Here is a 72,089-nt window from a genome sequence, read left to right as displayed (position 1 = left end):
GCAGGTCAGGTGTGCTAACCATTATTAGGGGACCAAGCATCATCAAAATGTCCCTCAACTACACAGCAGACAAACTGCACAAAGTTCAGATCTGCTGTTTGAGACACTCTGACTAATTTAAAATGCTGGATTTATTTTTCTGTCTTATTATAATATTTCAACTACTTAGACTGGTTTTAGGATAGCTAAATAGGTGGCTTATGAGTGCATTAATGGAATATTTGGCTCACATACTGTATCAGACTACTATTAAATTTTATCCTAGTAAAATTCAGACCCTTTTGCTGCATTGATAAACATTTCTACCTACATCATGTAACTTTTGTCACTAGGCCCACCCACCAAATCTCATTGTAGTTTGCCACTCAAAGTGCACATACTATTGAATTTCACCTCAAAACACAGCAGGGTAAAGTCCTTAGAAATTCATCTTTTTTATTAACTAACAACAAATCCAAAACAAAGAATGTTCCTGTACAACACCAGTACACCTGTTCATGCAAACCTATTCTCAATGGTTATTCAAGAAATGTTGAAAACGCTTCTCAAACTTTTCAAATTACTGTTCACTGAGTTGCTCCTGAACACACCATAAGAATGTAACAAACCTTATGCTGATTGTATGTCTTCAAACTTTGCAGCCTCCCAGTACAGGAAGGCCAGGAAGGGAGTCTTTGCAATGGCAAGAAGTGATGGGGCAAGGGAGAGTGGCTTCAAAATGGAAGAGAGTATATTTAGACTGGATATTTAGAATAAATTCTTGCCTGTGAGAGTGGTGAGGCCCTGGCACAGGCTGCCCAGAGAAGCTGTGGATGCCCCATGCCTGGAAGCGTTCAAGGCCAGATTGGATGGGGCTTTGAGCAACCTGGTCTAGTGGAAGGTGTCCCTGCCCATGGCACGGGGCTGGAACGAGATCTGTAAAGTCCCTTCCAACTCAAACCATTCAATGACTCTATGAATCCCCAGGGCAGAACATTTCATACTTACCTCTTTCATTGATGCAGTACAAAAACTGATAAAAAGTAGACTTTTCTAAGAGAAGCAACATAACCTTAAGCACAGCACTACTCCTGCAATTGTCCTCACATCCTCATCTTGAAATGGAAAAGTTCTGAAAGTGGTTCACAGTGAAGGCTTGCCATGACAAGCAACTATCCAAGCAGCAATTAAAGGTATAAGGGCTTGTGCTGTATTGCAGATTAGAAACTTGGTATCAAAGCTTGATCACTTGAGATACTTCTCCCTTTACTAAAATCTTCACTTTTTTCCTCCAAAATTAGTCACATTAAATGTTCTGATTTTTTTAATCAAAAATTTAATAGAAACTGAAGGACCTGGTTGTTTTAACAAAATTAACATCTTATAAAAATGATTAAATCTTTTCAGTGAATTTTGAAATAAGAAATCCAATTGTAATAAAATAAATTGTGTTAACTAAGTTAATCAATTGGGGGAAAAAAGTATGGCTATGTTATGGTCATGTTTATAAGTTCTCTACCAAATTTGCTTGTTTTGATGCCTTGCCATAAAACATGGAGGATCTATTTAGGAAAATGGACTCAGGCCAACAAACCCACTTTGCTCTTATTTATAATCTACAGATTAAACTAATTCTCTGTTAAAATACAAATTATAGGAAAGTAAAAATATTACTCTAAAAATATCACGTAGCATCAAAGGATAAAAATACGATACACAAAGTTCTACTGCAAACCCAATGTTTTAATACAAAGTAACATCAAGCAGAACAATACCTTTTCTGCCAGGCTTCATTTCACCTTCTTGATCCATCCAGTATTCTCTAATATCAATTAAGACTTTTCCTTTAAAGTCCCGGACACTGACATACCTCATTTTGCCAATCTGTCAAAACACACATAAAGGTCTTTTAGGTATTTTACATATTACAGCATTCACTTTCCCCAGCAGCATTAGACTCTGACATGTGACACTGCACACTGCGGCTTATTTTAGACACCAGAGAAACAACTAGATTAAAAGCTTAACTCAGAGTAGTCAGTAGGCTAATAAGCAACGACTTAAAACTAGTTGATCAGGCAATGCTCAATGCAGAAGTAGCCCTCCCAGAATAAAAAAAGTCTGTATTCTTTACATGCTTGCTCTTATAAAAGTCATGGATTTACTATTTTCTGAAATAAAATTTTGCCTTTGTTTCCAGCAGCTGTAAAAGAAGACAGGAAAAAGGGACCTCTACTCCCAAGTGTAAATTTTAGTCCATTTCACACGTACAGAAAGCAAATTAGATATTCACGTGCAACGCCTCCCAAAAACAACTCTCTCGTAATTGTGGGGCTTTATTTTCTTTTTTAACACAGTAAATACAGATGGAAATGAAAGTTAGCCACCTACTGTCCCATGCCCACTCCCAAACCCTCACAGGTACCTCACTGTACCAGGTGTTCCAAAAAACCATCCAAATCTTTTAAGTTTACCGGCACGTAGCATACGAAGAAATGACTCCTGAGTTACATAATTTCTGCACCAATGTCTTAACTGAATTACATGGGCACCTTTTTTTTTTTCAAGTGAGGGGAAGAGTGAGTGGGAGGAAGAATCAAACCAACAACTACACAATACACCACACATTTAGGCTTATTAAAGATCTTCCCAAATATGATAAGTACATGGTGAATTGGAGAACCAGAAATTAGATAACAAAATCACAATCAAATAAAATTTCTCACAATTCCTGTAAGAAATCCTTAGAATTTTGCATGCAGCTTCTGGATACATTTTATGAAGAAAGAACACATTCTAAAGTAAACAATTTTAAAATAAAATACTCCTTCCTGATAAAATATTTTAACTTCCTTTATCTATGCATCTTGCATTTTGATACAACCTAAGGGGGATCCAAACACTCTAGCATTAAGTCTAACCAGACAGATTGAAAAGCTCTCCCATCGAGTACACTGATTCACAGATGTTTAAGTCATATGCTCTTATTTCACAAAATTAATACAAACATGAACACTTTTATGCTTGCCTAAAGAAATTTTTCTTCTTACGCAGATCATGCCACATGACTTCTAAAATTGATAATAAAACAATTATGACATACCTAGATAACGTAAGTCTGAAGCACTTTTCCTACTTCAAAGCATCTAGTTCGTTAAAATGAACAAGACATTGTAGTTTATAAGACAGTATTTTTTGACCAGTTAAACACTTTCACAGCACTACAAAGTTAACATTCAAAAATAAAGTATAATGTCATGGCATGCTAGCTCTTTCAGACCAAACTTGGCACCGTGCCCAAGCCCCTCAGCACTGCTGGCAAAGAACATCCTAAACAGCCTACACAAACATTTCTTGGTTTCACCCTTTAACGCTTCGCTAACTTTTAAGGTCACCTCTAAGAACAGCTTCAAGTAGTAACACTCAGCAGCACCTCTTTTTCCATGGCTGTGGAAGAATCTTAGTGTATTGCCAAGTACTTCCAGGTTTGTCCTAAATAATAAAATCTAATGTAATATAGCAGCTTAAAGTTGCAAATACAGTTAAAGTGTTTAGAATGTGATTTGCAAAGACTGTATGTCTCAATTCAACTACAGTAAGGTGAGTGGCAATAATGCAAAGTTCGCATTTACTCAATCAGTCAGTCTACCTTAGATGGAAGCAGTTCTATATGAAAATGCTGAAATTAAGTTAGATTTCACATCACTGTCTAGATTTCAGATGAATGATCACAATAAATTTTGAAAAATTTATGCAAAACTGTTCTATGCAAAAGCTGCCATCACCAAAACTTTTAAATACGCTTCTGAAGTACAGCTCCAACAAACATCTAAGGTTTAAAACCACAACCAAAATCTAGATATAAGTAAACTGATGTTTCTCGATACTTAGCTACCTGCAGTTCTGGTAAAGGTTCATTTCTGAACAATTCTTTTGTTATGCAGCAGCCGATCGTCCTGGAGTAATTTCACTGACAAACGTATATTTAGATCTCCATAACCACAGCCATGTTTCAAGGGTGGCTGTGCCAGTTTTGGCTGGGGTAGAGGTAATTTTGTCACAGCGGCTGGTATTGGGCTGTGGATTGGATTTGTGCTGAACACAGTGATGACAATATAGAGATGTTCTTGTTCTGAGCAGGGCTTACACAGGGTCAAGGCCTTTTCTGCTTTTCCTACTGCCATGCCTGCAAGGTGGCTGCGAGTGCATGGGAGGAGACACAGCCAGGACAGGTGACCCCAACTGACACAGGGATATTCCATACCATATGGCATCATGCTCAGTATATAAAGCAGGGGGAAGAAGGAAGGTACATGTTTGGGGTCTTCCCAAGTAACTGTTATACGTGATGGAGCCCTGTTCTCCTGGAGATGGCTGAAAACCTGCCTGCCCATGGGAAGTAGTGAATTAATTCCTTGTTTTGCTCTGTTTGAGTGCAGCACTTTTGCTTTCCCTATTAAATGCTTTATCTCAACCCACAAGTTTTCTCACTTCCAGTTCTCTCCCCAGTCCTGCTGGTGGTGGAGTGAGTGAGCAGCTGCTGGCTGGGGTTAAACCACAACAGTCATATTGACTTACAGCAGTCCAGTTACTGCAGTTCAACCTTCACAGACAAGTTCATATACTTTTCATTAAATACTACAGATCCTAAGATTATACTGCTCTACTGAATTACACGAATTAAAACCACCGTTTCCAAGTTTGTTTCTCAGAATAAAAAGTACTGAAATTGTGTCTCAGTTCCCTTCACAGCTATGCAACTGACTTCCTCTATGAGCTTCAGCAAGCACCTTCTTCATTACTTTTCCTATTTCCAGATTTTCTGGATTAAATGGTACACACACTGTGGAAGTAGAAACGGCAAAAAAACCTCCTTTCGTATATGGACAGCACTACAAGGAGCACAATGAAGACTCCTGTAAACAGTGAGATCTGTCACACAGCAAGTTGTTCGTGAAATGCATCGGTGACCATCCAAGTTTCATAATTAATGTGCTAAACCAATCAGTTTCAGAGCATCATACACATATATTTACGTTCTTTCAGGAGCCTACGATAAAGTCATTACACTGGGAAATCAAAGAACTTTACACTGGGAAATCAAAGAACTTATCTATTTCAAGTCAAAAAGCAAATACGACCAAAACTCAAAAAAAAAAAAAAAAAAAAAGGTGGAGAGTGGACAGGACAACACACAGACAACTTTTAAGTAACCATGTCAGTTAAATGCATGATCATGCAATGTGGTTCCACTCTGGGTAGTCATTAATGCATCCTGACAAACCTTATCCAAATCAGGCATAGGTAGATGATAGGATTAGTCAAACTAACCAAAGCACATGGTGCAAAGCTCAGGTTGGCTTGAAGCCACAGACAGGAATCTAATGTATCAACACTAAACCCTTCCACACTGACATGAATAACTCTAGTCCTTAGGGCCTCTAGCAATACATCACACAGGGGAGGGAGCAAGATAAATTTCTGCATGCTAACTGCACACAAATCCTTCAACAAACTGCAAAGTATACCAGGCTATCTATAAAACCTAAAAAGGCAAAGACCTGTAAATACATAAAATACACTTGGTCTCTTATATTGAATTAATTCTCTTCTACTTACATTCATACTATTCTTCATAAGTAGTTGCAAAAAAAAAAAAATCATTACAGCAACAATCTCAAACAAAAATATAAAATGTAAAAATGTATGAAAATGCTGAATCTTCAGAATACAGCAGTCACAACAAGCTCTATATTAAGGAAAGCTGTATACCTTAAGAGCCCAGCGTGAGGGTGCAGAATAACAATCCTCTAAGTATCACATCATTTGAAGCCATTCCCTCACACAATATGGACACAATAGAACTTGTGACTATCCCAGGAATGCTTTACAGCCTCATTTCCACCAACTGAAGCTACACTTATAAGTTTTACTGCAAAGTCACTTCCACATCAGAGATCATTTTACTGCCGTGGGAGATAAATCCTTCAGAAATAAGAGTTTCTAATAATACTGAAAGTCCTAGAACTAACAAAACTGTATCTAAAAAATTACCATGTAACAGTATCTTATAGCATGGTCTTCTAAGTAGGAGAGAGGGAGGGGCAGTATTCTTAGACCTACTATAGCTCTATTTATCCACTGCAACATTTACCTCTTAGGAACTGGGCAGAAGTTGATGTAGCTTGAAAAAACTGACAAAGCTTCACATAATACAAGGAGCAATCCAAAATTTTTTTTGTTGCTGATTACCTGAAAGGCAGGCAGACTGAGCAACACTGATGTTTTAGGTCAAGGTGATATTCAAATATCTGTATTATACTCAACACCGGAAGAACCTTGTTCTTTTCAGACTAATAAGAGTCCTCTGCTGTCTGTTTTTAGTAACTTTTTAATATCTTAGGTCAAAAAGGTTTCAAGAAACCAGAGCACACAAATACTTTCATTTTATTTGAAAGTGCTTGGATGTTTTTGCATCAGGGGAACACTAAAAGTTTTAACAGTTTTCTTCAAGGCTGGAATTTCTGAACTTGTTACAAACATAACACAAAGTTTATACATAGTTCTTTAGAGTTCTAACTATATAGGTCTTGATCCATGCCTGTAAAACACGTAATTCTGAGCTATGTATATTCTTGCACAGGTCTCAGCACACGCTGTTACTTCCTCAGCCAACCCTGGAAACTGCAATACCCTAAATTCACAAATGCAGCTTTCTACTGAAAAATGTACATTCATTCTATCTTAAAAACAGGGACGATGTCAAAAATTACTATTATTATGGATGTTCAGCGATAAAATTCTCCATCATAAAATATAGTAAGAAGCAAAACTTATTCCAAGATGCTGTCTTATCATACAGGAGCCAAGTTGTCCTTGACCTAGTTAAACAGGAATGAAGAGTCCACGCTTTGGTTTCCAAGAAGCCTTTTTTCCAAGAGCCCTGATTAAAAAACATTTCCATGTAGAGACAAACCTAATTTAATATTTACAGTATACTCTTGGTAAGTGCTGTATTTACCGACAAAATGAGTACCCAGAGCTAGCAAAGTCAAGAGCATTAGATCAATTGCTGCAACTCAGATTCTTTTACTCAGCTGAAACTTGACCACGCTCTTCTGAGCATCTCATCTGCATGCGAGCACCGTAATCCCTTCCAGCCAAGGATTCAGGAGACTAAGACTGTGCTGCCAAGAAACTCAGATCACCTCATAAAATTTATACTGAATATGATGTAACATGTTACCTTTACCAGGCTTATGAGTCATCAATTTTACCTGAAACATATTCTCATCTCTGTTACTGCTTTGCTTAGAAGAAGCTGGACCTTTTGAACTTTCACCAGTCTTTTGTTTCTTTACAGGTTTTTCTGGAGTTGCTTGCTTTTTCCGCTTTGCCTTGGAGCAAGGAAGAAAAAAAAAGCATGAGCCACAACTCACTCTATATGCTACAGAAAAGTTTACATTTTATGTCACAAACTATTACTAAGTAATGCACATTACCACCTTCCTGCTGTGAAGGCAGGACTCCAATACTGTACATTTAGACTGGAATCAAAGAAATAAAACCCTTCAAATGAGCCTAATTCTGTTCCCAGTGAAGTTTACCATAATACTTTGGCTTTAAAGAGAATTTAATCAGATCAAAATACATTTCAAAAACTCTTCTCTTTTTGCACAGTAACACTGTCAGCTCAATAGTTTTAATTAAAAAATTAAGTCTGAGAGCAATGACACTTTCCCTTCTACAGAGTGCAACAAAAAATGCAGAACAGTTTATGACTCCTCTTCAAAAAAAGAAATAAAACCTACAGAAGATAATGATTAAAGGATCTGGAAACCACCTCCATCACACAACTTTTTTTTTTTTAATCAGCATCCAATCTCTGCCCTCAGCATGATGAATTAAACATCTTTTTAGAACATTCAGACAATATGACCTGTAAATCAGGTTGTTCAGATAACTCACAAAGTTACTGTTTCTACTCACAGTTATATAGTAACCATGCTCCCCACATCAAAAAAAAAAGGAATACCAAAATACCAAAAATTAGTCTCACCTGCTCAGATCATGTTGTGGATAATCTCTCTGAAAAAAACCCCAACCCTACTGCCCACTAAAGCAGGCTGTCAGACTGTCTTTTCAGGAATAGAGTTCCCTAACAAAAAAATCACCCCATCAACTTTTTTTCTTAAGGTCTGACAGAACACCTGATTTGCAAGGTGCAATCAAGTCACGATTGAAGCAATTCAGTAAATCAGACCAAGCCTTTTAAAGTACTACACTAAAATACCTGATGTCTGCATTACCAAATAGCATTTCTCAAAACCACGAATTCACTAGTTTTTTCTGATTTTGCTCGGAATCATTGATACATCTATACAAGATTCTAAATTAAATAACTATTAAAAATAAACAGGAACACTCAATTTATACATTCAGAACAGTCATGTTACAATTTATCAATTCAAATACACTCAGGTTGGCTCTGCTTTTAAGTGAGAAACTAACAGATGGTATTACAGCAAATAAAAGAAAATTAAGCAGAGAAAAAAACCACACAAACAAGATAAGCAAATGACACGATGAAACACAGGGTAAGATAAGATTTTTATTACAGAGAAGTAATCCAGATATCAAATTGGCAGTGGTGGGTGTGGGCATGTTCTCAAAATAAGTCTAAATTCTTGCCATCAGGGCAGCTTATACAAAAGCCTTCTATCGCTTGCCACAAAGCAGTAAATAATTACAGGAATCTTGTTATTATATGTATCATATGGAATGGCATGAACAAAGCAAAATGCAACTTAAAAAAACCTTTTCCGCAAGTCAAAAAACATGTAATCCACCTAAACTTGGGAAAGAGGTTGGTTTTTTTGGGGGCGGGGAGAAAGAGAGCTTTTTTAAGTGTCTCATAAATCACAGGGAATAACAGGCATGTTGTGACATAATGCTCACCTAATTCCTTAACCTCGTCCTGAAATAAAAGAGTTAATACAGTAATAAACTGTATATAATGTTCACCTTTTTGTCAACTTCACTATCTGAATCACTGGCAGATGAGCTTGAAGATACCAGTTCCTTTGATTTAGGCATTCTGGGAAGAGAAAAATAACATGAGAACACTACATAAAGAATACATCCCATTATAGCTGGAAAGCCATCTTCAGATCTGTACTGGCTCATCTTATTCAAAACTCTCCTAAAGACTTTCCTGCTGTTTCATGTAAGCTTTAATACACATTGCAGATGCAATCTCAAACACTCTTCCCTCTGGTATCTCTTCTCCTTTTTACTGCAACTGTACTAAATGCAGTAAATGGTTTGGCCTCTGAACTGTTTACAGCAGAACAATTTTTCACAAGTGTCATACATCCCCAGACACGGCAAAAACCACGGTGTAAAAAATAAAATATAATGCCGTCCTCCAGTTAAATCCTTTATATGACATTCACATATATAGTTCATTCAGGTCCTTTCATTGCCTGCACTCTGACGTGGGCATTTCACCCAGCTGGACTCACAAGCAATGTGCTGCATAATCGTCACACATAAAGATGAAGATCCCACCAACACAACAGTCTGAAAAACGCCTCAGTTACAGTGAACCACAGCACTGCAATTAATATTTCCACTGCAGCTTCAACACATCAGTCACTAGAGTCTATTCATTTGCCAGACAAGCAGACATTCAGCTTTCCTTGAATGCATGCTGCCAGGTGTGCTCATACATCACTCTGGTATGCAAACATGTGGTTAGATGTAGCGGTTGCACATCTTCCCTGCTACTGCTTTGTAACACATCCACAGCTCTTTTGTTCTTTCAGAATAAAAACAGGCATCCTAGAGAGAAACTGTGATATGAACCACAGCTAGGAAAGGCTAACATAATACTAAGGGATATTTTGAAGCGTTGTTAAACTGGCAGTGAAATAAAACCCACATATGCAAATTAAAAAAAAAAAAAAAAAAAAAAAAAAACACAACAAAAAAAACCACCACGGAGTCCAAATAATGGTAACGAATCAACGTGGTTCTAAAGTAGAGCAAGACCTGTGGTAACAGCTTGGAGCACTGCGATGGAGGCTGGAGCACTGCACAGGATACAGGGAATGGGGAAGCACACACAAGCCACGCTGTAAGATGGAGGCAGAGGAGCGCTGGAATGGGACAATGTGAAAATAAGCACAGGGATGACACTGAGTCTGAAAAGCCAAACGATGGTGCGCGGGGATGACCCCAGGGGTCCGCGCGCGGACGAGGAAGGGACAACATGGAGGAAGGTGTGGGCGGAAACCGGAGGAAAAAGGGATGCGGGGCGGTGGGAGCCCCCCGGAGGGGCCGAGCGTGAGGCGACACGGTGAGGCAGGCGAGGAGGGGGGTGAGGGCGATGAGACGGGCCAGGCGAGAGCGAGGAAAGGTAAGGAAAGGAAGGCGAGCCGGGAAGACCAGGTAGGCGGATCCCAGCCGCCATTTTCCTCCCCTATTCCTCTTTTTCCACGGCTCGTGCCGCCCCCCTGAGGAAAGGACACCCAAGACCCGAACAAGGATGGGGGTGGAATGGGGCGAGGACACTCAAGTGCTCCCGGGGCAGGGCGGTAGCGAGGGGGCCGCGGGTCACCCGCGGCGGGGCGACAGAAAGGCAGCACGGGCAGACGCGGGCCGGGGGTCGCCGGCGGGCCGGGTCCGCTCCCGCTCCCGGCGTGGGGGCAGGGGAGGAGCGCGGAGGTAGGGGGGGAGCGCGGAGAGGCGCCATCTTCTCCCTCCCTCAGACCCTCCGCGCCCCCCAACGTGGCAGCTCCCCCTCGGCAGAGGCGGCCGCTCCCCAGCGGGGCGGCCCTCCCGCAGGGTACCGCGGGCACTCGAGGAACACGGGGCGGCCTCCCGGCAGGGCTGCCCCGAGCGGTGCCGCGGGGGGTGCGCGTGGGGACTCGGCACTCACGTCCTGCTCCGCGCGTGGCTGGTCTGCACCGCGACACGGGCGGAACTGACGTGCCGCGGAACGCCCGCCCCGGGCCGCTCACGTGGGGAGGCGGGGCGGGGAGGGGGCTGGCTTTAAAGGGGACGCGCGGCCCTTTGTCCCTTTTGTCGCCCGTTCGCGCCCCCGCCGAGGGGGCGGTGGGAGGGAGCGGGATCACAGTGATGGGAAGGGAACCTTTGCGGAGTCACAGAACGTCCTCCGTTGGGAGAGAATCACAGAGATCACAGGGTATGCTGAGTTGGAAGGGATCCACCAGGATCATCGAGCCCTGCACAGGACACCACAAAAGTCACTCCGTGTGCCTGAGAGTATCGTCCAAATGCTTCTTGAACTCTGTCAGGCTTGGTACTGTGACCACTTCCCTGGGGAGCCTGCTCCAGTGCCCAACCACCCTCTCTAGGTGAAGAACCTTTTCCTAATGGCAAACCTAACCCTCCCCTGACAGGGCTTCAGGCCTTGGTCACTGGTCTGTCACTGGTCACCAGACAGACGAGATCCGTGTCTGCCCCTCTGCTTCCCTTCATGAGGAAGTGTAGACTGCAATGGACTTTAGGAATAATTTCTCCCCAGAAAGAGTGACTAGACAATGGAACAGGCTGCTCAGGGAGGCAGTGGATTCACCATCCTGGAGGAGCGTAAGGAAAGACTGGATGTGGCACTCAGTGCTATGGTCTAGTTGACAAGGTCGTGTTCGGTCATAGGTTGGACTCGATGATCTCAGAGGTCTTTTCCAACCTAGTTGATTGCAGGATTCTGTGAAGTCTCCCCTCAGTCTCCTCCAGGCTGAAAAAAATCCACAATAATTAATAAATGGCTGTTTTTTTCACACACCGCAGCAGTTCCTCGATGCCGCCTGGGCAGCGGCGTGAGGCGCTGTGGCTGCGGTGGCTTTGCATAGCGAAACCGCGGCCCTGCCACACCTGGGCTGCCCTCAGGAACCACTTCTGCTGCTTCCCCTCCTGCCACCACATCCCCCTCCTGCCACCTGCAACTCGGCCTTCCTTCTCTCCCTGCAAGGCTATGTCGGTGGGGACCAGGGAGCATCAGAGAGCCCCCCACTCACATCGGGTCTGGAGCACTGGGGGCTAAGGTCGAAACAGTCTCAGCACCTCTTTTAAACACCTACTTTTTAAAAGACCTCCAAGCAAAAAAAGAACGTGAAAACATATTGACAATCTTGCTTGTATCTCTACTGTGTCTGCACTGTGATGCATCCCACATGCCCTGCCAAGGACTTGAAGAGGGGCTGTAGGCTGAGTTCATCTAAACAGCTTCTGCTTCTGAGACACACCAACATGGAAGGGAGGAGAGGAGGGGGCCCTCTGCCCTCAAGCTTTATGAGAGGAGACTTAGCAGCCTTTGCAGACTGTAATAGGCCAGTCAGAGCATGAAGTGGCTTCATGTTGTGTCTTCTGTGTTATCTACTCGGATCTTTCAGTTTATGAAGAGATTTAGTAACCTTAAAATACGGCCTTGGGTAACACAACTTCACACTAAACTAACACAGTCTGTTACTATTTGCTTATCACTGTTTGCAGGGGCACGCCAGGCAGGGGACAGGCCCCGGGCCCTGGCAGCCGGGCACACCGGGCAGGCCCTGGGCTGTTGGGAACTAGGCAAACTACCATCAGACCTTTGTGATGCAGTCATCATCACCTTGTATAAGAAGACAGGAGTTAAATCAGACTGCTCAAATTACTGTGGTATTACTCTGCTCTCCATTGCTGGCAAAATCCTGGCAAGAATACTTTTGAACAGACTAATACCCACTATAGCAGAAGGAATTCTACCTGAAAGCCAATGAGATTTCAGAGCCAACAGGAGTTCCACAGACATGCTATTTGTTCTCAGACAACTGCAAGAGAAGTGCAGGGAACAGAACAAAGGTCTCTATGTAACCTTTGTTGACCTCACCAAGGCTTTCAATACTGTGAGCAGAAAAGGTCTATGGCAGATTTTGGAACATTTAGGTTGTCCCCCCAAGTTCCTTAAAATGATCATCTCACTCCATGAGAATCAGCACGGCCAAGTCAGATATGGCAATGCACTTTCTGAGCCCTTTCTAATAACCAATGGTGTGAAACAAGGCTGTGTTCTTGCACCAACCCTATTCACAATCTTTTTCAGCATGATGCTCCAAAGGGCCACTGCAGACCTCGATGATCAGGACGGTATCTACATTTGATATCATACTGATGGAAGCCTTTTCAACCTAAGGTGACTGAAGGCCCACACTAAGACCTTAAACCATCTTGTCCAGGAGCTGCTTTATGCTGATGATGATGCCCTTGTGACCCACATGGAAGCAGCTCTGCAGCGTTTAACATCCTGCTTTGCAGATGCTGCTGAGCTCTTTGGGCTGGAAGTCAGCTTAAAGAAGACAGAAGTTCTCCATCAACCTGCACCTCAGGAAGTCTTCCATCATCCCCATATCACCATTGGCCAATCAGAGCTCAAATCAGTCCAGCAGTTTAATTACCTAGGTAGCCTCATCTCCTCGGATGGTAAGATTGATGGGGAGATGGACAACAGGTTAGCAAAGGCATACAGTGATTTCGGAAAGCTTCATAAAAGAGTTTGGCGTAATAAACACTTGAAGAAAAGTACTAAGACCAGTGTTTACAGAGCCACAGTGCTGTCTACTCTCTTATACAGATCTGAATCATAGGTCATCTACTGCCACCACCTGCGTCTCCTAGAACGCTTCCATCAACGCTGCCTTTGTACAATCCTAAATATCCACTGGTCAGATTATGTGACCAATACATCTGTTCTAGAACAAGCAGCAGTCACAAGTATTGAGGCCATGTTGATGAGAACGCAGCTGCGTTGGGCAGGACACGTCTCAAGGATGAAGGACCACCGCCTCCTTAAGATCTTGCTTTATGGTGAACTTGCCACCAGCTGCCGCATGAGAGGAGCCCCGAAGAAAAGATACAAGGACTCCCTGAAACAACATCTCAGCCTTGGCCATATTGATGAACATAACTGGTCTACTCTGGCCTCCAATCAGGAGGTCTGGAGAAACACTATCTTTAATTCTGCAGATGCTTTTGAGAAAGCACACAGGATCACTCTTAAGAAGAAAAGACAACGCAGAAAGAACCATGCCTTGCAGAATATACCACCTAAGGAGTCCTTCTGCTGTGCCTTTTGCAACCAGACATGTCTATCTCATACTGGCCTTTTTAGCCACCAACACACTTGTAAGAAACATGGGTAGAGCCCTTCCCAAATCTTCATTCGCGAAGCTTAGGCATGATGATGATGATGATGATGATGATGATCACTGTTTGCAACAATGGGTCATGTAGTTGTGTTGTGAGCATGGCAGGGTGACAGTGCTTCAGACACCAATTACCAGTGTAGTTTGGTCCATTTCTCGTTGTTACTAGCTCTAGACCTGTGGTTTTGCTACCACATACTGCCAAGCTTTTTGTAAAAAGTCCAAGCAAAATATAAGAAATAGGAACTGACCTGTGGTTTCAATCTTAGCTTCCAGATAAAGATGGTATAGGCAGAGTGAGGTGGTGGCTGATAGGCCTCTATAGTTTTAATAACAAACACCTATTAATAAAGTGTTTAAAATAAAAAGTCTTTGGCTTTTTTTAAATTACATCATGGGCAAACATCATGTTTCAAGAAGGGATAATCCCCCAAATTCAGCATGAGCAGCTGCATGTTTCTGAAAAAGTACTTACAGGATGTGGGCAAAGAGGTTTTTAGAACAGATGCACGAGGTCCTTATAGCCCTCACCATGAAGTGATTCAAAGGAATCAACTGACAAACAGATTGTCCGCCAAAGTACTTTAAACACCTTGGTAGAGAAGACACGGGGTTAACCACACAGATGTGCCTTCTGCCTTTCCACATTTTCCGTGGGTTTATATAGCAGTTTTATCATAAATGCCATACACTCTTACATTTCTATGGTTAGTAGCTGATAAACTAAACAGTTAAGCACACGTTACAATAGCATTCTGTTTTACTTAGGCCTAAGACATATTTTCTGGCTTTCTTGATAACACCTGTCTACGTGCCTAAAAGCAACAGCTGGTTACCTATCTGTTTCTCCAAGCCTGTTTATGTGTTTTTGAAGCAACAGTTAGTTAACTATCTGTCTCTCGCACAGGGGTGGTTCCTTGTTTGCAGCTAGCAGTTTTGAATATTCGTTAAAATATTCCAATTTGCTAAGTCACACTAAACAAGGCCTGCTTATTCTAATTACAATTACAATATAAAGTTGACAATTCCTTGTTTCAATCCCCCCTTTTCTCATCCTGTTGCAACTTCTTTTGCAAGATCATGTTTACAGTCCACAAGACATGTATTTGCTGGGCAACAGTTCGGATCCTCCACCCCATCCAGAGATTCATGATGGTCAGGAGCAAAGCCACAAGAATCAGTATTAGTACTGGATGCACTAAGAAGTTGAATAGTTGAGCAGCTGTTGGAGATTTTAGCTTCTCCCATCTTGAGAAGACATCCCACCAATGGTGTTCTCCTGGTTTTTGTATTTGGGTTGTGATCTCGTTAATTTTGAAGACGTTATGTTCCACTGTCCAAAGGGCTCGTTGTGAGGTTTTTGTGGACCTTTTGTACTAAAGCTGCAATATCCGGGTGGTACAGCATGTGCTTCAAAATTCTAGTCTCCATTCCAATCTGTAACTTAGGAACCTCATTATGCAACCCATATTCATGAGTGATCAATTGAGTGGTGGTGACTGGAACAGTACAATTAGAATCACATCCTATTATAGCAGTAAAAGTGCATATACAAAAATTAGTTCCATTAGTTACTTCTTCACATGTGTCAATGCTGATGTTATGATGAGTTTTTACACATGCACATCCTTTTCCTACATAGTATACCTGAGATTGCGCTTTTGCAGCTGGGATAATTTTGAAGATACAGGTACTGTCTGCTGTGTCTAAGCATAAAATCCTCATTTTCAGTTACAGCGTTCTCGCAGATGAACCCTAATTGTTCTCGTGGGATGCTCACCTCTGTACTTACTGTTTGCCACCTATTTGACTGATAATTTTATTTTGCCCATACGTTATGGTTAATTGGTCTAACTACAACATCTTCATATATTGCTTCTAAGGTTAATACTGGAAATATCTTTCCAATAGTGGCCTTTTCTATAGTAAGCACGTAAGTGTCTCTTTGTTCTTGTTGTTCATTGTAGGTGAAGCTTACTAGCTGCCACCAGACCTGGTAAGTTTTTTCAAACTGAGTGATAGTATCATTTTTCTCTTTTATTTCTTTTATTTTTTGTGGCAGTCTCCCAGACGTTCTTTCCCTAATGGTATATGATACTACAGTCTGTAGCCATAGCTGTGACTATAAACACTGAAGGTCAAGGGATACGTTACTTTGTAGTTCTCCTTCAAAGGATACAACTGACTGAAAGTCTCTTTGGGTGTGTCTGGAAAGGGTGGTCACGAAATCTGCCGAAAGTTTTGCGTCAGTAGTGATGATCTTAATGATACTTGGAACTAGCCTAAGTCTGTAGTGACCGTACTTAATTTATTAATCAGTACGTCCTGATCTATAGAGTTAAGTATTCCTAATCCTGACCCGAACCATCCTGCTAAATCTCACTTGACCTTGGTGTTTAGTGTCCGTGATTTTAGCCATGCTTCTCGTCCTTGTAAACTTTATGCTATAAATTGAGAACAGTTCTGTTGTACCTTTGAAATATCTGCTTGAATCGTAACCTCTAATTTCTTTAGCGAGTGCACTGGGTCTAGTAATAGTTTCTGTTCATTGCTTTGTTTTACCACATGAAGTCCTGCAAATGAAAAGTTATGATAGCTTACTGCGCTCACAGAGGATACTGTTGCCTAAAGATCGGGAGCAAAAGCTCATCAGGCAAATTTAGTAGAGATTAGATAGAGAACAGGTCTTTAATGAAGGCTTTCTGGTGCAAGGAGTATGAAAGGTTGCGCGCCCCTGTGTCCAGGAGTTCCACAATTTTTGGTCCAATCCAAGAACTACCCATCCCCCAGATCCTCCCCAAATCTGCCTCCCAGCACGCCCCACTAGAAATTGAGTTGGAGGTCCCAAGACCCCTTTGTTCCTCATCTTCTCCTTCTTCACAGCATGTACTGTCTTTGGAGCTTCTCCAAGGTTGCAGGCTTGAAGGCCGCTTTGACTATGACAGTATCTTTTTGTTCAGGCCTGGGGTGCATATGTTCTCAAACAGAATGTGTTGACTCTAGTTCTGCCTTGAAAGGAGCCTAAACAAGCCTAAAGAATTTAGAAAATTTGATATGAAATAGGGGAATAGGGTTTGGTAAGTGTTAACTACTATTCTAAAGTGTGACAGACTATACAGCTGCATTAAAATCTACAAAAAGCTAAAAATCCTAAAAATTCAAAGGCATCAGTATGAAAGGGGGTGGTGAAGGAGAAAGGATAAATAGTAACACTAAATCCTCAGAAAAATTTTATTTTTCAGACATCTTCCATACACTCTTTATGTAATAGTATTGTTCTAATTCGTTCACTTGAACTACAAGTTTACATAGCATCCTGTTTGAACAAGAAACGCTTTGTGTGATCTTCTTCCACAGTGTTCCTGGTACCTTTATTTCATAAAGATCTAGTTTTCTTGAGGTTTTGTCTTATGGTTATAGTAAAATTCTTTACTCTAGCAGAGAGGGTATAAATACAAGATATAGGCGAAACTAGGCTTGTTTCGTTTCCTGTATATCAAATATTCATCTGTCCTGCCACTATATACACCATAAAGTTTCAAAATTTATCTCCTGAGGGTTTCACAGTTGGCCTAACTCTTTTGCTAATTTCTGGAGAAGTGCCTGATTTACTTGATGTGCTGCTGACATTGGTCTCTGACTGAGCCACCGAACTGATTGTTCAGTCCTGCAGTTTACATCTAAAGATGTTATTATCATGCGGGATGATTTTTGAAATGTACTCCCTGTTCCTATTGTTCCTAAACAGATCAACACTAAATCAGTTGAGGCTTTGATTTGCAGCTGACAGAAATCCTGGTAGAGGTCACAAGATGCTGAGTATATGCACTGGTTTGTATCATATATGTAAAAGGTTAGCATCAAAACAGTATCAATACACTTTTGCTTAACTTCAAACTTACAAACCATATCAATATTACTATTAACATTGATTTTAAAATGTTGTATCATTGTATCCTGTTTCCAATCCTTGTTTACTTGTCCATTTATATGAAGAGTGGTGTGCACCATTTTAATATTATTGGAAATATTCGAATCTGCAGGTCCCGAGTACCCTTTCTTTATCCAGTCTCCAGGGTCTAAAATTCCAGTGATGTTCTCATGAGTATTACAGTCTTGAGCACAGATCAGGCTCACACACTGATCAGGAAGAAATTGAATTTCGGCTTGGTGTCTCCAATTCTTTTGGCTGTCCATTGTGGTTTGACAGGCTCAAGAGCCTTTTTGGTCCTGGAATAATGTATCCAAGATGTTAATCCTTTTACTTTGACAGCTGTGTAAGTGACCACCAGGGACCTTTCCATTTGGCTTGGAAGGGATCTCCAACCATTGTTTTAACATACACTCTGTCTCGTTGTATATTGTGCAGGGGTGCATCTAATCCTCGTGACCATGTACCAGCCATATGCTTATTAATTTCAATTAATTGGTTTGATAAGGCTATGATATAGTTCTGAACATATCATTCTCCCACATAGGAGATATCTTCTCCCTGGTAATTGTTCCCCTATGATCTCTCATACAGCAATTAAAATGGGCTCAATTTTTCCTTTGTTCTGGACTTTACTCTGATTCTTAATAAAGCCAGAGGTAGTGCTTGAGGCCATGATAAGCTAGCCTCTTGTCCAATTTTAACAATTTGCTCTTTCAATAAATGATTCATCTTCTCCACCTGACCACTTGCTTGTGGCCGACAGGGAGTATGTAGGTGTCAGTTGATTTGCAAAGCTTGACTCACATCCTTCGCTATGTCTGCTGTGAAGTGAGATCCTTTGTCAGAGGACATAGCTGATGGTACTCAAAATCTGGGTATGATCTCATTCAGGAGTACTTTGACCACTTCTCTGGCTTTATTAGTTCTAGTGGGAAATGCTTCAGGCCAAAAAGAAAAGATATTTGTTAATACCAAAAGGTACTGATACCCCGTTTTTCTTGGGAGCTTGGAAAAATCAATTTGCCATTGTTGTCCTTTGTGTTTCCAATTCCTATTTTATGGGTAGTTTGGGGATTGTTTTGGAGGCAGACAGCACACTGCTGTGTTACTTGTTTTACAATAGTATATAAATTCCTTCCTACTATCAGTTTCCTCAAATACTCATATAGGGCATCTCCTCCCCAATGAGTTTTACTATGTTCATCCTTAACCACCCTCCATAACGCTTTTTCAGGTACCACAATTTGTCTTTATGATGTTATATAATTTTCTTCTTTTGGTTTTGCACGTAGATCCTCGATTAGCTCCTGGTCTTTACATGTGTATTGAATGCTATGATCAAATTGAATCTTACCTTCTGGAATGAGAGACTGAATGTTTACTGCATCTTGTTCTGCCACCCTTTCAGCCTCCTGGTCAGCTAACCTTTTGCGTTTTTCTTGATCAGATTCTCCTTTTTAATGGCCTCTGTGATGCATGATTGCTGCTTCTTGAGGTAGCAGCACAGTGTCCAAAAGTTCCAGGATTTCTTTGGAATGTTTTATCAGTTTTCCTTGTGAGGTCAGTAGTCCTCTCACTTTCCATACTGCTCCATGCACATGTGCTATTCTGAATGCATAGTTTGAGTCTGTCCATACATTAATTCTTTTACCATTTGCCAGCTGGAGAGCTCTAGTCAATGCTATTATCTCTGCCTTTTGTGCTGAGGTTCCTGGAGGCAGGGATTTTGACTCTATAATAGAGTCTATAGTGGTGATGGCATACCTGGCCTTGCATTGTCTGTTTTTCACAAAACTGCTTCCGTCTGTGTACCAGGTCTCCACCTCTAGAAGGAGCACCTCCTTCAGATCTGGTCTGCTAGAATGTGTAGATTCTATTATCTCAATGCAATCACGTTCCAGGGGTGCAGGATCAATCTGTTCAGTGGATAGAAAGGCTGCAGGATTGATTAGATAAGTTGTTATAATTTCAACATCGTCCTATTCAACGTGTAGGGCCTGGTATTTTAAAAATCTGGATGGAGGTGGCCAATGATTACCTTTTTGTTCCAGCACTGCAGCAAGAGTATGTGATACCAACATGGTGATCCTTTGTCCCAAGGTAAATTTGCAACCCTCTTGTATGTTGAGGACCACAGCAACTATGGCCCTTTGCTCACTCGGTTTCCAAGCCGCTTTCACAAACACCTTTACTATAACCTCCCAAAGGCACATTCAGTGCTTAGTTAACACCCACTTAATACTTATACAGACAATACAACACACAGATTTTCACATGGGATTCCCCCCTCCACACCATTTAAGACAGACTAGAAGACAGTATATTGCCAAACTTATAATAATCGCAATTCCAAATCTGAGTCCAAAATCCATTGACAAAGGTAAATCCAAAAACATCCATTCCTTTCTTTCCAGACCCTTTTAGCCTAAGGAGTCTGGTAGAGCTTTGGCGGGACTCTAACCCGCATTCAAAAGCTCTTACGACCCCCCTGTTGAGAACTTAATCCACACTCAAAAGTTATAGCTCCCGTTTAACTGTTTCACGGCTGCTCCTGCAGGACTCTAACCCTCCCACCTCCTTCATTTTTTCTTTTATGGGACTCTAACCCACAATCCTGAGAGGACACTTACGCCTCTACAACTTCCTCGGGCTATCCTGCACATGACTTACGGATTTTAGCCAGTATAACTTTTTAGTAAAATACTTTTAAAATGCCTTTTAAAATACCCTTTTTAAATTTTTTAAAATATCCCCAGGGTTTCAAATTTTATGTCAGATACTTTAAATGTGGCTTACGAATCCGCGTCAGGATCTTGTCTATCCCCGCGATGATCCATGGAACCTCCTGCAGAGCAAAAGGGCTCCGGGGTGGCCTTGGAGGGGCCGCAGCCCCAAGGGTCTCACAGCCAAACAGAGATTCTCCTGCTGGCTCTCCACTAGATTCAAAGAAATCCACCGACAAACGAATTGTCCGCAAAGTACCTTTAAACACCTTGGTAGAGAAGACACAGGGTTAACCACACAGATGTGCCTTCTGCCTTTCCACATTTTCCATGGGTTTATATAGCACTTTTATCATAAATGCCATACACTCTTACATTTCTATGGTTAGTAGCTGATAAACTAAACGGTTAAGCACACGTTACAATAGCATTCTGTTTTACTTAGGCCTAAGACATATTTTCTGGCTTTCTTGATAACACCTGTCTACGTGCCTAAAAGCAACAGCTGGTTACCTATCTGTTTCTCCAAGCCTGTTTATGTGTTTTTGAAGCAACAGTTAGTTAGCTATCTGTCTCTCGCACAGGGGTAGTTCCCTATTTGCAGCTAGCAGTTTTGAATATTCGTTAAAATATTCCAATTTGCTAAGTCGCACTAAACAAGGCCTGCTTATTCTAATTACAATTACAATATAAAGTTGACAATTCTTTGTTTCAAAGTAAACTGGCTTTCAGCGTGAGAACCACCTTTCACTTTTTCACTTTAGTAGCAGGAAAACAGAAAGGAAATGCCAGAAATAGGAAGTGTACTCTTTTAAATATTCCTTGGTAACTTGCAGTTTCACGATGTTACATAGCTTGCAAAATGAAGAGAAAAATAGAAAAATATACCATTCTTAATACATGCCTGACCTTTGGAAAATAAAAATATGGTTGTTTATAGAGAATTAAAACACATTAAATCACACGTGGGCAATGTAGTAATTATCACCACTGCACAAACACCGGTCTTGTCGAGCCATATAATTGTGGAAGATGGACAGATGATATTGTAATACTTATTGCTTAACTCCAACAAAGAAAAAAAAACTGTTCCACACAAAATCACCTCCAAATGTGAAATGTTAATCTGTAAAAATCCATAGTTACTCTTTTCAAGATTTTCACTAACATCTCATGTTAGAAGTTTAATGGCAGTAAAGGTTCTTTGTAATCCATGTCTGCGTTGCTTTCTTAGATGTTAACACCTGCTACACAAAGAATGCTCGGGTTTTAATCAAACCATCAAGGAACTGTTGATTCAAATGAACAATTCTTAATGCATTTTTAATCAAGTCTTTCAGCCTTGACATAAATCAAAATTTCTAAAACATTTTTTTTCTGGCTCTTAATGAGTTAATTTCTCCCACCTGCAGCATTTCCTCCAAAGCAAGTACCAAGTTTATTTTTACAGCTGAATTCATAAATAACAGGTCAGTGAGGGGAAGGGAGTGTTTGCCGCAAGTGGAGATTTCATGTTCTGCTTTTCAGTAATAAGAGGTTTCTTTGAGAATTATTCTGGTTGTTGAGTATAGTGGCTGTTCGAGCTATTGGTAAATTACCCTTACTATGTTTTATTCTTTTTAAAAAAGAAGAAAGAAGCTACCAAGAAAAAATGCTGTCTCTAGAACAGTGGGAAAGGAGCCGTAATTTTTCCAAGGTAAATTCTCTGCTGTTACCTTCTGACTGAGTCATCTATTCCCCTAAGGGGTATAGTTCACTTTCTGAGCTCTTAAAATAGACTTTTGTAATGGGTTTGTTACCTCATCAGACACTTTACTTCTGTAGCTGCCTTAAAAGGGCTTAAATTCTTCTAGTTACTGCCTGATTGTCTCATTTCATATCCCACATGTCTTTGGCACAGAATAATGTTCAAGCACTAGTTTTTTCTTCAAAAACATATGTTAGAATGCAGATTTGAATGGGAATGCTGAAAAATGCACGGGCTTCTGATCTCATAACAATTACTGGCTGCAATGGTTGACTCCTCTACTTAGAATTACACGTTTTGGGGCAAGCCCAGTGAGAGATCAGCTCTTTAAAGCTCTTTTGTTCTCTACTTACTAGTTTAAAAGGTGGATGATGAAATGTGCTGTAGAACGGAAGGTTAGCCTATAACATGGGCAGTAGTTTTATTAAAGTGTCAGGAAAGAACAAGTAAGAGGTGCTGCCAGAGAGTATTCTTTTGCCTGTGTACTGTAACTGGTTTGTTTCTTGTGTGTGTATATCATGTGCAATTTGAGTTTGCATTAATACTTGCATAACTTTCTGTTATGTTTGGGAAGCGGGGTTTTCATGTTGCAATTTAGTATTTAAACACTGATAACTTCCATCTGTAGTTTAATAAATTACTTTTATTTATTTTAATATGTCTATTGTTACGGTCACTCTTCAATGTCTAAACACTGTTGTTAAAAGTGACACTTTTTGCTTTAATAATTTAAAATCATGGTGAAAACACAGGGTCTTTGTCTTCACTGCTTAAAAAATGTAATTTCCCTTTAAAATAAGTTGATAAGCTGAAGAATGTCTTGTCTCTGTAGCTATCTGAAATAATTTCCAGGTGAGAAGGTAGCGTTGGATTCCGTATGCTGATTGTAAACCTTTTTCCATCTAGAGCTTTTACAAAGAGAGCCCTAAGTATTAAGTTACCTTTTCAGGAAATAGAAGAGCAGCTTTTGTTAGCATGGTCTGTGCTGTGTTGGAAGCCTTTAATCTTCCGCTGCATCGCCCTGCCCTCTGGTGGGCACTCAAAGGCCGGCTGAGAGCCAGCTTTTACATAAACTGAGAGAAATCTTACTTAATCTTACTTAACAGATCTTAAGATTTAAAAAGATTTGGGTTTCGCCATTGTGTTTCAAGCACAGTTCTGCAGTCCTGTGGTAGCAGCTGAGACATGCATCTCGGAACATTAAAGTAAAAATAGTGGGATTGATGGCACTGCATGTTATGTGGTACTTTCTTCTCCCCATATTTTGGAGATCTCCTTTCACAGAGTTAAAAAGAACGTCAAAAATTAGTTTTTCTGAATGCTACCTTGCTTACCAGTTTTGTCTGTGATATTTTTAAACACACTGAACTTTGAGCAGAAAGGGTAGCTGTAGTATTTGATTCCAAATTAAAGAATTGTGTTCCAGTGTACATTTTTATTATGCAAATTCTTGGCTGTTCTTCTGTAATCTTAATAGGAAGAGAGATGATGTTTAATCTTCCTGTTTAAAAAATACCTTCTTCATCTTTCACTAAAGTTTTTCTGCCTTTCTCCCTCTGCCACGACTTGCACTTTATCACTCCATGTATTTCCCTTCCAGTTAAGGATACAGAAATCAGTAAAGCTCAAAATGCCCTGAAGGATCTAATCTGAATTTACTACTGTTTCATTTTGAAGCAATCTGATACACGTCTTAGGGAGATGCAATCTTGTTTTATAACCTACTGAGGTTTTTTAAGTATAGACTATGAATCTGATCCTGCAAGCAACTAGTAGCATAAATAGATGTTATGTAATGGTTCACAAAGTCACCAGGAAGCATCAGGTTCTTATTAGGAAGCTGCTGAGGGAAAGACTTGTATAATACTAGTCATTTGGGGTTTTTTTCAAGGAAAAAGGGAAACCTTGGGGGTGTTTTTGGTAATATTTAGTAAGTGTGACTTCTCATAAAGCATGTTGTAGTCTTTTTTAAGTGATATATGCAGTGTAGACTGAAAATGCAAAATTCACCCAGGATAGTAATCTGAATCTTCTGATGAAATTGCAGCTGAATCGAACTGCCAAGTGGGAGTTAATGCTCAGACATATGTGGGGCTGAAATCACAACAGAGAGGGTGTAATGTTTGAATTAGAACTACTAGAAATTATTTGGAGTTAAAAAAGTTCTGTATTTTCAATAGGAAGGGTTTTGGGGTTTTTTTGTGGAAACAAAGTTGAAAAGAGGGTAAGTAGTCCAAGTTTGTTTGGAATATTATAATACGATACATATTAGTAGTTGTATATATTAAATACATATATATGTATATATAGGTGTATGATATCCATTAGGAGAGCCCAGATGAGGCCACCAAGATGATCAGAGGAATGGAGCACCTCTCCTATGAGGAAAGGCTGAGAGAATTGGGATTGTTCAGCCTGGAAAAGAGAAGGCTGTCTCTGGAGCCTTCCAATATCTGACGGAAGCCTATAAGAAAGATATAGAGAGTTTATTTACAAGTGCCTGGAGTGACAGGACAAGAGAGAACGGCTTCAAACTGAAAGAGAATAGGGTTAGATTAGATATTAGAAAAAATTCTTTACTATGAGGGTGGTGAGGCTCTGGAACAGGTTGTCCAGAGAACCTGTGGATGCCTCATCCCTGGAAGTGTTCAAGAGCAGGCTGGATGGGAGTCCGAGCAACTTGGTCTAGTGGCATGTGACAACTGTCCATGGCAGTGGGGTTGGAATGAGATGACCTTGAAGGTCCCTTCCAACCCAAGCCAATCTATGATATTCTGTCATTCACCAAAGTTTACCTCATAAATGAAGAGGCGATTGCAGGCCTATACACTTTTGAAATATAGCTTTAGTGATGCAGTGTTAAAAGGTGTGTGAATGTCTGTGTCTGTATATAGATGCTTGTATTTGTAAAGAAATGTGTATTGAATATTGTTTATTCATCAGTATATTGAATGTTTACAGCTGAAGAAACTTGAAAGCGAGTGGAAGAAAACTTCTGTTGTCTTCTTCTCCAAGCATCATGATCCAGTGGTCTAATGATGAACAATTTTTAACAAAAAAAAAAGGAAGAGAGAGTGTATATACATCTCATTTGTGTATGCTACCTCAATCAAAGTTTTCATGGCAGAGGTCATACCCTCTGAGTTTTTCTGTAGAAGATTTCTGTATAGCCCTCTCCTCAAATACTGTCACAGAGAACTTTGGGATTAAGGCTTTGCTTTTTGTAATCTATAAACTAAATTATTGAAATGTCTTCACCCAATAGCCACTTTCTGCACAGAAAAGCACTTTGGGTGGAACCACACAGATTCCTTTTACTATTGTGCCTGATTAGGATAAGAATGAAGAAAAGGTACAGTAATACTCCCTATGCAAAATTCATAATAATGACAAATTATGTCCGGTGGACTGGCAAGGATGTTTGGCATCTGAAGTAGCAGTACTTCATATGCAGCTGCAATAATGTAAGCTTTAGATGAGAAATTACTTTTTTCCTCTCATTTTATGAACAACAATATCTTTGAAGTCTTAGTGCCTAAGATGTCCACAGCTACTGTAGGATAAGGGAAACCCCTGTTTTTGTTAGGACCGTGGGAGGAGAACCCAAGCAGGGGCATTTTGAGTATGTGTGGCTTACAGAAAACAAATACTTCCAAAATGATAATGATTTACTGAATCCAGAAGTGTTTTATAAGTCTTGACTAGTTTATGAAAAATGCACAGTGCAGCACAGACAAAAAAAAAGAGATGGAAGTATTTCAGCACTTAAGTTTTGCTCTCTTCAGAGCTTTGAGGAACGCCTGCTGCTCAGAGAGGAGGAGTGTGCGAAGGAGCGGCAGAGCCTTGAGGAATGGACACTAATTTAGTCCCTTTGGTCGGGAGGTCACTGCACCGGCCAGTGGATTTCAGTAGCGATCTGACGGGCTGCTGGTGCAAGAATGGGCCCAGTATGGGTGAGGCTGCACCTGTGTTGTACGTGCAATAAGCATATAAGAACTGTTGTGAGGTGGGGCTCTACATATGAGAGATATACATGTATGTGTGTAAATACTCTCTGTGCTGCCCTGAGCGCGGCTCCCCGTGGTCGGAGAGCGGGACTACAACTCCCGGCGGCCCCGGCGCACATCCCGCGCCTGCGCACATGGGGCTCCCGCGGCGGCGGCGGCTCCCGCGGGTCCCCGTTCTGCGGGCGGGGGCGCCGCGGCGGCCGGACTACAGCTCCCAGCGGCCCCCGCGCACATCCCGCGCTTGCGCAGGCGGAGCCGGCCCGGCCGCACTCCGCCGTTGTCGCGGTCGGTGGGTGGGGGAAGGGAGCGAGCGGGAGGAGGAGGAGGAGGAGGAGGAGGAGGGAGGCGGGGGAGAGTTGAGAGTTCACCCGCCGCCGTCGCTGCCAGGCCGGACTCATGATTCCCATATGCCCGGTAGTTTCGTTCACCTATGGTGAGTAGCGGCGCTCGGCGTGTCCGTGCGCGGGGAGGGGGCGGCGGCGGGGTCGGGGTGGGGGGTCGGTGCTGAGGCCCCAGTTCTGACCCGGCGCTCCCGCGCTTTCTCTGTCCCTTGTCCCTCTGTTTGTGTCCCCTTCTCTCCCCCCACCCGCCTCCTCCCGCCGGGCCTCCTGTCATGGCCCCGGCCGCCGCCGCCCCTCGGTCGCCGCCGCCGCCGCAGTGCCCAGCCGGCTGGGGGAAGATGCCAAAATGGCCACCGGCAACTACTTTGGATTCACCCACAGCGGGGCTGCTGCCCAGTACAGGTAACCACCGCCGCGACCCGCCCCCGGGCCCCTGTCCCCGGCCGGGACCCCGCGCAGCCCCCGCCCCTCGCCTCTCGCCCGGGGCGCCGTGCCCGGACCCTCCCGCCGCGCCCTGGGGTGCGTGTCCTCAGGCTCCTCCGGCTCCTCATGCTCCCGGTGTCCCCCAGGGTGGGACGTGGGGCCGAGCACAGCGCGGGAGGAGGGGGAGGAGAGTCGGCGGCGGCATCGGGTCCCCAGGCCCTCAAATTAAAATGGCCACTTGCAGGCAGCAGCACCGGCGAGTCACCGAGTGCCGCCCCCGGGCCCGTCTGCTCCTGCGGCTCCGGGCAGCGCGGGCCCTGCTCCCCAGGGCTTTGCTGTCGGTGCGGGACGGCAGAATCCTTGCTTACATGGGTCGGAACCCAGCGTGAGGGAGACGGGATGGATAAGGGGAGAGATGGAGCACGGGAAAATACAGGGGACTTGATTCAGTTGAAGTAATGTTACGATTGATGTGTCTGAGAAAGTAGAGAAGGTACTTTCCGGACCAGCTACCTTTTAGAAATATCTCCTACTATGATTTCTAAGACCGGGAGCACGTACTGTAGTGGAACTTGAGGACCTGTGACTGTAGGCAGGTATAGATACCTGCATCTTATAGGTCTGTACAGATCTCGTATGGACACACTGCCACGAGTCTCTGTTTATTTGTTGGGTTTGTTCATCCGAATTGTGACCAGGGTGTTAAAAAGCAATTGGTAGCATCTGTTATCTCACATTTTCTGACATCAGGTTGCTTAATTTGCTACATACAGTCAGGAATACCTTCACATTTTTGGCTTGTGTGGGAGTAGCACCCTAAAGTCCACATTTCAGTCTTATGTTGTTCATTCCATAAATCTGCGATAAAGACCTTCCATGATGCCTACGTCTTGGCTAATGGGAAAAACAGAAGAAGAAAACGTATATCTCAAGGATTATTAACAAACAAGCGCAGATGTATGCTACTCTCTAATAAAAATTGCATACAGTTTCAGGAATGTACAGTTTTATGGAGGTCTTGTAAGAACTCCCAGACTGTTTTTTTTGCAATTATTTTTCCCTGGAAATGGAAATGAAATACATTAAATTTTATTTACTTCAATGTTTAATATTAAAGGAGAGGATAAAGCTTAGCTCATATTCTAGGTCCCTTTCTGTGGCACTGCTTTGCAGCATCTCATTCCCCAGTCTATCTATACATCCAGGGTTGCCCTGTCCCAGATGCGGAGTTTAAATCAACACTGAAAAGACTATGGAGCTATTATTGGCATAGAATTTACAGTGTCTTCCTGGGATTCCAGTTTATCTGTGGCCTTGGTGGATCATTTAAATACTCTCTCATGCTGCACATGAAGGAGAAATTAAAATTTGTCCAAGTCTTAACATTAACTACTGATATTTGAAGCAGTTTTAGAGGCCAGATTGGTAGGTTCTCAGGTGTTAGATCTTGGATTTGGAAAATTCAGAAGTACTGTGTCATTGCTGTTTAACCCCAGCCAGCAACTAAGTACTACACAGGCTCTCACTCGCTTCCCACGGGTACTGGTGGGGAGGAGAATCAGAAAAGCAAAACTCCTGGGTTGAGATAAGAACAGTTTTAATAGTTGAAACAAAATAGAATACAATACTATGAGTTATAGCAGTAATAATAATAAAAATAATAGTAGTAATGAAGAGAGTGGGGGGAATAAAGCCCAAGAGGAGAAAGTGAAGCACAACACAATTGCTCATCATATGCTGACCAATGCCCAACCTGTCCAGAAGCAAGCAGCAGCTCCTGGCCAATTCCCCATAGTTTATGCACTGGGCATGATATTCCATGATATGAAATATCTCTTTGGCTATTTCTGGTCAGCTCTCTCCATGCTCCCTCCTGACTTTTTTTGCAACTGCTCTCTGGCATGGCACGGGACACTGAAAAGTCCTTGATTTAGAGTGAGCCCTGCTGAGCAACTAAACCATCAGTGTGTTATCAGCATTATTCTCATACTAAATCCAAAACAGCACTAAGCCAGCTACTAAAAAAAACTAACTCCACGCCAGCCAAAAACCAGGACAGGCATGCAGGAGTTAATAATATTTACCGTTGTAATAGTGTGATTGGTATTGACTAGATAAGAAAAGGAATAGATGACTGTCTTTATTAGTTCATAAATACTAATTTTCATAAAACACACTTGAAATCTTAACTTGTTTCATGTTTAATCAAAGGCAGCAAAAGAGCTAAGTGCCCTTTAAACCTGTAAATAATGTATTAGAAGCATTCTTGTTCCTTTCAGTGTTGTTGCTGCATAAAATTTCCTGCTATCCTACTCATTTAAAATTCTTTGTGTAATAGTATCATGACTTAATGAGAGAAGCATTAGATTATGCAAATACTAATGCAGGAAATGTCTCTGAATATTGCAATACCTTTCAATTTGTGCTTTCTGCCAGTGACGGTATTAGGGCCCAAGATTATAAACCTGCATTCAATGCAAACTTCGTTTGTTATTTATTTTAGTGTCTACTAATCCATCCATTTAGGAGCCTGAAATAAGTGTGGAATTTGGTGATACTAGACCTCATTTCTTTGTGTCTATTCAGTGTGAAATTACCACACTAATATTGGCTTGTCTTTAGCATGTAAAAAATATTAGCATGCTTGGTTCAGTGCTGGAGAGAGGCATAATATGCTTTTATTCTGAAGTTTGCTGGTTGAAATGAGAGGATGCTGATGGAGAGATAGGGGTATTGAGTAATGTTTGGACAAAGTGTGTGAATGTGATAGTCTTGTTTAATTAAATTTGTGTTATGATTTTGCCTTCTGTTAAAAAGATGAAGAATCTTTAAGTGCTTGAGTTTCATCTTAGTGATGATATTCATACCATGTCTCTGCTCTAGTGAGACAGGATAGTGATGGAGATGCTCGTGTAGTTAGGAGTGATTTGTTAACTTTGAATTGCCTTGAAGCAGAGTGAATATTGCTAAATGTGCTGAGCCTTCACAGGTAAAGGCAATTCTAGCAGTTCAGGTTCAGAGCAGACCACAGTATCTGTGAGTTTAGGTTCAGATGCAATCTTCAAAGCAGCCATATGGAAGTGAACTCTTGCAGTTAGAGCTAGTTTGGAATTCAGCTGTAGAGCTTGATGTTAAAACATACTTGAGTCTGGTGCAGAACAGCAAAGGAGGGTGAATTGCTGTGGTTGGGTGAGGTGGCTATTGAGAATTGATTTTTCACATTTGCTGGTATTTCTAATTAACTTTACTTTTGTCTTCAGTGTCTTCCCCAGGTACCTCTTCTTCAAGTAGATACTGGTTTGAAAAGTATTCAGTCTTTCAGAGGCATTAGGACTGTAATTCACACAGGCATATAAAGTATCACTGAACATAAGTCAGGGTTGTACTAGTAGAAACAGATGAGGACAATACTGAGTAGACTTTCTTCTGAAGAGAGTATGTACTAGTAGACTTAAACTTATGCGAAGAAAAACATTTATGCATCTTATAGCACATACACCTTATTCTAAAATGCATGGACAGTGAAAATAATCATAGGTTTACCATAGCAGGAAGGTAAAAACTCCAAATGCTTGCTCTGTGAATTTTATGCTCATACTCTCTTGAGTTTCATCACATCTTGAAACATACAGATTTTCAGCTAAGGAGACTTCAGTGAATGTGACAGAGCTGTGTGGAGCTGATTCTCTTTTTGTTTAGTCTTAAGTGCTATCCTAAACATGCTGTTCTAGCTTACTTGGTGTACACAAGAAGCCTCCAGTGCTGGTGTTTATGAAAGGATTTTGATAGACCTCTTTTCAAGTCAATGAGGTCCTGCTCTCAAAGGAGGTACACCAACATTAGAAAGGCAAGGAGGGCTCTGAGCTTGTTAACATGGGCTGTACCAGTATTGCAGTTGGCTGTAAAGGGGAGACAAGAGGAGGTGGTGGTAACCGAGGAGGAAAGGTGCCTCAGGAGTCAGAGGAGCCTTTGTCATTTTAAGGAGAGAAGTCTGCCAACTAGTTGAAATTTGCAGCAGGCTCTTGTCTTTAGGAGCAGAGCACTTGAAGATGCATTTCTGTTAATGGCATAGTTATGGTTAATGGTATAGTTATGTCCTTTGAAGTTGTATCCTCAGAATGGGTTGATGACTGTAGGCTTAACTCTAGGGTGTTAAATAATGTGTAAAATTTGATCTGTTTCTAAAACAAAACAATGGTAGGTTAATGTGTTGTTACATTATTGATGCTAGAAAAGCAAAGTAATAGTTTAAGATAGGAAATACAGAATGTTTTAACAATTTAATACAATTTTCCATACTAGTGAAGTTTCTTTACTTTTACAGAGAATGTGCCAATTTTAGCATTTTTTTCTATTTAACATCTTTATTAATGGCCCAGATGATGGGGCAGAGTGTACCCTCAGCAAGTTTGCTCATGATAAACACCTTGGAGGAATGGCTGATGTGCCAGAGAGTTGCAGTGACATTCAGAGGGACTTCAGACGGCTGGAGAAATGGGCTGACAGGAATCTCAGGAAGTTTGACAAGGGGAAGTGCAAAGCTCTATATGAAAAAACAACCCTATATGCCAATATATGCTGTGGGCCACCCAGCTGGAAAGCAGCTTGGCAGAAAAAGGACCTGGGGATCCCAATGGACACTAGACTTGAATGTGAGACAGCAATGGGTCCTTGCAGCAAAGAAGGGGAATGGCATCCTGGGCTGCATTAGTGCAAATATTGCCAGGACACTGAGAGAGGTGATCCTTCCCCTCTAATTCAGCACCAGTGAGGCCACACCTGGAATCCTGTGTCCATTTCTGTGCTTCAGTACAGGAGAGATATGGACATACTGGAGAGAGTTCAGTGAAAAGCCCACCAAGATGCTGAAGGATCTGTAGCTTTTATGGAGAAAGGCAAGGAGAGCTGGGATTGTTCAGTGTGGAGAAAAGGAGGCTGAGGGGGATCTTCTTAATGTGTATAAATGCTTGAAGGAAGGATGCAGAGAGGACAGAGCCAGGCTCTTTTCAGTGGTACCCAGTGCTGGAGTCAGAGGCAGTGGGCATAAACTGAAACACAGGATATTCCCTCGGAACATCAGGAAGCACTTTTATTGTGAGAGTGACTGAGCCCTGGCAGAGGTTGCTCGGGGAATTTGTGGAGTCTGCATCCTTGGAGATACTTGAAAGCCATCTGGATACAGTCTTGGGTGTCTGGCTGTAGGTGGTCCTGCTTGAGTGGGACTGAACCTCCAGATGATTTCCAGAGGTTCCTTCCCAGCATCAGCCATTCTTTGATCTTGTGATTTTGACAGGGATAATGTTAGTTAGTTAGTTGGCCCTTTTCAGGCAGATGTACCATCTCAATCTCAGGTCTTTTTGTGATGTATGTTACCGCTGTGAACGTGGCTGTTGACTAGACTTGAAAAGATCAACTTTTTGTGTGCTGTGAGCTGTGTGTTGTGAGCAAAGGGAGGTAGATAACAGAGTGTATATTGTGTCACTGTTACAGTCACTTGCAGTACATACATGAGGAAAACATTGCAGAATCTGATTGGAATTAAATCAGGCTGTGAAGCTAAATGTAAAGATTATCAATGCAGTAAGGGTGTTTTCAAAACATGAGGCTGTTCACCTTTGAGGTAAGTTATTCATAATATATGGTTTAGCCATCTGGTAGCAGTCATTAATTTTGTTTTGTATTGGAATGATACAAGCAAGTTCTTAGAACAAGGAAGAAGGGAAACTCAAAATAGCTACAAAGAACTGTCTTTTTTAGGCTTTATGTAGTTAAACCATAGAACACATTACTAGGAACTTCTGAAATATAGCAGAATTCAAGAGGGGATTGCACATTTGCATGCCTTCAGGCCTCTCTTTGTATTGCTAGTGAATTGAATTACAGTGTTCTATTCACAAAGCTGTAAGAATAGGAGAAAATTTAAAAATTTAATTTAAAAAATTAAAGTTCTAAAAATATATATTGAGTCTTCATCAAAATTTTTTTGCCTGCAGTGAGTGACAGGCTCTAGAAAAACAGAAGCAAAGTCACTTCTAAAGTACAACTTACTATAGTCTGTTATTTCAACATTTTATGCTGCTTGTTGTCAAGTGTGCTTAGGAGGAAAAAAGTTCTCACTTTTTTTTTTTGTTTTTCAATTATTATTTTGTTTTTACTTTGCTCTGTCCATGTTCCATTAGCACACCTGAAACTACATCTGACCGGTTATTCAGGAGTGCCTCTCCCTGGGTTAGAATCTTTAGCAGTAGCAGATTGCACTGCTTCTAGCAGTTTTTGTGACTCAGATAGCAGGGAAAGGCACACAGCTACTTTATTTACCTTAAGCTTAGACTTATATTCTTCTCTGTCCACGCGCAAGCGTAATATATTTCATTGGTCAGGTACTTCTCTTCGCACGCCTAAACTCGTCTTTGGATAGGTGGTCGACAGTTCTTCGTGTGCCGGCAAATCTCAGAAACAGCACCTGTTATTTACAGCAGTTTTGCTCCTTTTCTGCTTTCCCATCCTGTATTGTTTACATTCTTTACAATTTCAGAGCCGCAACTGCTCAAATTCAAGGCCTACCATCCAGTTGTTTCCCACATTTTTGTAGAGTTGGATCATACTTGTATCAATCCTCATATTCCTGAAAAAGCTGCAAATCTGTATTTTTTGCTATTCATAGAATAATCTATGAAACTTCAAGAAGTCTGGCAGTTAGGTGCCATCAGATATGATTTCCTTGATGCTAAAATGTTCAAATATTCTTAACAGTTAGAATTCAAGAAATATATCTTAATTCGTGAGGGCTTTAATTCAAGATACTTGTATTTTAAAATTTATTTTAAGACTTGCTTTAATGTTGTGCCAAACTAGTGTGGAAATCGCCTCTTTAAATGAAAAACACCTGCAAGAAATATGTTTTAGAAGTTGTAATTTCTGAGGAAGATTGTCATTTGGATAAGAGACAGACTTGGTTCTAGGCCAAATCTTAACTCTCTATCAAAATACCAGTCCTCAGAAAACTGAAACTAAAAAACTGAAGATGTTCTTTGCCTCTAGGAGAGGAGTTTTTAGTGTCCAGCAACCTAAACAGAGCTGGAACAGTAACGGCATTTGCGCGTGTGTGCATGTTGGTTGTTCGTACGGAGGTGTGCTGGAGATCAGCATTTTTTTCTTCAGGTTATGTGCACATGAGTAACAATTAATTTCCTTTTTTTTTTTTTTAATTAAATGAGTCAGTATGATGAAAAGTAAGGCTTATAGGGAACCTTTTATGTGTTTCCTCTATATAGAGCTTTTATATGCTATATATCTTAGTTGGAAATAGACTGCATTTTCCTGAAAATGTGTTATTCCTCTGACAGTAATTGCTACAGATAGTTCATCAAATTTCTTAATGCATGACCTACTCCACGAATATCTTCATGTGGAAAATAAAATATCTTAAAATCTATAGTTATTTGGAAAAATAGATATTTTCTTTTATTGTTAACATGCAAAAAATAAAGCTTTCTACTTTCAATTCAGTTTTACAAAAAAAAACCCTCAATTTTTTTTTCTAGGAAAGAGTAATAGCTGGAAATGAAAAAAAAAAACATGACCCAAGTGTGTTACAGAAGAGAATTCAATATTTGTTTCATAATTGCTCTTAATTTTCTGTCATTCACAGGTAATCCAGACCTTCTATCAGTGTTGTTACTTGAAAGTAACTAACAAGGGTTCTGCTGTATTCTATCTAATACTTAAAACAAGTTCTCATCTAAGCTTTTTTGTGGAATAATGTTGCTCATTTACAAATCTACCTTATATAGCTATTTAAGTTAGACAAATGTGGTTTTGGGACTGGAGAACAATGTTTTGCCAAGTGGACACCAGTACCTCATTAATTGGTATTGATGAGCAATTTCTGCCTCCTAGGCAGCTTCTGACTGTTTTAAGTGTGCTCCCAGATTTTTTTTTTTTGCTTTTCAAGACCGTATTTCTTTTTCTGTATCAAAAACACTGCTATAGTTTTCTTGCTAAAGATTTTTGTGCAGCTCAGAAAAGGTTGTTAGTTACTGCTTGAGTGTTCTGATTTTTGACAAGGAAAATAAAAGTTACCAACAGAATTATGAAATTAATCTAGTTACTTTAATAACAAATATTGATGGCTGACACCTTCTGAGAGCTTGTTCTCAGGATGTGGACGTTTTGTTGCTGATGTTTTAATACAACTTGGCCAAATGTAAGTGTTCAGGGTAGGATTTTCCTGGCTAAGTGTCTATCTAGAATTTTACTGTTTTTTTTTAAAACTGTGCTGTAGCTTATTCGATTTTGTGGTGTAGAATTGAGCAGGGAGATTTTCATAACTCTTTGGTGTCTCATTGTTTTGGAATGGAGACTTCACAAATGAGAAAAATATCTTTACGTATTACACTGTTTCAGAGTGATAGTTCTGAGTGTGCACAACAGGTCGAATGGTGGTCGGATACCATGTAAACATCTGCTGTATTATTCTTATATCCAGCTTAGAAAGTATAGAGGCAAAATGCGCACCTGCTTTGAGAAAAGGTACTTGCACTTGGTGAGGGGAGTTCTGTGCACGAGACAGCAATATGGGCAAGGCCAGTTTTTTGCTGTGGACTTTGCTCTGGGATAAATTCTGCAGGACTGTGAGACAGTGTGGCCCCTGACTCCCACCCCCAGAAAATCAGATTGTCATGGAATTAGAGATTACTGTGGAGAAAGATACATAGTCATAGCTCACTGCAGTCAGTCTTATCAAGGAGGTTTAATCTCGTAGTGATATTTTCACAATATGGCACTTGTTCTGATACTAACACCGCAGAAAGATTAGTATTTCCTGTTGTTAGTGTCAGTAAAAATTAGAATAGAAGTTATTCAAAGATTGGAGTCAAAGGTGTTTTACAAAAAATACTTTTCTCGTGCAGTGTAATACAATATTTGTGAATAAAGAATTCTCTCATTCTTGAGGTTATTTAGTTAGGATGTGGAAGATGAGGGCAAGTTAAGTGTGCACTGGGGTGTGAAACTTTTGAATAGAGGTGACCTTATTTAAGAGAAACAAGTAGAGAGCATGAGTAAATAGTGATATACAGGTGGAAAAGAAGGTAAGGAGAGACAAAGCACATTAGGTAGGGTCCTTTTGTAGTTGACTGAAGGTGACCTTTTGTAGTTGACTGAAGCATACCTACAGAACTTGAAGCAGAAAATTTGAGTGTAACGTGCACTTTAACCTGGCTCTGGATGGGATAGTAAAAATGCTGTGACGGGGATATCTGAACTGGAAGATGAGCGTTGAAGAATGTGTTCTTCCTAGAAAATAGAAATTAAGTCAGCGTGGTGGGAAAGCACTGCTATTATTATTATAAGCTAAAGATATAGGAGTAGTTATCAGTAAAATGTATTATTTTTGAATGAAAACTTCTGGTGGAAAGGGTAATATAGTAGCAATACAGCAGAGTACAATTTGAAGAATTCTTCAAGAATTCTTAAAGAATTATGTTTATTTTGAAAGTAAATTTAAGGAGTGTAAGAATTGTTACATGAAGTTACATTGAATTGAGTGGTCAGAAACTGGATCTGCCTTATATAAATGTTGGTCTAGAGCTCGTCTGTGTTTGAAACTGGAACATCTATAAACTAAGGAAAAAATTCTCAACAGGGTGCTCGAATATTGTGTGCTGATTTTGGCTGGGGTAAAGTTAATTTTTTTTCATGGTAGCTGATATTAGGCTGTGTTTTGGATCTGTTCTGAAAAGAGTGTTGATAGCAGAGAGATGTGTTCATTACTGCTGAGTAGGACTCACTGAGCCAAGGCCTTTTCTGTTCCTCGCCCCACCCCACCAAGCAAACAGGGAGACTGGGGGAGCACAAGAAATTGGGAAGGGACGCAGCTAGGACAGCTGACCCCAGCTCACTGAAGGGACTTTCCATACCATATGGCAGCATCTCAGCAATAAAACTGGGGAAAGAAGGAGGAAGGGGGTGATGTTCAGAGTGATGGCATTTATCTTCCCAAGTAACCATTACACGTGATGGAACCCTGCTTTCCTGGGATGGCTGGGCACCTGCCTGCCAATAGGAAGTGGTGGATGGATTTACAGACTCACAGAATCATAGAATCATTAAGGTTGGAAAAGACCTCCAAGGGCATCAAGTCCATCCTTTGACCAAACACCACCGTGTCAGCTAAACCATAGCACCAAATGCCATGTCCAGTCATTTCTTGAACACTTCCAGGGACAGTGACTGCACCACCTCTGTGAGCAGTCCATTCCAATGCTTAACCACTCTCTCAGTGAAGAAATTCTCACTGATGTCCAGCCTGAACCTTCCCTGGCACAACTTCAGGCCACATTCTCATGTTCTGTCACTTCTGTGGGTGAAGAGACCAACTCCCACCTGGCTACAACCTCCTTTCAGATTGTTGTGGAGAGTGATAAGGTCCCCCCTGAGCCTCCTTCTCCAGGCTAAACATCTGCAGCTCCCTCAGCTGCTCCTCATAGGACTTGTCTCCAGACCCTTCCACGCTCCATTGCCCTTTTCTGGACACACTCCAGCACCTCAGTGTCTTTCTTGGAGGGGCCCAAAGCTGGACACAGGAGTTGAGATGTGGCCTTACCAGTGCTGAGTACAGGGGGACAATCAGTTCCCTGGTCCTGCTGGCCGTACCATTTCTGATCCAAGCCAGGTGCCACTGGCCTTATTGGCCCACCTGGGCACATGCTGGCTCGTATTGAGCTGCTGTCAACCAGCTCCTTTTCCATGGCAGCTTTCCAGGCAGTCTACCCCCAGCCTGTAGCACTGGTTGAGGTTATTGTGACCCAGGACCAGGACTTGGCAATTGGCCTCGTTGAACCTCATACCTTTGGCCTTGGCCCATCGATCCAGCCTGTCCAGATCCATGTTTTGCCTTACTTGTGTGCAAGACTTTTGCTTTCCCTATTAAACTGTTTTTATCTCAACTGACAAACTTTCTCACTTCTACTCTTCCAGTTCTCTCCCTGCTTCCACTGTGGTGGAGCAAGTGGGCAGCTTTTTGAGGCTGAGTTGGCAGCTGAGCTTAAACCATGGCACACTGGAACAGGTTGTCTAGAGAAGTTTTGCAATTTCCATTTTTAGTGATGATGAGAACCGGACTGGACAAAGCCCTGAGAAATCTAACTTTGAAATAAGCTGTGTTTTGAACAGGTAGAAACAGATGACTTCCAAATCTTTGGTTAAACCTAAATTATTCTGTGATTTTTAAGCTCCACCTACTTAATAAAGCAGATTGGACCCATAAAAACAGATAATGCTAGGATAGGTGTACAGATGAAGTGAAATAGGGAGTCCAGCAAAATAGTCTAGGAGGAGGTAAGTTCATCTCAGCAAATGTGATAAGGCACTAGTCACCAAACAAGGGCAAGAACTCTTGTAAATTAAATGAAGAAGTTGGCACAAAGTTATTGTTATGTAAATTAATTCCATGAAAATGGCTGCTCATCTTAATGTTAAAAGACCATGGGGAGAAGAATGTCACAAATTTAGACGAGATGTCACTGTGAGTTTCTGTAACATAATGTAACATAACTTTTAGGAAGGAAGAAGCACTCAGTTCTAGAATACTTTTCTTGCAGTCTTGGAAACTCAGTCACCAGCTCTGCATGATGTTGCAGAAGCAAGGGAAGCAGATTTGCTAAAAGTAACATGGACATAGAACTGTATTACCCTTAGAAATCAAATTATTTGGGCTGTTGTTCTATGCTATGATAAGGAATTTTGATGCACAAGAAATGGAACTGTTTGTACCATAATCTTGTTAATAGTTCTGCCAGTAATGATTGTAATTTCTTCACAATATTAAATATGGAAAACTATCAGGTATCTTTAATCATACATATTCTGAGAACAAAAGTGTTTTCTTTGATAAATAGACAGGCACTGTTATTTTGTAGTTTATTGTGAGCTCTGTATCGTATTTTATAATAGTGACTTAAACTCAGTGAAGCTTGGAAGAGCCAAGCTAGTGCTTCTGCACAGGTCTTTCTCCTGCTCCCATTTTCTCCCCATTTTCCCATATATATAACTTACATGGGTTCTGGCACTCAGCCGACTTACTTTGTAAGCTCCAATGTTTCTTAATGTTTCTGCCATGTTAGAAAATGACCCCAGCAAAAAACCCTCTCTTTGTTTTCTTCTAGATTAATGAGTTAATAAATCAGTGCACTGAGTGGCTTGACAAGTAGCAGAATTAGCACCAGGGATGAAATAAAATGGCTTAGGTTTGGGAAAGAATAGTGTGCAGTAAGATTTACCTTCTTGGCACTAGTGGACTGTTGGTGTGTTCAGCTGCAGTCTGAGTTAAACAGTCTGTTGTCTGTTTACTCAGTTTAATGTGGTTTTAGGAAATATATATGGTAGTGATAATTACTTCAGAATTTGTGAATATTTTACGCTTCTATGCTGTTAGCTGTGGAGATAATGCAGCCTAATTTTATAGACTGTCATTCACTTTTACCATCATAAACTAGTTTTCCTGAATTTTGTGGTGGAGTCCAATTCTCACCTTAAACAAACAGAGAATCTTCCTATATACATCAGGTAGGAGGAATTGTTTCAAGCAGTGATGGGAGTTACATCAAAATGGTTTAGTCTTTTCCTTCTACTTTTAGGCTAATAAATTGAAAATAACATGAAACATGATTGTGAGGACAAGTCACAAGTGGATTAAAATTGGGTAGAATGCAAGTGGTCTTTTTACCGCTCAGGGACCTGTGATAGGCAGAAGGTTGAGTCCAGGCATGTAAGTCCAATAGCAGTAAAATTTTCTCTGTTTCTGCTGTGAGAATGCTGATGGGCGGGGAGGGGCAGTTGTTCTGTTTAATTGAAGTAGGTGGGTTCTATTGGAACTGAAATGACAAGATAAGGTTTTCTAAAACTAAATTAAAAAAACATGCTGAACACAAGTGAGTTGTGGAAATGTCTTTTGCTAAGCTAATAATAGATACGGTTAAAAGGTGCTTTGTTTCTGTCAGAGGGAATACTGCAGACATTAGGAAAAAAATAGTGTAACTTGTTCCTTTTGGTTTTGAGCATAACCATATTTCAATTCTACTGTGCTGCTGAGTACATTTACTTCAAATGAGGTTTCATTTTTCTATTTTCTGAAAAGCAGAGGATGCTACCTCTGTACTAGGCATGGAGTTGTTTTGGAAATACTTTCTAATAGTGCTATGGTGATTTTAAACCCTACAGAGATTCTTAGCTGTTATTGAAAAACAGTGCAGAGAGTGTATTAAAAATTTAGAATTATCACTGAATCCTCACTTGATGACATTGTTCCAGATGGTGATATTTTGCCTGCTTTACTTTATTTGTTTAAAAATCAAAATAGCTATTCTAAGCTTCTAAAAATAATCCACAGTTGTACATCAGTATAGGACATCACGCAGAGTTACACATCAGTACAGGACAATGATACTAGTTTCTGTTCAAGTAATTAAACCTTTGAAGCCATTATTTTTGACTTCTGCTGTTAGTATTTGCTCATTCTTAGTATATGTCCACATATTAGTGTCCTGCCTGCAAATTTTAGAGAGCCAGGTTAGTCGCAGCATGTGCCTGGAAGGTTGCCAGAGCTCTGGTGCCAGTCTTTTTGCTCAATAAGACTGACTGTTCTTTTGGTGCTTCATGTTGTGTCAGTGGAATTCTGCACGAGCAAGTGGGGCCAGTTTTTCCAATTCTGAACTTCTGTGGGAGAAGTCCTCTATCAGAGGTATCTATTTAAGTAAATGCAACAGTTCTGAGCTAATTTCCACGGAAGTCTTCAATAAATCATATTACTTGAATATGGTTTCATGGAAGACTTAATGCTAGTACAGGTCATAAAAAAGCTCTGACAGAAAAGTGACATCCTTCTTAATTTGACTTGTGTCAGTCTTGTGGAAGAACCACTAAAGCATTTTAAAACTTGCCAGTCATGAAAAGATAACAGTTTAAGACTATTACATTATTTTGAATGAAAGACTTGTTCCACTGCTTAGAAAAAACCCAGCACAAACCCCCCCCCTTGCTAAGAAAATCATCATCTGCATATGTCAGAAACTGTAATGATAGTACAAGGAGTAATGGGTAAAAACTGAAAGAGGGGAAATTTGGGTTAGATATTAGGAAGAAATTCTTTACTGTGAGGCTGGTGAGACACTGGCACAAGTTTCCCAGGAAGGCTGTGGAAGCCACAACTCTGGCAGTGTTCAAGGCCAGGTTTGATAAGGCCTTGAGCAACCTGGTCTAGCGGGAGGTGTCCCTGCCCCTGGCAGGGGGGTTGGGACTAGACGATCTTTAAGGTCCTTTTCCATGCTTTAGCATTCTGTGATTCTATTCTGTCTGTCCATCCACAGAACCTTCAGAATGATACAGCCTTTTTCATGAGGGTGGCAGATGGGTAATAAGAGTATGCACAGGTGGATAGCTGCTCCAGGTCTGTCTGTAGAACAGACAAGTATTAATCGAATCTGGGATTTTGAAATGTGTGGGCATTGGCTTTGTATGTTGGAATAATTTACTTACTGTCCTTTTTCCCAATGCAGCCAGCAGCCGGCCTCGGGTGTAGCCTATTCCCATCCGACCACGGTTGCCAGCTACACTGTGCACCAGGCGCCAGTGGCTGCGCACACGGTCACCGCAGCCTATGCCCCGGCAGCAGCCACAGTGGCCGTGGCCAGGCCAGCCCCCGTGGCTGTTGCAGCTGCTGCCACAGCTGCTGCCTATGGAGGGTATCCCACGGCACACACAGCCACGGATTATGGCTACACGCAACGCCAGCAAGAGGCCCCACCACCACCGCCTCCTGTCACCACTCAGAATTACCAGGTCGGTTCCTGTTGTGTGTGGTATTTAAATGATAATTTTAAAAGAGAAAGGCTGTTTGGAAAAGAAAATGGGATTTTGTGAAGCTGCTGCTGTAAAGAATAGCACTGACTTGTCTCAGCTAAGTGATGTTCAAGTGGTGTGCAGTAAAATGGCTCATGGAACTGTTGTAGCTGAAAAGACTGTGCCAAAGGAACTATTCTACCTCCACTGAAAATTTTTACTGGAAGATTCCTGGGTGCCATAGGAGTTGTAGTACCAAGCTTATGAGGATAGAAGATTGCTCTAGAAGATAAACTACTCTGTAAATAGCTTTTGGGTGCCCTCTGTGAGATCCCTGCCTAACCTGCTGTGGATACAGGCTTCTGCAAATGGGAGCTTTGTCCCTTTTCATTGTGAAATACTGTATCTCGTTTCAGCTGTTTAGTCCTAAACTTGTCAAGGCATTAGCTAGATTCTAATTAGCAGCTTAGTTTGTCTAAAAGGACTACATTATTACTGCATGTTCTCAATTCTTTTGCACAGTTCCTCTAATTTTTTACATATTGTAATTATGGGGTCAGTTAATAGACAAGAAAGAGAGACCCCAAAGATAAATAAAATAATTCGTGTTTACATAGGTTGGTTGGAAAAAGGATTTTGTTATATTCCTTGGAATTACAAAAGATTTTTATATGTTAATGTATTTCAGCTCTAGTGGTTCATGCCTTGCTACTCCTCAGTTGATCAACTCTTTGTGCTTTACTACAAACACTGTGAGGATGAGAGAATATATGTACATATATGTACAGTGGCTTCCAGGTCATTTCCTTCTAAGCTTACTAGGCATCTCCAATGTTTTAAAGGTGTCACATGGGCTATTTTATAGACTTCTTATGGTTCGGTAATGGGAAGAAGGCTTTAAAAGTACCACCTTCATACTCCAAAAAACATAACCAAGAAAAATGTTGTTAATGATAGGATTTTTAAAGCCAATATGGGCTCATGTTTCTAACCTTGTGAATTTATGGGAGTTGTAGAAATTTACATTTTGTGGAGATCTGTTGTGGGTTTTCCCTTCATATTTTACAGAAATAGAATCTGATACAGTCATTATTAAAAACTAGTGAGATTAGATGTTTTTCAAAACCAAAAATAATTAGGTAGGGAAAGTGATGTAATAGCATGAGGTTAATTCCTGTATTAAGTCTATAAAAGACCAGTAGGGTTGTTTCAGGCCTGAAGTACCTTTAAATGTAAATTTAATTTCTTTAATGCATTTATTTGTATATACTCTATAGATAGATGGGGGGGGGTTAATTCTACTTTAGTAGGCCAGAAGAAAATGCTAACGACTTTTATTACTCTAGATAGATACCTAAAGGTGATTTCTCTGTTTTGAATTCTTAGGATTCCTATTCCTACGTTCGCTCTACTGCCCCAGCTGTAGCTTATGACAGCAAACAGTATTATCAACAGCCGACAGCGACCGCGGCAGCCGTAGCTGCTGCTGCCCAGCCTCAGCCCTCAGTGGCTGAGTCCTACTACCAGACAGGTGGGTGGCATGGTTCACACTGCTCTACTTGTTCACAGCCTGTCAGCTACTTTAATACCTTAAAAAAACAGTTGTTTGAACATTTCACTTTTTAGTTTTGTCGCATAGTTTCAACGTGTTGAAAAATTTTCCGCACTTAGAACTTCAATGTTATTGTGACATTGCCATAAGTAGCTGCCTCTCAGGTTTGGATTATTACCAGGTAGACTCAAAACATAGCTCTAGGCAAAGGTCTTATTGATTTGTCTAGAAAACTTGCTGAACTAGGTTCAGATGATAACTTGATTAGAATTACTCTTTTAAGTCTTTAGTTACTTCATTTGTGTAATTCTTTCATTATTCGCATCATGATTGCTACAAATCACCAATCCTATTTAATTTCTTTTACTTCACTTAGAAATAAGAGGAAAGTTTAGGTGTGTGCTTTGGTTTAGTAAAACCAATGGATGAGGAGGTTCTTTAAAAACATAGTAGCACAGTTAAAAATAAATAATAAAAGTGAGGCCTACTAGTGTGAACTGAGACATGGTTAAATTGTTGTTTGATACATTGTATGCAATGCATAACCATGACAACCTAATGCGCAACACTAAAAAGCAAAACAAACAAAGAAACCAAAACAAAGGCCCACTTTTTACACATTTGTTCACCAGCATGTTTTTAATTATCCCACAATAGGGTTTGCATTTCATTCAACTAAAACCCATCAATCTTTGTACACTTACATTTTGTATCCTAATTAGCTCCGAAAGCAGGATATAGCCAAGGGGCAACTCAGTACACCCAAGCCCAGCAAACTCGACAAGTGACAGCTATAAAACCTGCAACCCCAAGTCCAGCAACAACTACGTTTTCCATTTATCCGGTGTCCTCGACTGTGCAACCGGTGGCAGCTGCAGCCACTGTTGTTCCATCCTACACTCAAAGTGCGACATACAGTACAACGGCAGTGACTTACTCTGGTAAGGATTTTGCATGTTTTGTTACTGGGATCTTTGCAGTTGTTACAGGAGAGACTTTCAATACTCAGAATTTTAGCAGTTTCTGTTCAATTGCATCATAGTCTACTGAGAAATATCAACCAGTTAAATCATTGTAATTTTGTTATATCTTTAGAAGAGGTTTGGTGTCTTATGTGCCTCTTTGGTTATATGTGAGAGTATACAAGTGGCATTGCTACGCGAATGGTGACTTACTGTAAGAATTGAAAGGAAGAGATGAGGGATAGAAAAAATAAGGAAGTGCATCCACACAAATGTTACCCTTGGGAAATGGGAAGGGAGCATGCAGTTACAGAGACAGTTCAATATAAATCTTTTAAAATTGGACTGTCTTGACCCAAAATGGGATGACAGTGGGTGCTGAAAAAAAGACTGTCATTCAACCGTTAAGAATCCAGAAAGTAGTTACTGAGGAAAATGTGTTAACTTTGTAGCCAGATGATAATCAGCTGGCATGTTACAGCTACCTTGAACTTTTTGTTTTCTGTTTAAAAAGGGATTTTAGTACTTCCTCGAGACAGAGCCCAGTTTTCTTCATTTATTCAAGTGATACTAGAAATCAAGAACTGGCATAGCCAAGCTTTAGTGAGCAAGCATCTTCTCTGCACTAAAAGAACTTAAATCAGTGTAATAGGATGTAATAGTAGTAGACATTCTGTCTTTTATCTTCATTTTTTCCCTTTCTTCTGCATTATATCAGTACTCCTTGCTGTTTGGAAACTTGAACAGCAAATCTGGTTCTGGAAGATTGCTTTCTTCAGGTGGCCTTTGATAAACCTTTCACTGAAATTCTTGTTCCATCATACCCAATTTTACCAGATATGCCAGGAAATTTCAGATGTTCTTTAGGCATGCATTTATATATCTAACATAACTGTTTGTCTGCAAAGATATGTCTAAAATTGAATATGTTCCAGTACAATTGGTACCTCTGTATTTGTGTACTGTAAAACATGAAGCGAAATTCAGACTGCCTGACAAGATTTCAGTAAATTATTTATATCTTGCCCTGCCCCTCTGTTATGCAACATGATTTGAATTAGTGTATTATGTAGTTGATCCATGATACCCAGTGATGTAACATTTGCTTTATTTTGATTTGTGAGGTACCTCTTACTCTGGCTATGAAGCTGCAGTGTATTCGGCCGCATCGTCCTATTACCAACAGCAGCAGCAGCAGCAACAGAAACAGGCGGCGGCAGCAGCTGCTGCTGCTGCTGCAACAGCTGCTTGGACAGGGACCACCTTTACTAAAAAGGCACCATTCCAAAATAAGCAACTGAAACCAAAACAACCTCCCAAACCGCCCCAGATCCACTACTGTGATGTTTGCAAGATCAGCTGTGCTGGACCACAGGTACCTGTATTACATAGTTTTCTACTATGCATGTTATTTGTAATTTCTTCAGCTAAAAATCTGACCCTGTTAAGAGTCATAGAATCGTTAAATGGCCTGAGTTGGAAGAGACCTTAAAGATCATCTCGTTCCAACACCCCTGCCGTGGACAGGGACACCTTCCAACTGACTGGGTTGTTGAGAACCCCATCTAGCCTGGCCTAGAACACTTCCAGGGATGGGGCATCTGCAGTTTCTCTGGGCAAAAACTGTTCCAGTGCCTCCCCACCCTCACAGTAAAGAATTTTTTTCTAATATCTAAACTGCTCTTTTTCAGTTTGAAGCCATCCCCCATTATCATGTCATTGCATGCTCCTGTAAAAAGTCTCTTTCCATCTTTCTTGTAGGCTCCCTTCAGGTACTGGAAGGCCTGAAGTTAGTTCACCCCAAAGCATTTTTTTTTCCAGGCTGAACAAACTGAATTCTCTCAGCCTTTCCTCAGAGGAGAGGTGCTCTATCCCTCTAATCAGGAATATGTGTTAATTTTTGAAGATTTGATTCTATACTTATACTAAAGGAATAATTAAATGAAAATGGACGCTACTATAGAAAGAGGTCCTATGAGAAGACAAAAGGATAGATCCCCGAGCTTGTACAGAGAAGCTTCACCTGTATTTTGGACTTCAGAATTATTTGAAACTTTGAATTTGATTTACCTTTAGTGTAGCAAACTTCTTAGAAAATTCTTTTTGGAAAGCTATGGAATTACATAAATTATGTGAATGGTAAGCCTGAAAATTTACTCTTCACTGTATTCCAGCATCCCCCTTTAGTTTCACAGTGTGTACAAGTGCATGGAAAATAAGATACCAAGTCATGCAAAGTGTTGGCTAAAAAGTTCCTTTTTTTTTTACATAAACTTGTCGTTATTTCCCACCCTGTATGCTCTCTAGATTGCCAGTGTTAATGTAGGAACTCAGATCAACTTATGCATTAAATTTTCAATACAGCTTTATTTATGCACTGCCTTCTTTTAAATTGATTTTTCTGGTTATGTGGATACACTTGATCCCCATGGTCTTGTAAGTTAGAGGAAAAACCAAAATCAAGAATAATTGAATGCAGTGCAGGAAACTGTGGTTTTCTGATCATACCAAGTTTTCAGTGATAGTATCTGTTGACCACTACTTGACTGGGGAAGGGAGAATTTAGAGAAGAAAAGCCTATATTGTTTTACCTAACCGTGGAATCCTGGTGGTAGAGAAGAAAATTTACTGGTCTTAGAAGTGGCCTATTAATACCTGAAAACATGTCATACAGAGGAAATGTTCAGAGTAGGAAGTGTTTCCTAAGTAAAGTGTGTGTTTTTTATGCAGTGTTATATATTATACGTATTCACGTGAATGATGAATGAGCAGTACAAAGACAGCTGATTGTGTGTGTATTGTTTATTTAAACAGACTTACAAAGAGCACTTAGAAGGCCAGAAACACAAAAAGAAAGAAGCAGCATTGAAAGCTTCCCAGAACACCAATAACAACAGTACTTCTGCTCGTGGAACTCAGAATCAGTTGCGCTGTGAGCTTTGTGATGTGTCTTGTACAGGGGCAGATGCTTATGCTGCACATATCCGTGGAGCCAAGCATCAGAAAGTAAGAGTTTTCTCTTGTTCTTACTATGCAAGACAGTGTCTATATTTCTTTCCATCATTTTTTCTCATCTTAAGAAAGGAGAAGATAGGCAGAAACAATGTAACTTGAATTATTTTTTTTAAAGATGTTTACTACTTCTTTTTGTTTCGACCTTGTCTTTAAGTTCACTATTGGAAAGGCCTTGCTGAAAGAAAGGGGGGGGGAAATATTGCCATGACATTAATGAGAAGAGGATGTCTTGGGAAAAGTATGTAAATTGTAGGAAGAGATATGGATTAAGATGAAGAAAAGAGTCCTTGAGGACATGGGGTACCATGCTTGTGCCCCGTAACTGTTCTCAAGACTTCTTGAGATTCATCCTCCTTGTCTGGTGCTGTGAAGCTTTCAGTGCTCTTTGAAACACTGTAAGCTGAGACAGTGCCAAGAAACAGGAGTATTATGCATTACTCCTTGGTAATTCTTGCAAAGAAAATTGTCATATGGGAGCAAGGAACAATGTCCTGTAATAGACTTTACAATGCATATGCTTGGAAGACTTCTGATATGCATGTTTTTCCTACTGTTTTGGGGGCATTTAGGTGGGCATTCTGGAATAAAATCTGTGGGCTGCACTGTCAAACATTGTGACCTGTGTTTTAAATTTGACCATACAACAGTAAATGCAGTAGTAGGGTAGAATGTGTGTTTTATATTACAGATTTTCCTCATAGCTCTGGAAAGATTAGTGTCACTAACAAATACAGTATTAATACTCAGCTTTTGTAGCTTTTTACATCTCAGAACACAAGCATCAGTAACACTGTTCCTATTGAAATAAATCTCATAGCAGATATAACATAAGTTTCCCACAAGACAGACTTGTCTAGTGTTTTGTTCTTTCTTTAATAAATTGGACCATTACTTCTTTGGGTTCTACCCAATAACTCCATAGTTATGTGGAGTACAGTATATGTTATCCTTATGTAATTGGATGTAGTTTTCTCTTTCTGATAGGTAGTCACTAACCACTGCTCTTTTAGGTTCTTACCAGTATAAAAATGAAGTCTGAAAGGACTCTGTTTCTGTGGTAACTGAAGAACTGTGTGCATTCTACTGGAAAGAAAAAGTAATTTTAAAGAGTTGCTTGAACTTCAATTTATAGTATTGTGTGACATTAATATGTCTGTATTCTGAACTAAGAACCTAAGAAATTAATTTATACAGTTGTGAGCATATCATGCTTGTGTACATGTGTTTGCATTTAAGGCATGTCTCAAAGATTTGTATGGTTTTTACTCCTATTTTCAAAACCCAGTCTTTAGTTTTGGTTTTGCATGTTTTCTGCTTATGGACTACATGGATTGCTTTTCCAGGTGATGGTCAGCAGTCACCAAAAAGAAGTCTTATTCTGTCAGGCATGTTGTGGAAAGGCCTCTGCTTATTACTTCTAAGAATAAGCATGTACCTCTTTACTATGTAAGAGATATTAAAGAACTCTGAAATACCTCTTCCATCCTCTTTAACTATTTCTATACGTGTACCTTTTTCTCTTCTTAAAATAAAACAAAGCAAAATACTTTTGCCCAAGGAACCTCTTCAGTTTTGCTGGATGAACTGGAAATTCTTTCAATATGAATACTCTTAAAATGTAGCAATTGAAAGAGACAGTGTTGTTCAATTTAATTAATTACTTAAATAGTTTAATTAGTTACAAATACTGTTTGGAACCAAAATAGTTCAATGGGCTACACTTTTGGAGGGAGAATAAAAAGCAACCAGACAACAGAACAGACACATTGAAACAATGGGAGCAAAATGTTTTCTTGAGTTGTGCTGACTTACAAGTTTATTGCATTTCTGTTCTCATCTACGCAGCTGTGGGAGTAAATGCTTGAATTTCTCATGGAAGTAAGCTATGTGACATAAATATTTACTGTTTCCTTGTGATACAAATGCCAAGAGCTTTCAAATGTCCTTTTTTTTTCTTTTTTTTTTTGCCAGGACTACTTTTTGTAAAAAAACAACAGCCAAGTTTTTTAGTTATATTGATCTTTGTGATGCATAATTGAGATCATATTATGAATTTGAATTATGAATTTCTCTTCATACTTACAGGTAGTAAAGTTGCACACAAAACTGGGCAAACCCATTCCTTCAACTGAACCGAATGTGGTTACCCAGGCGACTTCCTCAACATCCACATCTGCTTCCAAGCCAACTGCCTCTGCTTCAAATATAGCAACTAGCAGCAGTACTGTGAACTCTTCTGTGGCATCCTCTGCAGTGAAAATTCTTACTCCCACGGCAAACACGCCACTTAACACTGCATCCAACAACAAAACATCTTCAACCGCTGCTAATATACCTGTAAAGAAAATATCTACACCGAAAATTAACTTTGTTGGCAAGTACAGAAGTCAGTCTTTATTTTGAAACCTAACCTATTCTATAATTTTTTATTATGTATGAGTGCAGAGATACAAATGTATTTAGTTAACTTCTGGCACGAGGAACTCCGTTGCGTTTAAAGGAATTACTGATAGGTGAGAATAGGGATGTATATTAAAGTTTTTTTCAAAATTTGTGGTATTTTCTGCGTGGTTGTCTCCCACCTTCATGAGAAATCTCACGCTTATGGTTTCTTATGTAATAGCTGCTGGAGTATTGCAGTTTATAGTCCAGCTGGTCCTAATTTCAGTTCACAGCCTGGACTGTTAAGGCACCTGCAGTAGGTTGGCAGTCAGTAACTGGGCAACTGAAACATCCTTGTAAGAGTAGAAATGTAACCATGGAAACTTTGAACTGAGCATGACAGACACTGAAAGATGGGAAGCAGCTGTTCCACAATAAGCTGTCCTGCTCTTCAAGGAAAGACATGCACAGTTGCAGCACTATATGGGTATACTGCCTTTACTAGTACAAACACTATAACATTTGAAAGTACTTTTTTTTGGATATATTTACACAATGTCAAAAAAAAATTAAAATATATTCAACTGACTTGTTCCATTCTGTCCTGTCTCTTGGAAAAGCGGGGGAAAAAAAACCCCAAAACAGTAATTTTATAAAGCAAAAGTTTTTCTTGTTAAAACAAAAAACTTTAGTGTTTAAGTCACTTGAATGTTGCTAAACTCATTTTTAAACTCTTTATTTGTATTTAAAAATATGTTTAAATTCTAACTGATTTTAAAAGACTGATAATGCTTTGGCCAGACCATTGATATTTGCAAATAAAGTCTTCAGTGTGCACATCATGTTTAATCACATTCTCATTTTATGAAAGTTAATTTAACATTTTTTGATTTCTAGGTGGCAACAAGCTTCAGACAACAGGAAGTAAAATGGAAGAAATGAAATCAGCTGAAAGTGTTAAAACAACTCCTGCTGCTACAGTACAAACACCGGAAGTAAAACCAGACCCAGGAGCTGAACCAGTGACTCCCACAACTCTTGCAGCCTTGCAAAGTGATGTCCAACCAGTGGGCCATGACTATGTGGAGGAGGTATTAATGTGAAAATGTGTATTTTAATTGTTTTAGTGAAGCATAATTGCAGAGTGGTTGAGGTTGGCAGGGACATCTTGAAGTCATCTGGTTCAGCCCCCCTGCTCAAGCAGGGCCTCCTACAACCAGTCACCCAGGACCATGTCCAGGTAGTTTTTGAGGATGTCCAAGGATGGAGACTCTGTAACTTTCTTGGGCAAACTGTGCCAGGGCTCACAATAACAAAATGTTTCCTAATGTTCAGTTGTGTCTTTGTGTCTGTTGCCTCTGGTCCTGGCACTGTGCACCACTGAAAAGAGTCTAGTTGTGTCCTCTTTACATCCTTCCTTCAGGTATCTATATACATTGATAAGATCCCATCCCCATCAACCTCCTCTTCCCTAGGCTAGACAGTCAAGGTCCCTCTGGATGTCAGGGCAACCCTCTGGCATATCAGCCACTCCTCCTAGTTTCGTGTCATCAGCAGACTTGCTGAGGTTACACTCTGCCCCATCATCCAGGTCATTCCTGAAGATGGAGCCAGTGTTGATCCCGAGGGTACACTGCTGGCTACTAGCCTCCAACTAGGCTTCATTCCCCTGATCACTGCCGTTGGCCAGGCTGTTCAGACAGCTTTCAGTCCACCTCACTGTATCCTTATCCAACCTGTGCAGTAACGGATTATGTTTGAGGATATTGTGGTCAGACTGTGTCAAAGGCTTTACTGAAGTCCAGATAGACGGTATCAATTGCTGTGTCTTCATCTGCAAGGCTTCACTTTGGTGAAGCCATGCTGACTGCTCCTGATGGTTTTTTGCCCTCATTGTACCTGGAAATGGTTTCCAGGGTTAGGTACTTGCATCACCTTCCCAAGGATCAAGGTGAGATTAACTGATCTGTAATTCCCTCAGTCCTCTGTGGACAGCGGGAGTACAGAGACAAAGCAGATGATCAATGTGATCAAAGCGATGTCCAATTTATTATTTAAATGAGTTAACTTTTATACAGTTTAGTTTGTTCTGGGTACATGCTCACAACAAGGTGATTGGATAGCTCAGTCTGTGCACGCGTCTCATGCTTTCAGTTTATTGGACCTGGTACTCTGTCCGTGCGGCCTGAAATCATAGTTGGCATGCAAAGCTCTTTCTGTTGATCTGCCTTTAGGGTTTTTCTGAGATCTGCAGGTGTTTCATTATCTCCAGTTTCTCAAGGCTTTCTTACTTTAAACATACTGTTTTCTCAAACTTTATAACTATAAACACACGGCTAACAAGTATAAACATCGCATATTTTCACACAGCTTATAAGTATAAACATTACACCGCTTGCCACTTCTAAAGTCATGGCAAGCAAGGCCTACAGAGTGCAGGAAAAATTGTTCAGAGAAATCTCTCTACTCCGGCCACAGTCCTCCTTGAAGATAAGAGTGACAAGGCACTGAACCTGCAAAGGCTTGTGCATGTGTTTACACTTTTGTATTGTACATATTTCTTTTTTTGCTCAGTGGGGCATTCTTCAGGTGACTGGCATGAGAAAGGTGGACCAAGTCTAATGTAAATTTTGTATTATATGCAGTGGTATATAGGTTTGTAATTTATTCAGCTCAGTACGTTCAGGTTTGAATTTAACGCTATGGACAGTGGTTGTCTGTCAGCAATGAAAGTTCTCCTTTGCCTTCTTTCAGTCATTGAATGAACTTCTTAGCATGTTTTGAGACAGGTAGACATTATCCAGTGTCACTGGATAGTTAGACTAATGGATAATTAATTTTTACATCAGCTTTATAAAAAAAGAAAATAAAAGGCCAAAATGTGTTACAACTTTATTTTCCAGGTAAGGAATGATGAAGGAAAGGTGATCCGCTTTCACTGTAAACTCTGTGAATGCAGTTTTAATGATCCCAATGCCAAGGAGATGCACTTGAAAGGGAGACGGCACAGACTTCAGTATAAGGTTGGTACAAATGCTAATGCTTCTCTCTGAAAATCAACCAGATGTCACTGATCACGTGTTCTTACATTTAAAGACTAGAAGAAAGGAGGCATATGAAATAGAAGTTAGAGAAATACATTTCCTAGGGCATATACTCTTTAAAAAATAATGCACACTGTGAAACTATTTTGGTTTGGGTTTTTTAAGATGTTTTAACATTGCTTGTAGTATGCAAGCAACAATAGGTTCTTTATGTTGTTTACCATGAATTTCAAATAGTGTAAAATAGTATTGCTCAATGTTTTTGTCAGGATAAACCATGTACACTCTTTGTGGAATCCTTAAGAAACAAGTGTTTGCAGATTTTTTTTAGTGATAAGTGCATTCATGCAGCTCTAAAACTGCATTTTACTGCCCTTCATTTTACTGTAGACAAGTAGGGCTTGTTAAATATGTCACGACAGCTCTGTAATCTTGTGATGAGAAGAGGAAATCAACGTTTAATTAATTATATTTTTGAACTAGAAAAAAGTAAACCCAGACTTACAAGTAGAAGTAAAGCCCAGTATTCGAGCAAGAAAAATTCAAGAAGAGAAGATGAGGAAACAGATGCAGAAAGAAGAATACTGGAGAAGGCGAGAAGAGGAGGAACGCTGGAGGATGGAAATGAGGTAATGCATTGTTTTCTGAATGAATGAATGAGACAAAGCTGCAGTCAGATTATCTGAAACTAAATTCAGTAGTTACTTATTTTGAATACTTCTTTGAGGAACTCTGTACTGTCTTGTCTTAAATTAGGTTGTCATTATCTCTCTGGGGTTTTTGTTTGTTATTTTTCACTCCCTCTGAGGAATGTAGAGTTGTTAGAATTACTTTGCTGTAAAATCAGACCTCCTTTTAAAATAATAATTCATTTTAGTTGCCCTCTGGAGTTCACTGGTATTTGTTTATGACCACTAAAAAGTGGTTGGTGAGGACATATGAGAATCTCTTTAGGATGTCTGCAGGTATTAACTGCTATATAAAAAGAACACTTTGATTGATGCACTTCAGGCGGTATGAAGAGGATATGTACTGGAGGAGAATGGAGGAAGAGCAGCACCACTGGGATGACCGACGCAGAATACCAGATGGAGGATATCCTCATGGTCCTCCAGGACCTCTGGGTCTGCTGGGAGTTAGACCAGGAATGCCTCCTCAGCCTCAAGGACCAGCTGTGAGTTTCTTTAAATTGAGAAAAAAAAATAAATCATACTTACAAGGAGACCCAGTTAAGAATTACAAATTATTCAGTGCTATTTCATTTGTCTCCAGTGTTTGTTAATAAAGGATTTGGAAAAGTGAAAAATTTTATGGCAATGAAATGGTGTAGGTGGACCTGTCTTCCAGAATAAGTTCACTGAAATGACAAGCGGATGCCTTAAATATTGTTTCTTCTGAAATACAAGTCACATTGCATTTCTATAGTTTTTATTTTATTTGACTGCATTACATAATTTGTGGACAAATACTTGGATAAAAAGTGGCTGGATCATCAGTCTCAAAGGATAGTGCTTAGTGGTGGATCATACTCTACCTGTGTGGAGTGCAGTACCACATAGTTTTATCCTGAGGTTAGTCTGAAAAGGACCTTATGGATGATCTGAAAGGTGATGGGGTGAGTGCACACTCCTGTGGTTTGCAACTGGCATGAAACTGAACCAGTCTGGGATGGGGAGGATGGCTGATACGTTTGAGGGCAAGGCTGCCATCCTGAGGGACTTAGGCAGGCTGGAGGAATGGAACTTTATGGAATTGTGCAAGGACAAGTATCTAATACTGCACTCAGAGAGGAATAACCCCATGCCTTGATACAGGCTGGGTAGCAGCTCTGCTGAAAGGGATCTGGAGGTCTTGGCAAACAGCAAGCTGACTATAAGTCAGCAGTGTGCCCTGGCAGCAGACCAGCAGCACCCTGGGCTTTGGTAACAGGAGCATAATCAAGAGGTGAAAGGAAGTGATCACTTTTGTGAGAAACAAACTGATATAGTACATTTAGTTTGGGGCTTGCCAGTAGAAGAAAGATACAATAAACTAGCAGGTTCAGTGTGGGGCTACCAGGATGGTGAGGGGTCTGGAATGCATGCCCTGAGAGACAGGGATCTGGGCTTATTCAATCTGGAGAAGCAAGAGCTTCAGTGGGACATAATAGCCTTCTGTTACCTGTGTATTATAAAGACAATGGACCCAGGCTTTTACAGCCATGAGAGGGTGAGACACATGCAGCTTGAGCCAAGTCAAAAGAGGATCAGATTGAAAACAGGAAATCATGTTTTTTCATGCAAATGGCGTACAACCTCCATCTTTGATGGTTTTCAAAAACCAACAGGCTAAAGCCCTGAGCAACATGATGTGGTCTAACAGCTGACCATGTTTTGCACAGGACGTTGGACAGTACAACTTCCTGAGATCCCATATTGTATGAATGTAATCATGGATACTTTATTTTGCATCAGTATGCAAGTATTTCCCAGTTGACAGAAAGACAAGAGGTATTTTTTTGGCAGAGGTCCCTCTGATCCTGGGATTTGTAATTTGTTTAATTTTGACACATTTCATGTCTTTTCAGACACTATTGATTGTGACCAGTGTAGATTGTTAAGGACACTTCGATTCATGTTTTGTTACATTTCAGTGATGTCAGGGTTGAATATTCTGTTGTTTAGCCACATGTTTGGGCTTTGATCACAACTTGGAAGTGCACTCAAGTTTCAGAAATACACTTTTTTGTCTGTGTAGCCTTTGCGCCGCCCTGACTCGTCTGACGACCGCTACGTGATGACCAAGCATGCTGCTATATATCCAACGGAGGAGGAGCTCCAGGCAGTCCAGAAAATTGTTTCTATTACTGAGCGTGCTTTGAAACTTGTTTCTGACAGCATGACTGATCTGGAAAAAAGCAAGAACAAAGAGGGAGATGACAAAAAGGATGGCAGTAAAGACAGGTATTTTTTTAAATTAGTTTTTATGAGTGTCATTCTTTTTCCTTACCCAGTTATCAGTGCTTGAGGGATTCTCTTCTCTTTGGGTTTTTATACAGTATATGCCACTGTGGTCCCAGAAGTATGTGGAATACTATTTTGTTTCACTTCTCTGTGTTCAGGATTGTTTTCAAGGTTTTTACATTGTTGTTTTAAATACGACTTTTAACTGTAATTCACAGAGCTTTGAAGGGAGTTTTACGGGTAGGCGTTTTGGCTAAAGGATTGCTGCTCCGTGGAGACCGAAACGTCAATCTTGTTTTGTTATGTGCTGAGAAGCCTTCTAAGTCATTGCTCAGTCGTATTGCTGAAAGTCTTCCTAAGCAACTTGCAGTAAGTAGAATTTTGGGGTTTAGATTGGAATTTTTGTAGAAGTGCTGTAAAAGTCAAGTCACGTATCAGCAGGGCTCACTGTGCTACATTTCATAGCTCTGGTTCAGTTTCTTTCCATTTTCTGAGTGTTTTCATCTGAATTCAGAGACTGCTGCAAATTCTGCTTTCTCTGTATTGTGTCCATACAAGGGTGCACTCTAGCGGTGTAGTACCAGTCATCATTTTATAGATTTTATTTAAATGGGAAATAGAAATGAGCACAAGAAAGACTGTTATTCAGTTAGCAGCAATAGGGGTAATTTGTGTGGTGTTACAGAAAGCTTGCTGCCTGAAGGTCAGGTTCTCCATTAATGCCAGTCTTTTTGTAGTTATATCTTGTTTCCCATTTGTGTCAGTGCTTTGTAGGTCCACAGTTAGCTTAGTCTTGTCGGGTGTTTTGTGTGATTTGGATCTTTAAAAAAACAAACATGCAGTCTTAGACCATTCAGTGAAATTAATATAAACCATTTGTGGTATTTCCACAAGGAAGGAAAGTTAAAGTCTCTCCCTTCTCTCTGCTGAATGAAGCCTGTCCAGTGTCACCCTAGAGTCCCTGTCACAGCATTAGTATTTCACTGCAGTCTAGTATAAACTGCTTGACAGAATATCACTGACATGGTAGAAGCTTTAGCAGGATCAGATTAATTAGAAAATAGTCTCAGGTTTTGCTCTTGTTTGAAGTAACAGAACAGAAGTCAATTTAAAAAATGCACATCTTGGGCTGTCTTTGTGGAGATGTCACTTGTCTATGTAGTTTGTGGAAGAATGTCACAGAGGTGCTGACAGCTTCCTTTTGGGGCTGTATAGAATTATTAAATAAAGTTCACAAGAAGCAATTTTTAAAAACAGTCTTGTTCAGTTACTCTTACATTTTTTTCCCCTGGTGTTTATCTTGCCCTTAGTTCTTAGCATGTTGTGACAGCCGAGCATAGAATGTACCTAGCAGTACCCATCCTGAAACTGTGAGCTTGAAAAACAACCACTACATCTTTGCTTTTTAAAGGCTTCTGTGTTCCAATGAGAAACACCCTGCTGACATTCTAAGTGGCACTGAGGCTTTTCTTTATCTCAAACACCGTCAAGATTCTCGTTATGTAATTGTATCTGAATTTCCTTTCTGGGTAGTTTTCTTTCTTTTGCGTGCTTGATTACTGTTGTGTATTTTCATTAACGATTTGGAAACAGTATGCAAGTCCAGATATCTGTCTTTATAGTGTGTACTTTGGTTTCTATGACTACACAGGTATCTACTTCATAAAATTATGTTGCGTTTCTGTCTTTCTGTTAAAAAAACACTATGTTGGAGTCCATTTTCTTCCCCACACTTTTATTGACCGCATGCTAACAGAAATTTCTGTTTCTCAATATTTAGGTAATAAGTCCTGAGAAATACGATATCAAGTGTGCAGTCCCAGAAGCAGCAATAATTTTAAATTCATGTGTGGAACCCAAAATGCAAGTTACAATCACACTGACATCTCCAGTCATTCGGGAAGAGAACATGAGGGATGGAGGTTGGGAAGTTGTTAAAGATGTTACTTTTTTCTCACCCATTTTTTTAATGTTTATCTATTCTGCTTAAGATGGCATTAAGGTCCTGGAAGGCAACATGCTGGCACATATATTTGGTCGAAACCTTGTTTTTCAACAACCAGTCTTGGTAGCGAACAGTTGGTTAAAATAAATGCGTATATGATGCTTTTATTTAATTTTTAAAATTTTTAACTTTATGTCCAACCTCAGCTTTCTGGAAAAGGTACAAACTTGGCTTTTTTCCCCTCTTTTAAAATTATGTGGAAAACTAAGTATTTTATATTAAGTGGCTATCAACTGGCTTCCTAGATCAGTCTTGCCTTAAGAGAAAGATTTTATGGTTTTAGAAAATCAAATGACAGGTTTTGGGTTTAAACTGGATCAGTATTACCATCACTTAGTCATTCCAAATAGCAGCACATTTAAAATGCACTTTCAATAATACTTTCGATGGTAACATTGCTTCTAACTTTAAAAGACAATGCGATTTTTTCCAGCTCTCTGAGGTTGTTTTTTGGTCTGAAGTGCTTTTTGAGTATATTTAGGCTCCTGGTATTACTATCAGTCTTCTATCCAACTGGCAAACCCAGACTAGTACAATAAGAAATGGCTTTGTCGTTGAGCTGAAGCAGAAGGTGGAGCTTGTAAATCAATTTGCATTTCTGAAGTCCACAGTTTCTCTGGTGCCAGCAGTGTTGCTTTAGGGTCTGTTCTGTAACACTTTCAGAGCTCCAAAAGCTTTTAAGCCAACAAGCATGATTAATGTCTGCAGTACATTGGTTCTTTTTATTTACGGGTCAGATAAAATTAACTTTTGTTTCCTTTTAATCCTGTATTTTCATAGTTGAAAGTGATCATAGCAAACAGGGTTCTGGTGTTTGACAGTGAACCTACAAATAGGAAATCTGAGGCGGTCTTAACACATCTCATATGCAGGTTGAAAGAAACTGTATGTGTGTATGTATACATGTGCTTGTGTATATACGTATTTATATAAGCCACAGAGGTTTTTTTATTTCATCTCATCATTACATGTCCTCTAAAATACTTGAGGTTTTTATATTGCATTAGTAAATGTCCTGTAGCTGTGCCTAGTGCATTATAAGCAAGCTGTGTTAACACAGTCATCCTGCATACTCAGAAAGAAAAATTTCAAGATGCATTCTGTGGTTTGGATGACTTCCAAAGAGTCTTAGAGTGCTTTGTACATAATTTTTAAACTGTGCATATTATTCCTAGCTATAAAGGCTTTGTAACATGTACTGTCACACCCAACCAATTTTACTTGTTTTTTAACAATCTAAGGGGAATGTGATTGGCCTGAATCTGACTTCCCATATTATTTAGGTTTATAAAGAATATGTTCACTTAAAAGATTTTATTATTAAATTAGACTAACTATTAAGTGAAATTATCCTTAAACACCATGCTTATTTCTCAATGTGCTGTGCAAAAGTGCAATATTGATTCCTGCTACAACACTTAATTTCAAATAAGTGATTTCTGGCCTAAAATTCCATGATGTGGACTAAAAATAAAAGAATTTTCAAATTACTGTCATCAGTCCCTTAATTTATGCCACCAAAAGGAAACAAATCTGTATTTTTGTCTGACCCACACTTGAGTTAAATTATCTTTGTGAGTTTATTCACTGCTGAATGCAGTACTGCCTCTAGGCAAACAAAGTCAAGTTAAATTTCTCTTCAAGACACTGAGCAGTATAAAATGGATGTGCAGAAAAGTTCACTTTTGAAACTGGAGCAAATAGAAGACTGAATTGCCAATTATTGCAGCAAAGGAGTTCCTTGTTGCGAAGACTGCTGCTTATTTGCTGCAGAGTAACAGTATGTGTTTGTGTTTTTCTTACTGCAGCTTCTCATGCTCTGTGTCTTACATTGGTTTGAAGTTCTCATTTTTTTTAGCCCGCTTGGGGAGCTAGTTCAGGTGATAAGGAAGGCTTTACCGGAAGAACCAGTTCGAGTAAAGATGAGACTGTCTTGCACGTGGAGTAGAATCATGTTTGATGTGTAATTACATGATGAAAGGCTAAAAAAAACCCCACCAAAACAGTGAAATAAAATTGTTAACCGCATAGCTACTGTTTCTCACAGTATTGTGCGTTTGACAGTTTCCCAAATCTGATATTCCAAGAGCTCTAACTCCTGCTGTGGAGTCTTCCTTCAGCAAAAAAAGTGTACATACTTACAAAGACATCTGTGTGTGCGCGTGTGTCTTTTTTATCCTTAGCTAACAGCCCCGGTCCAAAGCCTTCTAGGAGAGGGACTTGATTCCTGTCAGGGGTGGCTGCCAAGACATCGGAAGGATTTTTGACCAAGGTTTTCTAAAGCTCAGTGTCACACCTGCCATGCTTTACAAAGGAGGGGTTTGGATGCATAGTCCTAGCATCTGCTGTTACTTTGTGTTTGTTTTTGGTTTGTTTTTTTTTTCTTTTCGTCTTTGTCTCTCTCCTAGAATTAAGCAGTGTTCACACTAGTCTTGAAATAGTTGACTGGATAAAATGTATTTCACATAATAAAACTTACCTAAATTGATACACCTGTTAACTTTTAATGAAGAGGTAGTGTGGACACAGCATGTCTAACTGAAGATTAACCCCTTATGTTTAGCCTAGTAATGAGTTATACAAGGTAAGAATTCGTGCCCGTATTTTGTAAATTAATTCAGGTTTTGTCTTAGTTTAATAGGGTGGTAGGTTAGGCATCTGATTTTAGTTAAATAGTCTTTAAGGGGTTAATCCTGAAATGTGAAACATATGCAAAAATCCACAGATTAAATATTACAAGAGTTCCCTTGATATATCTTTTCAGTCAATGTGCAATACATGCCTCAGCAACTTCTAACTTTCAGAGTCTTAAGTTTCAAGAATGTTCTTATAATAGCTATTAGTAGTCCATTTTAGATGTGTGTTTCCAGCACTGAGTAAGATTCTTTTCTGTGCATTTAAACTGCAATTCTTAGTAAAATTATTTTCCAAATTAAAGTTTTTCAGAGGTAGAAGTAAAGTTTAAAATTATTTAATGATTTGTTGTGCTAAAAGTTTGCACAGTGTCACTATTTGCCTATTAGTTTTAGAAGAAAGTAAATAATTGACTGATTAGGCTAGTAGGCCCAACAACACATATTTTTATTTCTAATTCTCAGCCTTACTTTCCCACTTTTTCCTGGTGTGGGTTTTCTCAAGATGTTCTCCTTGTCTCTTATATCTGAGTTGTACTCCTTTCATCCGTTACCTTACCTGGCACCCCTCTTGTTTAGGTTTTGAGGGGATTATTTTGCTGGAGGTTTTTTTTTCATTTGTTTTATTTTTTTAAAAGAAACACCACTTGAGATGTCACCGTTTGCTCTGTAATTGCCTTGTTAGTGCAGATTTTCATCTTTCCACTTCAACATGTAGTATGTAAGTTGGAATATCTGTGTGAGGAGATACCTATGTTCTCTTCTCAACTTTGTTCTTATGAAGTCCTTTCCCTTTTATCCCTGTGCAATGGGACTGCTTTATCAAAATGCTCAAATCTGAATGCAGTACTTCACATTAAATTTAATTACTGTATTGCAAAGCTATACCACCGCATTAATCCATGGCTTTTCATCGCTGTATAGTAAAGTATCCTACTATTTATTTTACATTTGTGGTTTCAGAGCATTATTTCTGCAACATCCCTAAAAGCTTCTTGTTGCAGGCATGTTTGATAAGTCTCTGTTTTTAAATTTTATTCTCTGGCTTAGCTAAATTTGTATCTTTCTGAGTAAACTATATTGCTCCATACAGTCAGCTCCTGTGAAATGAGTGCCATTGAGTGAGGGCTTTTTGTTCATTTTATCTGGTGTATCACCAGTTATGCTGCCAATGTACTTTGTTAGTAGTCCCAATAGCCATTTTCACAACTACTAAAAAAAACTTCTAAAGGTTATCACTGATCTGATTATACCGATGTAATTTTCAGCCTGTGGGTACCCTTTCACATTGTTCAGTGGTTCCAGTTTCGCTGATGAAATCACTTCTGTGGTCCCTTCCTTTTTGGTAGCAAAGCAGTCAGTTTGGTAATTAAATCCTTTCCTAAATATTTAAATACACAAGGTCTAGTGTATTTTTTTATCTTTCGGGCATTCTGCTTTGTTTTTTAGACTATTCCTTGCTTTTCTCTTTCCTGCTGAATCTTACATAAAGCAGACCCTTTTCAGATCCAAGTGTTGCTGGAACACATCACGTGTATTATCACTGAGGAATTTTATTTACATGAGTAAGAGAGGATACTAGAAAGCAATGGAACTCTGTAATATTGAAGAACATTTCACATTCCTTAAGTCAGGTTTTTAAAGCAAAATAATTTCAAGTTTAAGGTATGATAAAAATAACATCATTACTAAACATCTAGTGCTGTTAAGATTTGTTATATTTAGTTTTTCTTTTAAGAATAGGTCCCAAATAACACGTGACCATTAAAATTTACAAGAAACTAAGTTTGAATGTTTCTGCTTGGTTAAAGTGGATTTTTGTGTTCCTTCTGTCTTGTGTTCTCTGTGCTGGTGCACTGTGTCCAACCATCCTTCCTTCGGAATTTAATTTTAGGGGATATGTGTTTTCCCAGTGTTAGCTTAAATAAAGAAATGCTGCGCATTGCATGATCTGCAATGCATTTGAAAATAACCTCAGAGCTGAAGCGCAACATGCTCTTGATCTTCCGACTGGGTTGATGCCCTCATCCGAATTGAACAACTTTGGTTGAACATTTACATTTGTTGCTCAAGGGTTTTAAACTTTAAATGGCATGTGTGACATTGAAGCTATTTAAGGAAGTGTCTTGCTCACCTGGTCAAACACCCATTCCTCACTGCATTTTGCCAATTCAATCCATTTTAGATGTAACCTCGGGTATGGTGAAAGACCCACCGGACGTCTTGGACAGGCAAAAATGCCTTGACGCTCTGGCTGCTCTACGCCACGCTAAGTGGTTCCAGGTTCGGAACATCATTTTACTTTCTTCTTGTAGCCTTATGAGAGATTAGTTCAGTTACAATATAAATGTTTAATTGTGTGAAAAAACTCAGCGTTGTTCATGCTAATAATACTTAATACTTTTCTGGTCCCTAAATTTAACTGTAGAAGGTTGAGTATGGAGGAGCTGCTTTATGCAGTGGTTGCTCATTTGACGTCATTTTTTTTTCTGGTCATGGAGAAGGCGATGTTGAAAGCTTGACTCGCTTGGGGTGATCATACGGTGTATATTTGTTATATATTCCATAAGGCTGCAGAGTAACTTCGCTTTAAATAATGGAATATGTGTTTAAAGCTTTGTGTTTAGATTTTAAGACCTTTTTTTTTCTATTTCTTTAAGTGCATTAAGTGTAGGGAATGAAAGGTGAGAAGCAACTGTTTGGTTTAGTGACTTTGCATGCTGGCAAAGGCACAATAAAGAAACCAAACAGATTCCCTTGACCTTTCAGTCTCTATACCTATTTCTTAGATCTTTACTTTATTCTTTTTTTTCTAATATAGAAAGATACTGTATTTATTGTTACAAATGAACACAGGTCAAAGTGTACAGGGGATCAAGAAATGTTATTCTTGTATAACCTGTGCACTTTGACTTCTACCACCTTAAATTACTAACCCTATATAAAATACTGCTGTAAATGGCAGCTCATGGAATAAAGTTGTAGAATGATTTGTTTCAATCTTGTATCTGAGCTTCCATTGAACAGCGGTGTTTTAGTCGTTCAGCAAGTCCTATTTGCTGCAGGTGCAGGGATTAATTAATTTGATTTTGTATTGCTCTCAAGGCTAGAGCTAATGGTCTGCAGTCCTGTGTGATTATCATACGTATTCTTCGTGACCTCTGTCAGCGGGTCCCTACTTGGTCTGATTTTCCAAGCTGGGTAAGTAATGTCCTTTTGAATGAGTGTTTTTAATAAATGTGGTACTGCAAGTAAAGTGGAGGGAAGTGTTACTATAATTTTTCAATTTAGATTTTTTCAACAAGTAATGTAGGGGTTTGTTTGGGATTTTTTTGGAGCATTTTTTGGTAACAAATACTCCAGATTCCCTCGTAAAGTATAATTTTCTGAGGTTTTGTCATTTAAAGCTGGAAGTAATTATTTTTTCCAAAAGGAATTTTCTGGTTCTTTTGTATCCTCAGTGGGTATATTCTTGTTGTAGGTTTTAGCATTTTTTCCCTTTACTCTGTATAAAAAAAATTTTTTTTTCTAACCATCTACTCTAAATGCTTGGAGTTGGCTGAAGCTTATTTAAAATGATGTTAGCTGTGCCCAGATAGTTCCATGATAACAGAAAGGCTACTTGAAAGAATAAATCACAGTAATTCCTGTGATCATTAATATGGCCCTCCCACAAGGTGAAATGCCACAGTACTTCAGTACAGTCTGTGGTTGTGTCACCATCCAATTTTAATCAGTGTCACTTAAATCTCTGGGTTGTATAGGGTCAACTTCTAAATTCCTGCATCTGAGTGTTCTTGGAGCATTGACCTGAGTGTCCTTTTGCATTGACTATTAAATTACCTCTCCAGGAGTGCAGCATGTGCTCCGGATATTAACAGATGTTTAATCTGTGGACTGGACAAAGTTTGTCTGAAACAAGTCTCTGAAACTTGTATTGTGAGGAAATAAACTTAGCTCTGACTGTTTTGTTTCACAGACCAAATCCAATTGCAATGTGCTCCTTCCTACTCAGATTTGGCAGGAAGGGCACAGTCATTGTCAAGGAAGTTTCAGCGGTTGGCTTTATTTCAATGAGAAATGTTTTACAACTCTACTAAGTTTGCAGACAATTTTATTAAATTACTTCTGATAGTATTTACTGCTTCTGGAAAGAAGTGGAGCGGTTACGTCCGGTTTTTAAATATCTAAAGGGAAAAAAAGTACTGTTTGTTTCTGTGCTACATTTGATGAAAAGTACATTGGACAAATAGGGCTTAAAAGACACTAAGAAGTAAGTGCCCTCCTAATATCACTGTGATACTAAGTTGCCAAAGAATAAACCCTGGCATACTTTTAGAAGAGCATCCTTAGAACTATTGCAACACACAGCAGGCTGCACGTGGGTGAAGAACGAGGAATGTAGTAGTTCCTTAGTGCTCACATTACCTGTTCTAATACAATCCAAAAGGGAAGAGAGGTAGGAAGCAGCGTGTCAGACCTATCTGTGTCTCAGTTCTCTCCAAAAGTGATTCCTGACTTGCTCCTGGCACCTGATGCATTGTCAGTGATGCATGTATCAGCACTGAAGTGTAGTCAGCAGTTCTTTTGTCCCGTCGGAAAAATCTTACTGATTAAAACAATGGCTAAATGAAATTGGTGATTTCTGCCAGTCACAGATGGAATTTCATAGACTGGAGAAACACAGTTTTCTCGATACAGGTCTAACTTATATGCCAGAAACCTCTTACAAACAAAGGAGATGCCAGAGTTTTAAAAAAAACCCAGCATAACTAGTTGTAAAAATAGAAGATATTAGGAAGTCTAAAATATTGATATTAGTAGCATTTTATGTGTCTAAAAGTAAAAATTAAATTAAAAAAGCGTTGTCAGGTTCCTACAAGTTAGAAGAAACTATTACTCAAATTTGGTGTTTCAGACTTCAAATCCAGCCTTTTGTGGACATAAATGCCAGGGCATCAATCATAATTCATATTTTCCTAGAATTGAGTTCTAGACTTCAGTGTATTGTATGAGGATTCAAATGAACTAGACTTGAATAAATGCTGAAGCATGGTCTGCTTTGTTCTTCACTGATGCATTTTGCTTCCTACTTGAAAACCACCACGTAACTGTTGCCAAATCCTAAGCGATACAGTGTGAATATGGAAATAACATGCTCAAGAATTGAAATATGTCAGTTAAATGGAGCTAAAATAGAAAGGAATGGGCACCCTTGGTGAAGGATTGGGATCAGCACTGCCTGTAGTTAACTTGCATACATGAGAATAAGCATTTACATGTGGAAAGGAAAAATCAAAGGTAGCACTGTAAAGGTAGTGAGAAGGACAAGGACCAAACAACAGATGTGTCCAAAAATCCTACCTAAGAGAGACACATTGTTTGAGAATTAAACTTGCCAAAGAGGTGGTAATGAAACATCCGTTTAATGCTTGGAAAGAAAACTAAGGAAATCTAGTCTTTACTTTTACAAATATCTTTTATAGATTTTTCTGGAAAAAACCAGTGTCTTACAAAAGTAAACAGTGGAAATAGTCACAGAAAAAAACACAAATGTTTAAAATACAGCTGATGATTTAAACCATTTTAACTAGTATCAAATAATGTGTAAAATTTAGAAAACATGTTTATTACGGGGTGTTCTTTTACCCTTGTTTAACATCGAGTTAGTGTTAGGCAACAACCAGGAGAAAACTTGCTATGAACTTCAGTTTTGCTAAACTGAAGAACTATTAACCACTTAAGCATTTTAAGAACATTAATTTTTTTATGTTTTCTGTACTCTTGTAGAAAAAAAGTATTTTTCTGTATCATCCTGTTAATTTCATTGGCTGTACTGTGTGCTATATTAACATGGCTGACAGAATCAAGTGACCCATGATGTTTCATATGCTCAAAAAATGGCTGCACTAGTTGTCTACCTGCATATGTAGGCTACAAGTTTGTAAATTTCTACAAAATTATTGAACAACTTGTGATGAGAAGAATGATGTCATAGCATCACAGAATTGTTAAGCTTGGGAAAGACCTTTAAGATCCTAAAGTCCAACTGTTAACCCAGGACCGTGACCACTAATCCATGTCCTTAAGTGCCATATTCCCGTTTCATGAACATTTCCAGGGATGGTGACTCCACCACCTCCATGAGCAGCCTGTTCCAATGCCTTACAACCCATTCAGTGAAAAATTTTCTGCTTATATACAATATAAATCTTCCCTTGCTTCAGCTTGAGGCCATTTTCGTGTCCTGTCACTTTATTCCCTGGAAGAAGAGGCTGACTCCCACCTTGCTACAACCTCCTTTTCAGGTGGTTATAGAGAGTGATAAGGTCCCCCCTGAGCATCCTTTTCTCCAGACTGAGCCCAGCCAGCTCCCTCAGCTTCTCCTCACAGGATTTGGGTTCCACACCCTTCCCCAACTCCATTGTCCTTCTCTGGATATGCTCCAGCACCTCAGTGTCTTTCTTGGAGTGAGTAGCCCAAAACTGATCACAGGATTCGAGGCATGGTCTCACCATTGCCCAGTACAGGGGGACAATCCCTGCCCTGGTCCTGCTGGCCACACCACTACTGCTGACACAGACCAGGTGCCATTGGCCTTCTTGGTCACCTGGCCACACTCTGGCTCATGTTCAGCCACTGTCGACCAGCACTGGGACACTTTCCAGCCACTGTGTCCCAGGCCTGTAGGTCTGCATGGGGTTGTTGACCCAAGGGCAGGACCCAGCACTTGGCCCTGCTGAACCTCATAGAATTGGCCTCAGCCCATCGATTCAGCCTGTCCAGATCCCACTGCAGAGTGTTCCTACCCTCCAGTAGATCAACACTTCCAGACAGCTTGGTGTCATCTGTGAACTGACTGAGGGTGCAGTTGATCCCCTTTTCCAGGTCATCAATAAAGATATTAAACAGGAGTGGGCCTGATACTGAGCTCTGGAGAACAGTGATTGGCCACCAGTATCATTATCAGTACTCAGTGTTAATCTTGCACCACCTTTCTTTTTATTTATCTTTATAAAATAACAGGATTTTTTTTTCCTTTTTAGCTGAAAGTGTTGTATGATGTGTGGTGTTCAAAATTCCAGATTCAAAAGTTCTATATTGAGCAACAGGAGCAGCTTTTTTCTGTCTTAATCCATATTCTGATTTGACTGAATTATCTTATTTTTGGTCTAGGCTATGGAGTTGCTTGTGGAAAAAGCAATTAGCAGTGCTACTGGACCACAGAGTCCTGGAGATGCACTGAGAAGAGTTTTTGAGTGTATATCTTCTGGAATCATCCTTAAAGGCAAGTTGCATTTGATCAGTGTATGTGTATTATGTTTAACCAATGTAAAATCTGTAATCTTGGTTGAAATCTGGAAAAGATGAGCTACTAATAGCCTGATTATCGTAGGTGGTCCTGGCCTTCTGGACCCTTGTGAAAAAGATCCTTTCGATACACTTGCTGTAATGACAGATCAGCAACGAGAGGATATTACTTCGAGTGCGCAGGTAAGGAAAGGATGCGTAAAGTAACTAAAATTGATGGATGCTTTTTGGTTAGGTTTAATTTTGGGTTTGTTTTTTTTCAATGGAGCTATATATTGGGCATGAATTTTTCTTCCTCAGAATGTAGTCGGATCTTACCAGTCTTAAGTTAGGCATTAAACATGTCACATTAGAAGATGTAGAATAATGCTCATTTTTGCACTAAAATTAAAGTATTGTCCTGAAAGGTATATATGTATATATGTATGCGTTCTCATATATATATCTATCTCTCTGTAAATAGGCTCACTCTGCACCAGCATGCTACTAGATTGGACATTACAATGACATTTAATATTTTATAAATAAATCTGTGTAATTTTAATTTTTAATATGACGGTAGTGACCATTCATGCCTGGGGGTTAAGAGGTTACTGCCTCTTCATTTGATCCTTTTGCTAAAGTTTACTAATGCCTAATGGGCCACGTGACAAACCTTCCCTGCTTCAGTGCAAGTCCAGCAGTAAGACACATGTACATCATTTTTGAGCTAAGATGATGTACTTACAGGAGAAGCAAATGCGACATATGCACATTTTCTTATGTTGACTTTGTTTAGGGAAATAAAGAAGGGATAATTAGAGCTAAGGATAGTATCATGCACCACTAATGTTCTTCCATAATTGTTTGATGAAGTACTCAGAACTGACATTTGTTCCTAACAGAAATAACGTCTTTCTACCCTTTTTCTAGTTCGCACTGAGACTCCTTGCATTCCGTCAAATACACAAAGTTCTAGGAATGGATCCATTACCACAGATGAATCAACGCTTCAACATCCATAATAATCGTAAAAGGAGAAGAGACAGTGATGGGGTTGATGGATTTGAAGCAGAGGGAAAGAAAGACAAAAAAGATTATGATAACTTTTAAAAATGTTTGTCATCCTTGGTAAGATTGAAGGTAATGAAAAGTCCATTTGTTGCCTTGCTTTTACTTCATTCATAATAATGTCTGCTTAAAACATCCAAAACATGGATCTGGTTCCAACTTGGGAATTAGATTTTGAGGTTTGATTAGTTTTTTAACAACCTAGCTCTTCTATGAAATTCTGAATATTTCAATTGGATGTACTGTACCAGACAAATTATGGATGGAAAGACTGCAAATGGAAACTCTGTTGTCATAGGAAAAAATAGTTTTCCTTCATTTCGTTTTCTTTTAATGTTTTGCTAACTTTAGTAACTTCTTTTTATTATGTCTTTTTTATTAACAAGTGCATTGTCTTCCTATCTTGACTATATTTAATGCAGCATTTGTGCTTCTGTTGCTTTGTGTATTTTGACTTTTTATTTAGAAGTATTTTTATTTGCCTTTGACACTAGTTGTATGAATTACTTTGTGTTAGGTAGTAGAATTGTTCCCCTCCCAAATAATATTTTGCAGAAGTTGGTTGGGTTTTTTTCTAAAGTGAGACTGCAGGATCATGTTTTATTCTAAATGTGAAGGGATTACAACACATAATTGTCCTGCCATTTGAGTGCTCAGAATTCAATGTTTTTGCCAATCTTGTGGCATTTGTCTCCTTAGTGTGATATAACGGTGTAATTAAGACAAATTTGTGTTAATCTAATCGAGTTTGCTGTTAGTTGTGCATTAGCAGTATAAAAGCTAATATATACAGTATGGTCTTGCAACAGTTTTAAAGCGCTGCATAATTGATCAAAGATTTGCATGATGGTTTTTTTTTTTATAGAAGGGCTTTTAAAACTATTACCTTAGGTTAAATGCGTAGATCTTTGTATGATTGACTTTGTGACATAGCAAGGCCAAAAAATAACTTTCTGAATTTCTTAACAAGCAAAAGTGGGCATTTCCCATTTAGACAAAGTTAGTCATTCTTTTCAGTCAACTTTGTCAATATGGTATTAATGCCTTTCAGCCCTTAAAATAAATGTTTGTCATATCAGTGCCTGTGAGGTTATCCTTATATCTGTTCCTGTATAAACTTTCTGTGACTTTTTCATTAATTCAAAATTTAAAAGTGAAGTATTACTGAAAAAGTGAAGGTTATCAAAGAAAAAACCCAGAAAATTATTTGCTGTGGCCATAGTGTATGCTTATGTCTCTTTCGAAAATCTAAATATAGCAGTGGTGTAAGTAAAGTTACATCATACTGTTAATGTATGCTCTGGTACACCGGTGTGATATGTTGTCACAGCACTACAGTGGAATACACAAATAAAAATTAAAATTTATTAAATGACTAAAATTCATTATATACTGGAAAGTGAAATTTCACTCTGTTAAATGTGTATTATGCTTTGTTGCAAACCCATAAAACACAGGTTAACATAGACTAACATTCCAGTAACTACTTTATCAATGGCTGTAGGAGAGTATCACACATGACAAAGATAATTTGTTAATTCTGGTACTATTTATTAAGGAAAACCCAGCTTTTGTTCCATTTCAAGGTCGAATTTATCTTTGACCTTTTTAGTAAGTCACTCTTGGAGTAAAGGGGATGTTTCTTTTCACAACATTTACTGCTAAACAGCCTGGGCCTGTGGAATAAAAATACAATATTTTAAAAAAACAGAGGGAGTCTAAAGACTTAAAAGAAAAACATGTAATAATAGTGTTCTTCAAGCACCAGAGTGCAATTTTCAAGGGATTGACTAGCTTTCTAAATAATTTCCATGTCAGAAATACAAAAAAGCAGAAATGCTTTAATATTACTTTAAAGAAATTACACTAGTTCTGTTGTCCAGCCTTCATGCATAGCTCCAAGCATATGCTTGTTCTTAGGGGATATCTTGCTGCCATCATGTCTAGTTAGCCATTACTATTTATTTTGGAAGCTACAGGTGCTATTCATGTGGCTAGTTCAACTCCATACCAAAGTTTCTTTCCTCATAAAACAAACTTGTCTGTTCAGGAATGTGACCCTAAAATATAGGATTAAAAAGGTCAAAGATGTATTTTGGATTTTCTGTATTTTTGTTCTACTGGCTTTTAGCTCCTAACCAGTTTCTGGATGTTTTGAAATATTGTATACTTAAAGTGATTCCACATTAAATATGAAGCTGTGACCATTATTTTTGTGCTGTGTGGTGAAGGGTGAATTTGCATTTTGTTTTCGGTTTTCCTGGACGTTTGAATGGATAACTTCTGACTCTGGTTAACAAGCCTAAGAAGAATGGAAAAATGAGGTTTTAAAAAGTACAGAGCTAGCTTTTACTTTAAATATTACACTGTGCACTTAGGAAGACAGAACTGTAACCAAGTAAGCATTTTAATATCCTGTGTTTTGGCAATGCTGGCAGTTGACTAATAAGTAGCGTTTGCCTTTTTTATTCAGCAGTAATGAGCGTTAAAACTCAGAATCACAGACACTGTAGTCCTTATACACAAAAGATAAATGCACAAAGGAAGGATACTGCCCTCCATGCTCACCTTAGAGGAACAGTTTGTGAGAATGTGAGCTCTTCTCTTTTGAAGCTTTTTCAGCCTTTGACTTGTCTGCCTAGTTAATAAGTATGTCCTGTCCGTGAGCAGTGTGGTTTCACATGGATTCTTGCATAAAGGCATTGCTAGAAATTAAAGTCTGTTGGACATAGTCCATCAACTTCTTGCCCTTTTATGAAATTCTAGATGAACAGTTAAAGTTCCAGAGCTATTGGATGTGATGCATTCATTTGCAACTTCTGTTTTTAGACCTATTTCCCTACACAGAAGTGATTTAAAGAAGTACTTAAAATTGTTCTACCTAGAAAATTTCTGAGAGTTGGAATCAACTTTAAACATTCCTACGACAATTTGTATGCATATTTAACATTCTGGTTGCTGTTTGAGTGTCTGCTGATCATTAGTCTGTTAAGT

General features: G+C 39.6%; 2 protein-coding genes and 1 non-coding gene across 6 annotated transcripts in view; 2 read left to right on the top strand and 1 right to left on the bottom strand.

The window, feature by feature from the left end:
• Window positions 1-10,987, bottom strand: part of SUB1 (SUB1 regulator of transcription) — a 15,089-nt gene extending 4,102 nt beyond the window's left edge. The window contains exons 1-4 of one of the 2 annotated variants that reach the window (XM_027745734.2): window positions 10,922-10,987; window positions 9,004-9,076; window positions 7,257-7,376; window positions 1,755-1,863 (exon numbers count right to left, since the gene is read on the bottom strand). In XM_027745734.2, coding sequence (XP_027601535.1) covers window positions 1,755-1,863; window positions 7,257-7,376; window positions 9,004-9,075 — 301 coding nt within the window. In that variant the 5' untranslated portion in view covers window position 9,076; window positions 10,922-10,987. Of the gene's footprint in view, window positions 1-1,754; window positions 1,864-7,256; window positions 7,377-9,003; window positions 9,077-10,032; window positions 10,158-10,921 lie in introns of those variants that run through there. The other variant, XM_039390731.1, reaches the window with a different exon arrangement.
• A 15,956-nt stretch (window positions 10,988-26,943) lies between these two features.
• On the top strand, window positions 26,944-71,305 carry ZFR (zinc finger RNA binding protein). 3 transcript variants are annotated; one of them, XM_027745732.2, is made up of 20 exons: window positions 26,944-27,030; window positions 27,256-27,340; window positions 41,917-42,199; window positions 43,586-43,730; window positions 44,474-44,692; window positions 45,838-46,088; window positions 47,528-47,719; window positions 49,814-50,102; window positions 51,008-51,201; window positions 53,014-53,133; window positions 53,638-53,783; window positions 54,166-54,328; window positions 55,891-56,096; window positions 56,315-56,465; window positions 57,877-58,018; window positions 62,920-63,017; window positions 63,840-63,935; window positions 67,911-68,022; window positions 68,131-68,228; window positions 68,958-71,305. In XM_027745732.2, exons 1-20 carry the CDS (start codon window positions 26,994-26,996, stop codon window positions 69,135-69,137), a joined length of 3,207 nt encoding a protein of 1,068 aa, XP_027601533.1. In that variant the 5' UTR covers window positions 26,944-26,993; the 3' UTR covers window positions 69,138-71,305. The 3 variants fall into 3 exon arrangements, with proteins under 3 accessions (XP_027601533.1, XP_027601532.1, XP_027601534.1); XM_027745731.2 differs by having other exon boundaries at window positions 49,814-50,114; XM_027745733.2 differs by lacking the exons at window positions 62,920-63,017; window positions 67,911-68,022; window positions 68,131-68,228; window positions 68,958-71,305 and having other exon boundaries at window positions 49,814-50,114; window positions 63,840-63,918.
• Window positions 38,967-39,102, top strand: LOC114000940. Its single transcript, XR_003545399.1, has one exon. It is a non-coding gene; the product is annotated as a small nucleolar RNA SNORA66 (small nucleolar RNA).
• Window positions 71,306-72,089: the final 784 nt, after the last annotated feature.

The sequence above is a fragment of the Pipra filicauda genome, unplaced genomic scaffold (assembly GCF_003945595.2).
Source record: "Pipra filicauda isolate LSUMZ 115617 unplaced genomic scaffold, ASM394559v2 scaffold86_size2582843_pilon, whole genome shotgun sequence".
NCBI lineage: Eukaryota > Metazoa > Chordata > Aves > Passeriformes > Pipridae > Pipra > Pipra filicauda.
This window is presented reverse-complemented; position numbering and strand designations above follow the sequence as displayed.

Excerpts from the sequence above, each read along its gene's own strand:
- ZFR (XM_027745731.2), top strand. The coding sequence starts at position 26,994 with ATGATTCCCATATGCCCGGTAGTTTCGTTCACCTATG. Across the intron at positions 27,341-41,916 it reads GGGGCTGCTGCCCAGTACAG|CCAGCAGCCGGCCTCGGGTG; the intron begins GTAACCACCGCC and ends TTCCCAATGCAG. Across the intron at positions 42,200-43,585 it reads TCACCACTCAGAATTACCAG|GATTCCTATTCCTACGTTCG; the intron begins GTCGGTTCCTGT and ends TTGAATTCTTAG.